A 72089-nucleotide genomic window follows, 5' to 3' on the forward strand; every position below is an offset into this window, starting at 1 on the left:
TCCATTAATCAGAAGAGGTTCTCTTTGACTTTTTCCCTGTACAAATCTTGTTTTTGCTGAGTCTCTAAAAGATTGCTTTAAAAGGAAAAAAAAAATGTCCTTCAAGAGGGGACATGTACTCCCAGCGGACGCTTCACCTGGTAATTAGGCTCACTTGCTATATAAACTGAGGTCAACAACTTGAAGGAAAGATTATTTGTTATGCATAATAGAGACAGCAGATGGAGAAAATGTTAGGGTATGTTCAAACGGCTACACGCGTCCAAAAAATCTGACATGTACTGGCCACAAAATCCGCATCAGTAGTCCCTCATATTTCCATGTATAAACCATTCCAAGAAGGGACCTGTTGCTTTATTTTTGTCACAACACAGTTTTATAAACCATGCATGGAAAAAAAATTCCAATTAAAAATAATAGGAGGCAGATTGTAAGTGGAATCTGTGCAGAAAATCGCAGTATGAAAATACTCAAATAAGGGGGTCAGATTTGGTATTGTAACACCCCATAGTGGCATTAACCCATTTCCATCCCGCTACTGTCTATATTGGTTAATTTCATGTCATCGGGTGTATTTATTTCAGGTCCAAACACTGTCTATTTCCTATTTTGCAACTGTTATGTTCATGTGTAATGTGCCTGGATCACCAGCAGGTGGCAGCAAGCATGGCAGAGCTGCAGTTGGAGATAATGGAACCCTTCTTTCCATTCTCTCTCCCTCTAAGGAGGGGAGGGGACTGGTTAGTTAGAGGTCAGTTTAGCTTACCCCCTGCTAGGGGAGAGTTTAGCTTACCCCCTGCTAGGGGAAGGAAGCAAGGGCTGGGCACGTCACCGTTGGATGTACCCCAGCTAAGCCTAACAACCCAGATAGAGCACCCTAGGTTCTGTTGGATGTAGAGGCCAGAGCTTAAAGCAGGCATCCTCAAACTGCGGCCCTCCATCTGTTGCAAAACTACAACTCCCAGCATACCCGAACAGCCTACAGGTATCAGCCTACAGCAGGGCATTGTGGGAGTTGTAGTTTTACAACAGCTGGAGGGCCGCAGTTTCAGGATGCCTGGCTTAAATGGATTCTGTCATGAGATTTGAGCCCTATAAGCTAAACATATGGCTGGCCAGGTCCGTACTAATAACATGAATCCTAAACTGCCCTTATTAAACCTGCTTGTGGCTCTATTAGCCCAAAAAACTGGTTTTTATAAGCTGTCACTCACCTACCTAAGGTGCCCAAGGGGTTTTACGTTAACCCAGGGTGCCCGCCCGCACCCCTCGCCGTCTGGTGCCCAGCGCCGCCTTCCTCACCTCAGCCCCACCTCCGCAATCCTCCCGTCCCTCTGCTAGATCCGGCTCCTGCGCACTAGGCTCAGCCTGATGCGCCGCGGACTCCTGGCAGCGGCTTCGTTGAGCTAAGTTTTTTGGGCTAATAGAGCCACAAGCAGGTTTAATAAGGGCAGTTTAGGATTCATGTTATTAGTACGGACCTGGCCATATGTTTAGCTTATAGGGCTCAAATCTCATGACAGAATCCCTTTAAAGCCTCGGAAGCAAGGAGGATTTTTCCCTGAACAAATCTAGAGACAGACCAGACTACAAAGTGAGGTACAGCATAAAGAAGAAGCTGTGTCATCCAGCCAACCTGTTAGTACAGTAGAGTCAAGAGTCAGAAGAGCAACAGATGTAGCAGAGATGAGTTTGCCTGCCAGAGTTTAATGCTAAAGCCTGCTGGAACCAAGACAAAGTCTGTAACCTGTTTGGAGAACCGTTTATGCCAAATAAAGCTGTTATTGAACTTCATCACAAGGTCTGGACTCAAGTTACTACCCCTTATTTGCTGCTTCGGAAGACAATGCCTGGGGTCCAGGGTATCCAGGTAGGAGCACTGTGACACATACAAAACATTAAGGGACATTTTGGTCCACTCTATACAACTCTGCCATTTCTACACCTGGGTAGTTTTAAACATCTTAAAGGGACCCTTTGCCGCTGTCGGATGTTGCAACATGACATTTTTATTTTTATTTATTTACCACATTTTACATTGTAGTAAATAAGGTTAAAAAAAATCTCTCCAGTTCTAACAATGTAACAAAAATCTGTATCTTGCACTTAGCTTTGTACTAATATTTCCCCATTAACTAAAACACCGGTCTTAATTAGTGTTGATCGAGCATGCTCGGCAGAACACCATTTTGACTCGAACATCGTGATAACGAACACCGCGAGTGTGTAACATCCCAGAGTATGTCACTAAACTCTATTTCCCTGCTGCATCATGCTAAGTGTATGTATATTGTCATCTGGTATAAGTTTACATCACTCTCTCAATAATGTGCATTATCCAGGCCTGTTTGATATACCATGCTGTGATTTCCATGTACACCAGCAGGTGGCAGCAGTATGTAACAAGATCTTAGCCAGTTTAGTATTGCTAGATTGGAATAGTTCATTCCAACCTAGCTCCCCCCTCTTTGAGGAGGAGTGGAATGTGCCCACATCCTACCTCATGGGGAGGAGAGGAAGTTAGATGGAGTGTGTACAGCCCCCTGCTAGGGGAAGGCTGTGTAAGTAGGAGCTCCCAGAAACAGGGATCCCAACCTAGGATCCAGCCTCGGCTGAGGACCAAAGATCCCTTCCCAGACTGAGTCATCTACCTCAGCTGGTGACAAGCATGCAGCCACCTCCAGATCTACAGATCTCCAGGAAGCCATTCCCTGCAAGCAGAACTGTGAGTGTTTAATCCAAAGACCAGGAGAAGCCAAATTCCTCCTTCAGCTAGTCAGGCCCAAATCAAGCAGACTACAGACAGAGCAGAAGATAGATACCTGCCAGATTCTCTAGGCATATGACAGGAAGCAGAATATATATTAATTCCTGCCACATATTGCCAATACCTGCTGGGATCAAAGACTATTGCTGTAACTGTATGGATTCAAGCTGCATCAAGTAAAGACGAGTTGGATTATATTTCCTGTCTGGATTGCATTTATTCCTCAATTACTCCTACTAGCAACACTCAATTTATTGCAAGTGAGCCAGGATCCAGGAGTCCAGCCGTACCAAGGTAGGAGACACCGTTGACACAATACCTACTACACAGAGACATTATCCCCCTCTGGCATTCCTCACTTGGTACGTGAGCTATTACAAGTTAAAGGGCCCTGTTACAGTACCTGTGCAAGCTGCAATTGGCGTCACAAACTAAAAACTATTAATTTTGCGCCAGTGTGCATCTGTCCCAATCCGGCTTACTGCAAGTGCTCTGGTGCGATGCTCGAGTCAGTGTATTTAAATCTAATTTAGCCTTTATTTCTGAAAAGTTTCTGCTGGGATTTGAACTCTCAACCTTCTACATTAGAGGCAATAACCTTAACCACGCAGCTATAAAGCTAAATGATAAATTGTGTTAAAAAACCTCATACTAGTTTCTCATGTAGTAAGTATTTCTATACAGCAGAAGTATCATTTTATATTTAACTACAGGTTATCGTGCAGCTCTATAGCGTAGTGGTTAAGGTTCTTGGTTCTAATGTAGAAGGTTGTGGCCTACTTAGTAGGCCAAAGAGCTTCAAGTTACAGCTTTCAGACTAAGGATATATAAATGCATGCATGCACCCTTAATTTTAAAAAAAAAGCACCCATGTCCCTGTAATCATGACCTGTGAGAGAAAACTGGGTGACAACCAACATAATCCTCAATGTAGCACCTACAGCAGTTGTGACCTACTGTAGCTTTCCCAGACCTCTATAAAGCAGATCTGCTTAGTTAAGATGTAATGCAAGCCATGAGGATGTGTCACTGCACAGATAGAAAGATTTCACATTAGTCTATAAGGGTGTGTTCCCAAAAAGAAGATCTTGACCTAAACGTCAAGTGTCTTCATTCACCCGACAGATGCAAAAAGAGTATCCTTTAGGTTTCCACTGTGAAGGTATTAGTTGGCTTTTGCTGTCATTTATAAGTCTGCCAAAGCTACTGTGGGTGACAGACATTGCGGGAGCTATAATGTCAGCTCAAAAGTGTTAATAATAGTCTGATAGAAAAAGAGTCAAGGACAATTTTAGGGGGAAAGGATCTCTAACTGAATTTCTAAATTATCACAAAATTTCCACTCTATCGAATTAAATAGCAGGGCCGGTGAGAAAGAGCCATTCAAAGTATCTTGTCACAGGAACTGAAGAGTCAGCTTTTCGACTCGCTTGGGTTAATTTTGGCTGCGGCTTTCATATCGTACCCATAAATTGAATTCTTGCATTCACATTCAAGAGCCTTTACTTTACCTCCAAAAACCACTCCAGTCTGGGCCCGTGCAGAGCCCAGACACCGAGAGGCACCTCTGCGGGAGTTAATGGAAGCCATCTTAAAAAAAACTGGTCAAAAGCCTACATATTTCATTGACTAATAGCAATTTCAGAAGAACATAAAGATGAATCATTGCAATGAACTTGGAGAGGTTTGCTCAAGCTCGAGCTAGCTGCAAGGCTTTCTATAAACAGTCCTGATGAAACAGCCATTATTGGACTTGTTTAGACTATAAGAAACTGAAGTGCATTGATTTGAAGGCCCTCGTAACACAGAAAGGGCAGGAGAAAGAAATATGAGCTGAATGTTAGGGACTATTATGTGAAGAGCATGCCCGGCGGGTCAGGACATCCCTTGATTTAGTGCTTCTTTTAACGTTTCTGTAAAGCGGAAGAAAATAAACCATTAACAGGGATGGGTGACATGAACCACTTTGCCCTCTTTAGACCTGGTGGTTACTGTACAAAATATCATTATTTCTAAATGCCGTCAGATGATATATTGTGCTGACTGGCAAACACCCAAGACATGAGGACTTTGTGCTTAAAACAATTTTATTTCAATAAGGAAACATAATTAGGAAAGACCTCCAAGACAGGGTTATTTAGATGACCTCCAACCAGAGGCAGGTTCACGAACAATCCATCCAGTCATGGATCCATGTTGGAGCTGTGATAATCAATGAGCCAGCAAGAGTCAAATCTGAGAAGATGATCCTATATTGACAGCTCTTCTTGGCATCCATATCTCCGTACCACGAGCAGCACAGTTTTTTTTTGCAATGTTGGAGTCCTTTGGTTTGGATCGGGCCAAGGTCAACATCTGCATGAAATTTAAATATTCTCCCCGCAGTTTCCTCCGGCAATTAAAAAGCATACTAATAGGTGAATCAACTTCTTGTAGAAGTGGCACCCATGTGCATGTGTCTGGGTCCCAGTAGATACAGGGACGGCTACAAATGGAAAGAATCTCTGTACAGCACTGTGAAATATTGTGGTGGGATAGTCTGCTTGGAATGAAAAGTCTCTGTGCTCTGCCCAATTGCTTAAGCCACCCTACCTACAATGAGAGAGATCAGGGAAATTGGCACTTGCCTCATGGGTGTCTGACAATGTACACCAATGAAAGGGCTGCTGAAAAGAAGGTGGGACTGCCATGGAGGCAACCTATATAATAGCTATACTCTTAGAGGTGGTGGCAAGCTAACTGGTTGGATGCCCAAGAGGTTGGCAATTACGGGAGTCCATTGATCCCTTATTAGAACGGTGGCTTGAATCAGGCATCTCCCATGTCAAGTAGTCCAAGGTAGATTTTCTCCAAGCAGGGCATTAAAATACCTGCTAAGCATAAGGACTGTCCTTAGATCAATTACCACAAGTGTATAAGCTACACACCCCTAAGGCCAGCATTGCTTTGGATGTGGTGCCAGGGCTTACATTTTGAACCACCAGCAATCCACCATAGTATACTTAAAGGGGTTGTGTCGCAAAATATATTCTACATTTTTGAAACTGAATACTTTTGCAATTGCATGTAATAAAATTTTTTGTATAGCCAGTGAAAAATTCAATAAAATCTATCTGTACTGCGCCACCTGCTGTTTGTTCTTTTCCTTATATCTTGTCCACCTCACTGAGCTGGTCAGACGTGCTCAGTTTAAATCTTCAACTGCCACCTGACATATGTTCTGTTAGAAGCTGTGGCAGTTATAGGGAGAGAGCTGCAGCAGAGAAAGTACATCCCCTGAGCTGCCAGGCAGAAGATAATCTAGCAGGGCAATTAGAGCAATTATTGTGAAGATCTCTGGATCCATGTGAGATACAGGACTGGTTCCAGCTTAGATAGAAAGAGATTGTCATGTATTAAATGATGTCTGATTTTCATTTTTTGCATCAATCATGACATAACCTTTTTAAACAACGCTAACATACCCTTCTATCCTCAAACTTTGTCAGCATCTCCAAGAAAACAAACTTTAATCAATATTCAAATTAGGTGCAAATCCAACAGGTTTGAGCTTTAAACATGGCCAAGCCTGCCACTTGTAACCTATTTCAGCACCACCTCCGATTCTTCAAATTGTTCCTCACCTTTTCCTCGATGTCACCTTTCTGTTCTGCAGGCCAACTCTGTAGCTCTTCTGGAGCTTGTGCGTTCCATTCCATACTGTGGGCTTCGGCCTCGCAGTATCTACTGCATATGAGCTATGGACAGCACAGGCCATAGCCCATGCGCAGTGAGACAGAAGTCCACCACAGTATGAAAGATCAACTTCATATGGTTTATTACCCAGTTACTATCTCATGATTGGTGTAAAAATTAAAAAAAAAAATCATATAACACATGACAACCTCTTTCTAGCAAAGCTAGAACCAGCCCTGTACCTCACATGGATCCAGAGATCTCTCCATTCATTGATCCAATTGCTCTGCTAGATTATCTTCAGCCTGGCAACTTAGGGAACATGCCCTTTCTGTTGCAGACCTCTCCCTGTAACTGCCACAGCTTCTAACAGAGCATACGACAGGCGGCAGTTGAAAAATTAAACTGAGCACATTCAACCAGTTCAGTGAGATGGACAAAAAATAAAGAAAAGAGCAAACAGCAGGTGGCGCTCTACAGATACATTTTATTCAATAACTCGGTGGCTATACCAAATTTTTAATTACATGCAATTACAAAAGTATTCAGATCCAGGTGCTGGTTTGAAAAATGTAGAATATGCTTTTGTGACACCACCCCTTTAAAGGCCTCATCTGTGATGTACCACCTAGGAATATGTTACTGCTGAAGCCAGTCATTGGCTGCAGAGGCACAGGTGACACAGTCTGTGCAGGAAGTTGACAGATGGGAACTGGAAGTCCAGTAAAGGCAGCTCAAGGACCAGGTGAGATGATATCTGAAGGTCAGTTAACCCATAGTGTACCAGGTTATAAATTGAGTCTGGAAGATGAGCCAGGACCTGCTAAAAGACCAAGACATAATGCGATTCTTAAGGTTGCCAAGAGTTAAAGTAAATTGAGCAAAGCTGATTACCAAATACCTTTCCCGGATATCTCGTTTTTCTGATACAGTAGTTCTTTAGCATGCTAGCTTCACCGCTATGTGATGAAATTCTACTCCATACAAGTGCTAAAAGCATCCTACATTTAGGGATCTTGCAAAGAAAATTTGTTAGCTAAAAGCTCACGGTTTGACATAAGTAGGAGAAGTGAAATGTAACATTGATTTCCCAAGCGTTTGAAAGGTATATCAAATAACAGTAAAATAAAACTGTCAAACCAGAAAATCTGTTTCATCAGAATATTCTTGTGTCCTATAAATAAAATGTTCATATCAATTCTAGATATACGGTGACACCGTCAACACGGAAAGGATCTGCTTACCAATTAGAATCGATTTTCTCCCACCCGCGGATGGTATGTCGTTAATGTGTCCCCTCTTCTCTCCTGTAAGATAGAAACCTGATCATTTTTCTAGTAAAAGACTATACTTTATCCATCGCTAATGATATCAAGGGATGTTATGGGGATATGGGTTTGTTATAGAAACTCTGAATGTGAGGAGGATCCCCGCCTGACGGGAAGAGAATACACTATATTCTGGGCACAAAATAAAAGCAGTGTATATTCTGAAAAATGGGCAGAGATATAAAGATAGATATGAAATAGATAGATAGATAGATAGATAGATAGATAGATAGATAGATAGATAGATAGATATGAAATAGATAGATAGATAGATAGATAGATAGATATGAAATAGACACCTTAACACCATCATCGCCCGATCCTCCTGTATGGCAGAGAAGTCTGGGGTCCAGACATATACAAAGACCGGGCAAAGTGGGACTCTGGGTCAACAGAACTATTCCACCTAGAACTCTTTCTCCAGCTCCACAGGAGCACCTCAAACAGCGCCTGTCGAGCAGAACTGGGCAGATTCCCACTCTACTTTGCTGTCCAGAAGAGGGCGCTATCATTCAGAGCCCATCTTCATAGCAGCAGTCCCAGCTCGTATCATCACAAAGCCTTGCTACACCAAAAAGCCCCAGAAAAACAAAGCACCCTGCAACAAGTCACCCAAACCCAGCCTGCCCAAGCCACCAACCAATATAGCCTGACAAAGGGCGAGATCCAGAGGACGATACACAAGTACAAAGAGGAGTATATTAGCGTCTGGAGGAACGATATAAGAACTTCCCAGAAGCTGACAGTATACCAGAGCCTGCAGAGGGAGTACAAACTGGCCCCATATCTGGAGAAACTCCACAATCCAAAAGACCGACAGATCCTGAGCCGGTACAGACTGAGCGCCCACAGGCTGCTCATTGAATCCGGGCGTCACCGACAGAGGTACATGCCCAGGGAGAACAGACTGTGGAAGCAGTGCGACCAGGAGGCCGTGGAGGATGAGGCTCATTTCCTGCTGCGGTGCCCCAAATACTCAGCAGTGAGGGAGACTCACTTCAGGAGACTGTCTGATCTCTGCCCAGACTTCACCTCCATGGAGGAGGAAGAGAGACTCTCCATACTGCTGGGGGAAAAGAAGAACACAGCGGCCATAGCAGCACAATATATTACTGCCTGCCATAGACTGAGAGGAGCCTGATATACCATGGACTCCTATACCCCCACCCTGTATATGTCCCCATCCCCCAACCCTACCCAATTATTTCCCACTTGCTTTGGCAATGCTAAAATGTATTTAGTCCTGACAATAAAGCTTATTTGATTTGATTTGATAGATAGATAGATACATAGATATGAAATAGATAGATAGATAGATAGATAGATAGATAGATAGATAGATAGATAGATACGTAAAAAAAAGGAAATTCCACATGCTTATTTTATTACACCAGATGTTTTTTTGGAAGTGCCGTGGAATTTCCTTTTTTTTACGTATCTGGTTGGTGGATCGCTTCCATAGCCGCTGGCACTCCAATCTTCTTGCCTTGTCTGCAGTGCTGCCCAGTGTCATATTTTTTGATAGATAGATAGATAGATAGATAGATACATATTAGATAGATAGATAGATATGAGATAGATAGATAGATAGATAGATAATAGATAGATAGATAGATATATAGATAGATAGATAATAGATAGATAGATAATAGATAGATAGATAAATTCAGGAGAATCCTAGAAAATTTAGATAGTGGGAATGACCCATACTCAGCAGGCAGGACATGGAAAAGTGATGATATTTTGTTCCACTTGTTTTGGCAACCTTACCATGCAGTCAAGAGAGCCACCGCCCGATCCAGCAGAGCTGCGGCATAGCAGAGCTGGATCATCCAATGGTGTACTAACTGGGTGCAGATATCAGTTGCTCATAGAGATTGAGAGATGGTACTGTGAGAGGTGAAAAATGAACATTCCTGCCGAGCTTTCGTCTACATACTGTACAGTGCCAGTAAAAGAAAGCTGAAATGCAGTGTAAAGCATTGGAGAGAGACCGGTTTGAGGGAAATCAGGTTTGACCCCTACAAATCAGCAGTAGATTGGTTTTGAAGGGATGATGATTGTCTGGTCACAGGAGTTGAAGTCCAACTCACTTGATAGTCTACTCTAAGGGTGGCTCATGGTTGCTTTGTTCCGTGAAATATCCAGATAATTGTACACGTCTTATCTATCCGCTTTATATGAGTCTGGAGGTATTTTTAGGTTTCCCACTAAACCCACATGCACAAACTATGAAATCTAAGACCCTCACTAATTAATCTCAGCCCTTGCTAATTAATCACCACTTAGCATGTAGGGTCCATATCTAGGTAGACTTCTGGTGTCCTTGCCTGCAGATCTAGGATTGAATGAGCTCCGTCTTCACAATTAACCATATGTAATGTAGAACTAAATGATTTATGTCGCTCCCAGACGTCTGCATTCACCATGCCGCTCACAAGCAGGAGACTATTTCTGCTCAATGGGATCCTAATTGTGTTGTTATTCCAATATCCCCTGTGGGATGCTTAATACTCAACCAAATCCTTCTTATGAGAATTAGGACAAGTACGTCTGGTCCATTATATAACCACAGTTTATTATGTGAAGGCTTGGAGCTCGGGGCTATATCGCATATGTATAAAATATCATTGAAGGGTACAGCGAGCGTGTGTGGATACATATCATATGGGTCACTGCACGTTCCTCTGCCCTGCTATGTAGGACAACGATTGAAATTTCAGGAAAACGTTGAACGTCCCTCATCAGCGAATGATGATGATGATGAGGGGGTAGAGGAAAGTGGCATCTTGTTCTCCCTCACTGGCAGACTCAGTATTGGAGGCAAGCATAGCGTATGCCTTTTCAGCTGAGTATACTCGTTGGGGTGGACGGGCCATTTTTATTTTATTGGGATGTGACGTGGGAAATGTGTAAACCTTTATTTAGTGTGAGGGGTGTGTATGTTGTGTTTTCACATGTGAAGGGGCTTGTAATAAATTTGAAATATAGAGAAAAGGAGTAGAGAAAAAAAGTAAAAAAAAAAATTGCAGGATGCACGCACAAAGATGTAATCTACACTAACACTACCTAACTAAAATTGAATTCTATATACAGTTGCAAGAAAAAGTATGTGAACCCTTTGGAATGATATGGATTTCTGCACAAATTGGTCATAAAATGTGATCTGATCTTCATCTAAGTCACAACAATAGACAATCACAGTCTGCTTAAACTAATAACACACAAAGAATTAAATGTTACCATGTTTTTTATTGAACACACCATGTAAACATTCACAGTGCAGGTGGAAAAAGTATGTGAACCCCTAGGCTAATGACATCTCCAAGAGCTAATTGGAGTGAGGTGTCAGCCAACTGGAGTCCAATCAATGAGATGAGATTGGAGGTGTTGGTTACAGCTGCCCTGCCCTATAAAAAACACACACCTGTTCTGGGTTTGCTTTTCACAAGAAGCATTGCCTGATGTGAATGATGCCTCGCACAAAAGAGCTCTCAGAAGACCTACAATTAAGAATTGTTGACTTGCATAAAGCTGGAAAGGGTTATAAAAGTATCTCCAAAAGCCTTGCTGTTCATCAGTCCACGGTAAGACAAATTGTCTATAAATGGAGGAATTTCAGAACTGCTGCTACTCTCCCTAGGAGTGGCAATCCTGTAAAGATGACTGCAAGAGCACAGCGCAGACTGCTCAAGGAGGTGAAGAAGAATCCTAGAGTGTCAGCTAAAGACTTACAAAAGTCTCTGGCATATGCTAACATCCCTGTTAGCGAATCTACGATACGTAAAACACTAAACAAGAATGGATTTCATGGGAGGATACCACAGAGAAATCCACTGCTGTCCAAAAAAAACCATTGCTGCACGTTTACAGTTTGCACAAGAGCAACTGGATGTTCCACAGCAGTACTGGCGAAATATTCTGTGGACAGATGAAACAACAGTGGAGTGGTTTGGAAGAAACACACAGCAGTATGTGTGGAGAAAAAGAGGCACAGCACACCAACATGAAAACCACATCCCAACTGTGAAGTATGGTGGTGGGGCCATCAGGTTTGGGGCTGCTTTGCTGCGTCAGGGCCTGGACGGATTGCTATCATCAAAGGAAAAATGAATTCCCAAGTTTATCAAGACATTTTGCAGGAGAACTTAAGGCCATCTGTCCACCAGCTGAAGCTCAACAGAAGATGGGTGTTCCAACAGCACAACAACCCAAAGCATAGAAGTAAATCAACAACAGAATGGCTTAAACAGAAGAAAATACGCCTTCTGGAGTGGCCCAGTCAGAGTCCTGAACTCAACCCGATTGAGATCCTGTGGCATGACCTCAAGAAAGCGATTCACACCAGACATCTCAAACATATTGCTGAACTGAAACAGTTCTGTAAAGAGGAATGGTCAAGAATTACTCCTGACCGTTGTGCACGTCTGATCTGCAACTACAGGAAACGTTTGGTTGAAGTTATTGCTGCCAAAGGAGGTTCAACCAGTTATTAAATCCAAGGGTTCACATACTTTTTCCACCTGCACGGTGAACGTTTACATGGTGTGTTCAATAAAAACATGGTAACATTTAATTCTTTGTGTGTTATTAGTTTAAGCCGACTGTGATTGTCTATTGTTGTGACTTAGATGAAGATCAGATCACATTTTATGACCAATTTGTGCAGAAATCCATATCATTCCAAAGGGTTCACATACTTTTTCTTGCAACTGTATATGTATATGGAGATATTTATATATATATATATATATATATATATATATAACTACACGGGGAAAAAAATCTGCACAGTAAACTGAGCAGACCGATCAGAAAAATGTATGTTTCTGATCAGTGCTCAGCAGGATGCACGCACGTACACAGATATTATGTGCATGCAAAAATTTACACTAACACTACCTAACTAAAATAGATTTCTGTATATATGTATATGGAAATGTATATGTATATATATATATATATATATATATATATATATATAGATAGAAAACACAAATAGTGCAGCAGCACAGTCAGATATGGTGTACCGGGCGCAAATTCCCACAGAGGTCGGCTCTTCCTCCACAAAATATATCAAGCGAATGATGAGGCAGCACTTCCAGTATAACGTAAACGGGTGAGGACCCCAAAATTTATTAAAGCGACGTTTCGGCTTGAGAAAGGCCTCATTGAGCAGGCCGAAACGTCGCTTTAATAAATTTTGGGGTCCTCACCCGTTTACGTTATACTGGAAGTGCTGCCTCATCATTCGCTTGATATATATAGATATAACTAACTACACACAAAAAAAATATCTGCACCAAAAAAATTAGCCCAATGGATTACAGACTGATCAGCGCTTGGCAGTCACAGGTCGCACGCAGAAAAAGTGCTGCAGAGCTGGAAAATTGTAAAAAAAAAAAAAAATTACCCAAAAAAGCGCACAGACCAAATGGCGTCCGTGAAAAAAGGACGGGGGGGGGCTGTTGGGGAGGTGAGGAGGGAAGGGACAGGGATGGATGGGGGTTTAGGCTACTTTCACACGAGCGTTCGGGTGTCCGCTCGTGCGCTCCGTTTGAAGGGGCTCACGAGCGGCCCCGAACGCAGCCGTCCAGCCCTAATGCATTCTCAGTGGAGGCGGATCCGCTGAGAATGCATCCGCCTGCCAGCGTTCAGCCTCCGCTCCGCTCAGTGAGCGGACACCTGAACGCTGCTTGCAGCGTTCGGGTGTCCACCTGGCCGTGCGGAGGCGAGCGGATCCGTCCAGACTTATAATGGAAGTCAATGGGGACGGATCCGCTTGAAGATGACACAATATGGCTCAATCTTCAAGCGGATCCGTTCCCCATTGACTTTCAATGTAAAGTCTGGACGGATCCGCTCAGGCTACTTTCTGACTTAGAAAATTTTCTAAGCTATAATGCAGACGGATCCGCTCCGAACGCTCGTGTGAAAGTAGCCTTAGAGATCTGGAACAGCTGCAAGTGAAAAAGAAAATCAGTGCAGCAATTCCAGATGTTCTTTTCTTCTTTCAGCAGGAAAAGCTCAAATCGCAGTGGTGGTGCACCACAAGTTCCAGCAAGCCAACAAGCAGCACAGAGAAACACAGAACCTCTCTGCATGCAGTCACCAGCTAGAATGGCTGCCTGCAGCGAGGTTCAGCCCTTTCCTGTGCTGCTATAGCGCTGCCATTGGCTGGAGTGTTGTTCCAGCCAATCGCAGTGCTGGCAGGGAACGCCAAACACTGGGGTCCCCTGCCTGACCTCGGAGGAGACCGGTGCTGAATAGCTCAGTACCAGTCACCTCCCCATGACCCCCCCGCCCCCCGGAACCGCCCCGCTTCCTTCTTCATTGACCAGCCAATCACAGCGCTTGGAGCTGCAGGGGGGGCGGAAAGACACCATGCTGCCCTTACGTGGCATGGATGCCTGCCGGTAAGAGCAGCCATGGGCCCCGATTTCCCCGCGATCCTGCCCCAGCACCCGGCGGACCTCGCTCCATACATATATGGCGCTGGTCCTATAGTCACGTCACGTACAGCGTTGGTCCTTAAGAGGATAAATAGATTTGCTACCGTGAAGCACAAAGAAATTTGACTCCGATTCGCTGATCACTAGCCACAACATTACAATATGCGAAAAAACTAAAAGGGTCTGAAAACGTTCCGAATGCGCTGTACATAAATATTTAAGAAGTAATCACCAAATATAAAATCGTATTAATAAGTTCCAATATGTACTCTATATACCCTATGTATAGCGTTGAATGGAATATTCTGTTCATTCCAACAATCCTGATGCTTGGATTCAGTAATGGTGTCTCGACTCAACTTGAATAAGTTCATTTAATGCTCACATGGTCAGATAACATACATAGAAATAAATTCTAAGCACCAGGGTCAGGCTACTTAAGAGACCTACAGAAATGAGGCTTCATTGCGGTCCATGTATGTAGGTCAGTTCGGGTTACCTGTGCTCATTTAATGTGTGCGCCATCAAATTGTAGAGTGATGAATAAGGGCATTTGCGTAAGGTGGTCTGGCGAAGGCTACATTGATTTCTGCATGAGACACCGCTAAAAATCATTCTATAGCTTGCAGCCAAGAAAACGGGGAAGGCGATTAGGATAACGAGCTTTGACTATCGTATCTCACAAGTCACACGTCAGCAGGATACGCTGGAGATCCATGCCATAGATATATATCATGATTACCTTTGACCAAATACTTAATAATAATGATAAGGAACAGAATTATAGTCAACTAGATCTCGAAACGACATAAACATTGCAGTGTACACTAATAGACTCTAATATGTCATTGATTCCAAGATTTTGGCTGCCTAATGGATTCATGTCATTGGCAGCATTACTATAATGACTCTTGAAAAGACTTATTCCATCATTACAAATACATTTAATATTCACAGTAGTTAATGTTGCTCCTTTATTGCACTGGGATCCAAGGCTCGAATCCAAGCCAAAGGCTATCTACATGGAGATTGGTTCTCTGGATCTTCTGGTTTGGATGGAACTTGTTGCTGTGAGCCTTTGTGGTTTCCTGATCTCTAACAAGAAGCTATCAGCCAATCTTTATAAGGATTCTGCTACCAACAGGAACGTCTTGGATCATAGAGCGCTACTCTGTGCATGTTCTTTGTATCAGGAACAGCAGAGAAGATGCTGGGTTGTGTAACCTACACGATGGACCAATAGTCACCAACCTTTTTATGATGGTGAAACTTCTAGCAAAAGGCTTTCTTTATTATGTTGATCTTCTCCAACATGTGCTATAAAGTTAAATTAGATTAGAAAAATGAATGATAGATAGATAGATAGATAAAAAAAACAGATGGGTCTAGCTTAAAATGAGCAGCTATTACTCATGATTACACCTGTTACCTCTCCTGATGTCTGTTTTTAGCAAATAACCATTCTGATTCATCTATTTTCATGACTCTATGTTGTGCCATTCCACTATTACTCCTACTAGATGTTGTGAAGAAATTGCCATACTGGGTGTTACCAGATAGATTGTGTTCCTGCACATTCTGACACTGTCCATTCAGTGGTTCTGCTAGCAGACCACGCTGGGACACCCACCCAACTGGTCACACCCAGTTGGCAATTCGTTCATAGACATTGTTGTCACTCTATGAGAGCTTGATTTTTGCTGGACGAGTTATATCTTTTATGCCAAATTTTTAGGGTTACTCAACTGTGCGTGTAACATTTAGACAATTGTGGGGGGAAGGGGGGCAACAGTGTGAAAACAAAGAATGCAATTCCACTATAGTTTTCAGGGTTTCCTTGTTACGGAGTTAATAATATATTAACATTGCAGCGAACCACTGAAGAGCTGATGTAGAGGATAGGAGCGGTAGTAGCCCTGATGAAGTGTTGTGTCATGGTGTACTTCCTGAGGCCATTGCTCCCTTGGGATCGGCACAGTTGAAATAGAATTCTGAAGAATGAGGTCAGAGTTGAGCGTTACAAAGTCTTTATTACTAAGTACAGCGTAGAAATTGAAATGCATACAGTTGCAGCAGGTTTTTAGTGCAGCCCTTCCCTGGCACCAGCAATAATTTGGAGGCAGGTTGGTTGGTGGTAATTCAGCACTTAGGTGATACTGGCCTAGTGGTTGTTGGTTGGTGATAGATGCCTTGGCTGTAGTCCCTCATCGTACAGCAGTACTTGTAGATGCTGAACAGAGCTGTTTTCTCTGCTGTCTCTGACGTCCTCATGGCTTTACTTGAGACTGTTGGATTAGTTCTCCTTGAAGAATCCTGTATCAGGAGCAGAGGCATAGCAGATTTCTTCCTCTCATCTCTGAGGTTACTCAGGAACTCCCCATCTTGGCAGGTCCAGCCCACTCCAACCAAGAGGGGAGGAACAGGGTGGTTGTCCCTGTTGCTACCAGTCTTTGCCATAATTTCTTACTGGTAGCTATGGCCAGAAGCAAACAGTAAAACAGATCACACATAACAATACACAGTTTGTAGGACTCCTAGGCACCATTATGCAGATATCTAATGTATATGGTTTTCATTACATCTTTTACGAAATTAAAAAGCTATTTTTTTTTTTAAATACATTGCTTTGTGACATCATATTCTGACACCCACATCTTTGCTATTTTTCTCCCAATGGAGCTACAGTATGTGTAAGTGAAATAGAAAAGTTTTTTATATATATTTATATATTTTTTTTAAATGTATTCAAGTGTTTTACGTGTTTTCAGCCCCCTTACGGCACTTGAACCTGTGATCCTTTGATTGCTTGTTCTATACACGTCTGCATACTGATTTTTAGAGTGAGTCTATTACATCCTGTCAGGATCCTTGGCTAAGTTTTCTATTCACAAGCATTATGGATGTATTCACATTGTCTACTCTTAGCCACATTTTTGAAAATCCCCAGCACCCACCTTAACATTCTCTCCTGTGTGGGTCTACAAACTTCTCCCTGTCATGTTCATAATCCATGCCTTTATCGAAACGGCTCATGGCTTATTGTCCTCTTCCATTATCTCCTTCAGCTTTTCCAAGCAGGAGGGTCTTTTGTACTGGATGAATCAGTTGACTTGGTCAAGGTTCCTTGGCTTTGTCTTCCAGTTACAAACAATATAGACATATCCACCAGGGTAGGTGACATTATAAAACCTATGAAAAAAAAAATATTTTTCCTTTACAGTGCTTGTGAGTTAATTATACACCGTTGTCTGTTGTCATTTGTAGTTTTCTACTTATGCAAAGTGGAAATGTAGGTGTGATATAATTACAGGTAATCAAAATTAAAATTTCACTATGATTGATACAACTAAATTTATCAGAATCTGATGGAAAAATGACAAGACCAATTTGGATATTGTTATTTTAATACAGAGATCACAAATATCAAGATAATCCTTAAAGTCAAAGGCTACATTTGTTAAATGAGAATTGAAAACATTGCTTTCAAAGGTTAAGCCTTTACATAGACCCACCCTTGCTTTTTACGAATTATGCTGAATTGTTGATTTAAAATAATATTTTTTTTTATTTCAACTACAATAATAAAAAAAAAAATATCTGATATTTCCAATAATCAGTTTTATTTTGAGCAATCACAGTACAGAATAATAATTTTGAATACAATTGCTAAGGCTATCCCTTTCCACATTTTATTATGACATATGGACGTCAAACTTTCTCCATACCCTTTTTTTGAACTACATTGTAGAGTTGCTAAGTAGAGATATGATAATTTCTTAAAATTGGTCTTCCAAATAAATTAGACCAGATTTGCAAGTGCCCTTTGGAAAAGTCTCTCTCTATCTCTCTCTCTGTATATATATATATATATATATATATATATATATATATATATATAAAACTATTCTCCAAAAATGAATCACAAAACATTCAGAATTCTTTCAAACCTGAACTTTTTGTAAAAATCTGTTTGAATAATCACATTTTAGAATTGATACCCTCATCTGTACTGCTAAGTATCAGTGACTTCTCATCCATATATTACATGGACAGCCATTCATTTAAATGACAGCCATCTAGAATTTCCTTTTCCCTGTACTGGACACTGCAGAGGAACATATTGTGGTCCACAGCTTCCACAGAAGCCAAACCCATGATGACCACCTGATCACTGGGTTGGCTTCATTTAAGGAAGGGCAGTCTTCTTAAGGACTGGCTAAAAGCACAAGATTGTGAGTGTGGCCACAATTGAAAAGACATACAGTACAGACCAAAAGTTTGGACACCTTCTCATTCAAAGATTTTTTTTATTTTAATGACTATGAAGGCATCAAAACTATGAATTAACACATGTGGAATTATATACATAACAAACAAGTGTGAAACAACAGAAAATATGTCATATTCTAGGTTCTTCAAAGTAGCCACCTTTTGCTTTGATTACTGCTTTGCACACTCTTGGCATTCTCTTGATGAGCTTCAAGAGGTAGCCCCTTGAAATGGTCTTCCAACAGTCTTGAAGGAGTTCCCAGAGATGCTTAGCACTTGTTGGCCCTTTTGCCTTCAATCTGCGGTCCAGCTCACCCCAAACCATCTCGATTGGGTTCAGGTCCAGTGACTGTGGAGGCCAGGTCATCTGGCGCAGCACCCCATCACTCTCCTTCATGGTCAAATAGCCCTTACTTTCAAAGTTTTCCCAATTTTTCAGCTGACTGACTGACCTTCATTTCTTAAAGTAATGATGGCCACTCGTTTTTCTTTACTTAGATGCTTTTTTCTTGCCATGATACAAATTCTAACAGTCTATTCAGTAGGACTATCAGCTGTGTATCCACCTGACTTCTCGTCAACGCAACTGATGGTCCCAACCCCATTTGTAAGGCAAGAAATCCCACTTATTAAACCTGACAGGGCACACCTGTGAAGTGAAGACCATTTCAGGGGACTACCTCTTGAAGGTCATCAAGAGAATGCTAAGAGTGTGCAAAGCAGTAATCAAAGCAAAAGGTGGCTACTTTGAAGAACCTAGAATATGACATATTTTCAGTTGTTTCACACTTGTTTGTTATGTACCGTATATAATTCCACATGTGTTAATTCATAGTTTTGATGCCTTCAGTGTGAATCTACAATTTTCATAGTCATGAAAATAAAGAAAACTCTTTAAATGAGAAGGTGTGTCCAAACTTTTGGTCTGTACTGTATGTGGTTTCACAGCTACTGATTCAGAGGTAAACTTTTACATTTTTTAAGAGAATTTATGGATAAGATAAAACCCTCTCAAAATGTTTGAAGAGTTTCTGCTTAGGCTACTTTCACACACGCGTTTTGAGCAGATCCATCATGGACGGATCCGTTCAGATAATACAACCGTCTGCATCCATTCAGAACGGATCCGTTTGTATTATCTTTAACATAGCCAAGACGGATCCATCTTGAACACCATTGAAAGTCAATGGAGGAGGGATACGTTTTCTATTGTGCCAGATTGTGTCAGTGAAAACGGATCCGTCAACATTGACTTACATTGTGTGTCAGGATCCATTTGGCTCAGTTTCATCAGACGAACACCAAAACGCTGCTTATCCAAAGCGGAATGGAGACTGAACTGATGCAAACTGATGCATTCTGAGCGGATCCTTTTCCATTCAGAATACATTAGAATGCAAAATGATCAGTTTTGGACCGCTTGTGAGAGCCCTGAACGGATCTCACAAATGGAAAGCCAAAAAGCGAGTGTGAAAGTAGACTTAGTGTCAATTGCCCTTACAAGAGGACTTTCATCAGCAGTGTTGACTTAAGTCCTAGTCAGATTTAGACAATGTTCTTCTTGAGCTCTATTCTTTGACCACATGCCAAAATATCCATAATAACCATGTCGGGATAGGATCATCCAAGGGATAGGATTGTCAACTATCCACTGATCTTTCCAGTCTTGGACTGAGCTTGAGCCAATCAGCACAAAACTTTTCATTGCATTGTAAACTGCATCAACCAAATTGGTTATTTGTCAATGAATGCATAAGAAATATAGACCATAGAGTAAAGTTAGTTACTCCCAAATCACCCCCAAATGAGGTTTTCTTTTACATTGGATTTCTTGATTGGTTCCCCTTTAAAATAAGCTTTAAAAGAAGCAGCTCAACTTGAGTTTTAACAGTTCAACTTTGCTGAACACGATTACATATAGAGTGTCACAAAAAGCTTATTGGTTAGCTCTATTCTCTAGAGACCTTTTCTTCTTGATTCAGGCACTTTTCTCCTGAGCAACAACCTATACAAAAACCCTATAATAGGGAAAAGGTAAGAAGGACTCAGAACCTTGTATCTAAAAAGTATTATATTCTTTATCACAGCATATATAAATAAATATGTTGATATAAATCAAGTAAAATGGGGACAAAACATCTAGATATGGAACAATGTCCACAAACACCGAACTGAGTATGGCTCTCAAAGCACCCACATAGCTCCCACAAAAGATGGAAATGCATGTACATAACACAAAGGTAGGTAAGCCTGTATCAATACAAATGATATCAGGAAATAATAATATCAAATCTACATAGCAAACCTATTGCTACAGAGGGGATGAAGTAACATACCCACTCAAAGGTTTAACCACCCCTAAGTCACTGTAGGACAAGGAGAAACATAAAGGAAAATAATATATATATAATAAATATAACAAAGTCCAAGGTCAGGACAATAGCCAACCCGAGGATACATTAGAGGGAGCGGGGTCCCAGCGGTCCAAGAACACACTTCAATGTGCATTTTGCCTTGGCTTCATCAGAAGGTTTGACTTTTCTCCTGAGACCTGCTCCTCTTAACCCATGTCCTGCTATTTGGAGCTCAATTCACACTCTTTCAAGAGACTCCATTCAGAGTGGGACACTGCTCAGTAGAAACCACCAGGATGCACCTCATGCCTCTATATAACTAGGCCTTCACAGAAGGGGTCATTTATTAACACCAGCCTTTTTCGATATCGTTCTTAATAAAGCCGCTGCACAGGCAGTGGGTCACCGAAGTTATAAAGAGGTGCCGGCTGTAGCCTTCACAGCGGTTCAGCACAGCACCACTCACAGGCTCCCTCCCTAACTCCACCTAGATTGACAGCACATTCAGCCTATGCTCTCTTTAGGGGCAGCCTGCATGGATCAAAAAGACCTTCTTCTGTAGGTAGCCTCCATAGCCCATGCTTCACATTTGGTTACTGTGTTAGACCACTATCTGCTTTCATGACAACTAGGTCTTGAAGAGCAAAGCAGCCAAACCGCTACCCATTTGGTTGAGCCCACCAGTCTACTGCAGCCCACGGGCAATCTCTTCGCTTCCAGCCTTCAGTCAACCACATCTTCTGATGTCAGTTTCAAGCACACTACATCCTCCCAGGTGGAAAAGGCTGAATAGTCGTCCCACATAAACCATCTGACATCTCTCCTATTGGTGCCAAACATGCCCTTTTATCTCCCTCAGACTCTTCCTTGGCGTATCTCATGTCTAGCCTAATAACCAATCATACTGTGAAGGGACTTCCTTTTGGATATCACATGACTGCATCAGGTCTGGCATCGAGCTTCTGTGAATGAATCTTGCAAAGCCCCTTTAACCAAAAAAAAAAAAAAGTCTATGAAAAAGATATTCAGCTAGTTTTTCAATAATTTAATCTTCCTTTTGCACAGCCAATTTTTGACCGTATTCTGATGCTGACAACTTTTATTGGGAATTACGCTCCAAATGAATCTGAGTGGAATAATGACCCACGCTTCATTGCTGTCACTAATTCATGGTAAATTGAACAGCAGCAATCTCAAAATGGCTTCTTCTAGAGTTTTCTTCAGATATACTGTAAACCAGTGATCTCCAACCTATGGGCGTCAAAACATGTTGAGAGTCGTCGTCTCATAACAGCTGACTAGCCACGGACCCTTCAAAAACTTTGAGAATGGACACACCGTAGCATCATAAACTTTAGATTTGATTAAAATGGTTCATACAGAGATAGCGGGTTAGTATTGATTTCAGGGGAACATACAGGTATCTGTAATTTGTCTCTGTGATTTTGAGTGTCAGTGATGATAGAAGAAGGTTATGGGAAAATAATATCTTCTGATAGGAAACCACACAACATAAAAAATGCCTTTTAATAGTTTGACATTCTCTGTAAGAAAGGTGCACCACAAGAACATAGTATTTGCAAACACATTAGGAATAGAGATGATCGAATCTGCTAAATGTTGCTGCCGGGGTAATTTCCTGTTGCAGCACTGTATTAAAGGGATTGCATAAGATTAGAAAAATATGGGTGGGTGCTTCCAAAAAAAGAGCCTGCCCTGTCCATACAGATGGGTCCTTCCTTATGTGTCCTCTTCTTGGCTCAACATATCCTGAGATAAGTAGCACAAGATGACCAACTTTTCAAAAAGGCAAAAATTCTCAGTACTCTGTTCCAATTCGTCTCTGCTGTATGTGCAGTAATTCATACCTGGGGGTATCTGCAAATGTTTATGTCATGCTATGTTTTGCATACACCAGCATGCAGCGGTATGGTTGAGAGGGACAGGGTTAACCGTCATGTTCCTCCCCTCTTAGTGATAGTGGGCTGATCCGGCTTCCTGCCAGGAGGTGGAGTTCTAGTTAGGACAGCGAGGAGGAAGGAAGCACATCCAATTGCTCATACTCAAAGGGTCTTAGGGACCATCAATAGATTTTCCTGTGAGACTACTACTCCAGAGAGACTGCAAGGACACTGAGACACAGCTTTCCCAAAAGTTACAGCTTTGATAATCAGCAGAGTGACCAGCAAGTCACAGCTTTACAAACCTTGCTGCGGGTGAGGGAATATGGTTAAGACACCTATCGCCTAGATAGCATCCAGGCCAGGCCAACTCCAAGCCTGCATTACACAGTGGACATTTAAATCCACAAGTGCCAGCTTACATCTGTCAGCCAAAGAAGCACAAGAGAGAGTTACCAGCAGGATAGCATATGAGGTGCATTAACTGCCATTTATCCAGACACCATACCCAGTGGCGTGCCCAGGGTGTTTGGCCCCCGGGGCGGGTCATTTCTCTGGCACCCCCCCCCCCCAATAATTGACCACATACCTCTTACATCCAGGGACATCTCCTGTCATGTAGACCTTCTCTTTCCTCTTCTCCTCCGTTAGACCGCCATGAGAAATTCTTTCAGCCGCATCTCGTCTCTACAGAGTTTGTAACACAGACATGTTAGATTTCTAAATTTTTCCATCAACTTCCCCATCCTGGTGTCCCCACAGTGTCATCCTGCTGCCACCCCCAATACTGTGCCCGTTGTGCCCCCCAATGCCCCAGGTACTATACTGCTGAAAAAATAGTGACCTTAATAGACATAATTGGAGTCCTTTATGAAACTGGTGTAAAGTAGAACTGGATTTCCAAAAGAGCTGTCAAAAATGAAAGGTGGAATCTGATTGGCTGCTATGGGCAACTAAGCCAGTTCTACTTTACACCAGTTTGATAAATGACACCAAATGTTCCTATAGTGTCTACAACAGCTATAATGTCCCCTAGAGTGCCCCCAGTAATAATAATAACACCCTATATTGTGCTCCAGGTAATAATCCCTCTATTGTGTCCCCAGAAATAATAGACTGGCCTCTACAGTGCCTCTCCAATAGAAAGGCCCCCATGCTGCACCCCACACAGTAGTGTCCCCCACACTGCCCCCATAGAGTAGTGTCCCCCACACAGTAATTTCCCCCACACTGCCCCCCACACAGTAGTGTCACCCACGCTGCCCCCCACTCAGTAGTGTCCCCCATGCTGCCCCCCACACAGTAGTGTCCCCCACGCTGCCCCCACACAGTTTTTTCCCCCACGCTGCCCCCCACACAGTAATTTCCCCCACACTGCCCCCACACAATAGTCCCCCCACACTGCCCCCATACAGTAGTGTCCCCCACACAGTAATTTCCCCCACACTGCCCCCCACACAGTAGTGTCCACCATGCTGCCCCCCACACAGTAGTGTCCCCCACGCTGCCCCCCACACAGTAGTGTCCCCCACACAGTAATTTCCCCCACACAGTAATTTCCCCCACACTGCCCCCACACAGTAGTGTCCCCCACACTGCCCCCATACAGTAGTATCCCCCACACAGTAAGTTCCCCCACACTGCCCCCCACACAGTAATTTCCCCCACGCTGCCCCCCACACAGTAGTGTCCCCCACGCTGCTCCCCACACAGTAGTGTCCCTCACACAGTAGTGTCCCCCACACAGTAATTTCCCCCACACAGTAGTGTCCCCCACACAGTAGTGTCCCCCACACAGTAGTGTCCCCCACATTGCCCCCCACACAGTAGTGTCCCCCACGCTGCCCCCCACACAGTAATTTCCCCCACACTGCCCCCACACAGTAGTGTCCCCCAAACTGCCCCATACAGTAGTATCCCCCACACAATAGTGTCCCCCATGCTGCCCCCCACACAGTAGTGTCCCCCACGCTGCCCCCCACACAGTAGTGTCCCCCACGCTGCCGCCCAAACAGTAGTGTCCCCCACATTGCCATACCTCCCATAATAAATTGCCCCCCCACTGTGCCACACAGTATCCCACCATATTCCCCCCACGTCCTCCTGTGTGCACCCCGCTCATGTCCCCCAAAGTTGCCACATTATAATATAAAATAAAAGTTTCCCCCCACACATCCTCTGTGCACCCCGGCCCCCTCATGCCCCCCAAAGTTGGCACATAAAAGAAAAAAAAAAAAAAGAGAAAGAAAGAAGGAAACCCTAAAGCTAAATACTTACTTGCGCTTGCTTGCAGAGTCCCGGCACTGTGCTGCTGAGTCCCGACACAGGCGCGCGCGATGACATCATCACGCGTGCCTGCGCCGGGATTTCACTACCGCATAGGCTTCAGGCCTACTAGGCCTGAAGCCTATGGCGGTGATCGGTGGCGGGGCAGGGAACTATGTGCTCCGCTCCCTGCCCCGCTGTATTGATGGAAGCGCTCATTGCTTCTGGGCCTGCTGGCACCCCCGTCAGAGCCGGCACCCGGGGCGCACCCCCCCCCCCCACCCCGCCCCCTGGGCACACCACCGACCATACCTCATCACCTGGGGATAGAAATTGCTCTTTGTACAAACTATTGCTGGATGTACTACAAGTTATATTTTGCACTTAATAAAGAGAGACTTTAATACATTTACTTCTGATCTGAATCTTGAAACCACCTTTCCACTGCAACGATCCCCAGGAAGCCATGGCCAGAGGGAGTACACCATGACACAACATCTCATCAGGGTCACTACCAATCCCATCCTCTGCACCAGCTTCTCAGGGGCTTGCTGCATATGCGTATATGTGCTTTCACCAAATGACTGTGAATTGCAGCCTGGCAAAGGTTCTGCTAGCATTCCATGATAATTGGGGAAAAAAGTACTACATTTGTTTTATGAGAAGTTGATTTGTAATCAAGTTAAAAGTTGACACAACTGTTGCTTGTGGATGGTATTGCAGTTCCATTAAAATACATGAGGCTACAGTACCACACGCGACCTGAGAGCAGATGTAGGGCTGTTTTTGGAAGAAGGAAGCCATGTTTTTTCTAATCCTGTACAACTCCTTTCAAATATTTTAACCTCCTGTCTTGTATTAATCCAGTGCTTCATTGTACTGCATTGATTCCCATTGTACATCTATAGCTGAGATTTCCAAAACATCAAACACTGTGCAAGATTAATCTTCTTTAAATGTTGTAAAATTTCCATTTTAAATGACTGTTTATAAGCAAATTGGTTGATAGACGAAACCGTTAATCAAAAATAGCAACCAGGAAAATGCTAAACTGATTTAGTTCATCTTATTAAAGGGGTTGTCATATGAATAAAGTTCTACATTTACCAAACCAGCACCTGGATCTGAATATTTTTGCAACTGCATGTAATTAAAAAATTTGTATAGCCACTGAGTAATTCAATAAAATGTATCTGTACAGCACCACCTGCTGTTTGTGATATTTTTTTTCTCTGTCCACCTCGATGAGGTGATCGCACATGCTCAGTTCCATCCTTCAACTGCTAAAAGCCCTATCTTATATTTGAAACAGTGACAGTACTGGTAGAAAGCGGCAGCAGAAATGACACGCTCCTCTGAGAAATGACACGCCCCTGACCTGCCATCTTGAAATAAATCTAGCAGAATAAATTGAGCAATAAATTAGGAGATCTCTGGATCCATGTTAGGTACTGGGCTGGTTCAAATTATGCTAGATAGAGATTGTCATGTACTATATGATGTCTGATTTAAAAATTTTAATTGAATCATGAGATAACCCTTTTAAGAGGATGTCAGTTCTTAAAAGGGTATTTAAGAACTGTAATATTGATAGCCTATCTTCAGAAAAGGCCATCAACATCCGATTTGCAGGGATCCAGACACCCTACACTGCAGACAATCGCCTATTCTGCAGTAGCTCCGGCCCTGGAAGTTGGCACTGGAATTACATAGCTCCTTCTGTAGTGTAGTGGACAGAGCTGGTAACCACAGCACTGCTCTCATTGAATGGATGGTGCTCTGTAGTTTCAATGCCGACTTATGACACTGGAGCTACTCGGAAACAGCTGATCTGTGGGTGGTGAGAATAGGCCAATATAGCAAATCTATAAATGCTTGGAAACTCCAATTTTAACATGATTTATGCCAGTGTTCCCCAGCTTGTGGTTCTCCAGCTCTGGTAAAGCTACAGCTCTAATTATCCCTTGACAGTTGCTATATGTTCCATCTTCTTTGCCCATGGGTGGTATGAGCTGGCACATCTTCCACTCTTTCAAGTAATCGCAAAGTGTGGTAGATAAGAGGGTCATCATGTTCTTCTTTCCAACATGGAACAAGTTAAAGAACAAAAATATAAATCCTCTCTTGATGGTATAAGATGGTATACGAGAGGTCCAGGGACCAGGCCGAGGAATGCATTCCCCCTCAGGAATAGTCTCAAACGAATTGCATCATTACAAAAGAAGATCCTTATTACAGTTCTTCAGATGAGACAACACACTTGTGGATGCTTTTTTTTGCTTCCAAGGCACACACTTGAACAGGCTATCCTTAGGATAGGTCATCGTTATCTGATCGGCACTGCTGTTTGAAGAGGCCGTGGTGCTCTGGTGAGCTTAGCTCCTCAACGCATACTGAGCACAGTACCATGCATTGTATAGTGGCTGTGCTTGGTACTGCAGCCCAGGCCCATTATTTTGAATGTCACTGGCCTAGGAAGAGGTGGAGCATAAATGCCTCTTCAAACAGCTAATTGGTGGTAGGTGACAAGTGCCGGATCCCACCTATCTAATATTGATGACCTATCCTAAGGATAGGTCATCAATATTAAACACCTAGATTTTACCCAGACTCTAAGCATCCAACAACCCCCCTTGTTCCACTTACTTGGACCTTACCAATCTCGATTCTTCATCAGAGCATCACAAGATAGTCAACTCTTCTCAACATTGCACAGAACCAATGTAAAACATAATTCCCGTCCCACTCCATTAAACATAATAACTAGTGTTGGGCGAGCATGCTCGGCACATCGCGGTGTTCGGACGATAATACGTTCGCAGCCAATAAACATGCAGGTAAGTACTGCTGGCCGGAACGCGTCATCGGGTGCTATATAGTGTTCGGCTCAGTCTTAGTCAGGGAGAGCAGAAGGGAGAGATCGAGTAATCGAAAAAGGAATATTTTTGTTTTTATACTTGTTATAGACCCAAAAGTTATTTTAAGGACTATTGTATCTGGCAGCAATATATATTTTTAGCGCAACCTGCACTAAATAGCTTGCAATTGTTTGGCCGCTGCAGACAGCGACATTATCTGCGCTACATCTCCTGTGTATTACATGTGCGCAGCCTAAAAATATCTGTGACATCCAGTGTACTATTTCTGTAGACGGTGTCCGCGGCGGACAGTTACATTACCTACGCTACATCTCCTGTATAACATTTGCGTATCCGAAATATCAGTGACATTCAGTCAAATTTTTTTGCTGCTGGTGACAGCGACATTACCTGCGCTACATCTCCTATATAACATTTGCCCATCCTCAATATCAGTGACATTAATTCAGTGTAATTTTTATTAGCCAGTGGTGAAAGCAACATTACTTGCTCTATACCTCCTGTATAACGTGTGTGCATCCTAAATATCAATTACATTAATTCAGTGTAATTTTTTATCAGCCGGTGGTGACAGCAACATTACTTGCGCTATACCTCGTGTTTAACGTGTGCACAGCCTAAAAATATCTGTGACATTCTGTGTGCTTTTTTTGCGCATACACTTTCTAAACCTGGGGTACTGTACGTGTGACATACTTGCAAGTATATATACCATTTAATATGCGCATGGCGAGCAGTAAGGGACGGGGAAGTGGCCGTGCTGCTGATGGTGCACGCAGAGGCCATGGCCCTGCTGCCAGAGCACAAGAAACACACTCATCCACGATACCTAGCTTCATGTCCCAGTTTGCGGCACAAGACACCGCTCTCGAAGTCAGACCAGTGCGACCAGGTGGTCAGTTGGATTGCAGCAGATAATGCTTCCAGTCGGTTAAGCACCACCCTGTCTTCCACAAAGTCCAGTCTCGGTAGCCAATAGTCTGGTCAACAGAATCCTCACCCTGATACTCCTTCCACCCACCATGGAGAGTCTTGGCAAACAAGTGATCCCACACTCGGATATTCAGAGGAGCTCTTTTCACTACCTGAACAATTGTACCACAATGTGAATGAGGCCCTCCTTTATGTGATATACAGGTTGTATCGGAGTGCCTCTTCCTTGTAATTTTTGGCAGCACTTGCGCTTTATATACAAGTAAATATACAGGAAAGAATATTTCCTAACAATTTTTCCTCTAAAATCGATTTTATCTTCGGTTTTGTGCGTATCATTGTCAGTCTGTAAAAGTGGCGTACTACTCGGACAACATCGTTCCCAGCAGTGACCTGGGAGTCCAAGATGCATCCAGACATCCTCCCCATGCTGTTCCCGAATCATTTCGGTGGTGTTTCCATCAATTTATGACCTTTTCCTGTGAACCAGACACCCTCCTCTCTTCAGAGCAGGGATGCCTGGTTTAATGCTCGGGTTCTTCCATTGACTTCCATTGTGCTAGGGTGCTCGGTAGAGCATCCGAGCATCCCGAGGTGTTCTACTCGAGCACTTTGGTGCTCGACCAACACTAGTAATGACATCAGAAGCAGAACTCACCAGGTGGTTCCGAGCATAGAGAAAGTCTTTGAAGACTAAAAAACACCTTGGAATTATTTAATTTTTCTATCTCCTTTGAAGTTTATTAGAAGACGTTGCCCAGACTCAACGAGAAAAGCAGGAGAAAGCTGTTATATTAACTGACCCATAGTAATTCTCATCTAAATTACTAAGTTGCTCCAACCTTTAGCAACAAATCACAGGAGAACTAGATGTTGACCTTCAAATAGAAAATAATGCTGCTTTCCTTCGAGAAGTGACGGAGGTTTCCTGCTGATTTCTGCTGCCTAAGCCGTAGTCCGACTAAGTAGAGCCGAAGAAACAAGTGGTTTAGTATTTATGTGAAACAGAACTTTCTTACCGAGTGAAGCACAAATGACTACAGCTGTCAAGAGGCTTAAACCTCAGCTGAATGCTTTGTATAGCGACAAGCTAGGAACTAGAGAAATGATAGGTAGCGAGATGTTACATTCAGCTTATTTTTCATACATTGTTTTCTGTAAGTCACCTTGACATTAAAGGGAGTGTTTCACTAGGAAATTCACTGTTACACCAGGCATGATGTCTTGTTGGGCTAGTGTCATGTCAAGCCAGCGGGCACGCTCCTCAGCAGGTAGCACCGCTGGCATTCTGTTGCCAGGACAGACAGGTTCGGGCTTCTTGGTACAGGAAGCGCCAGCCAATCAGAGGTGGTGCTGACATGTCCGGCACGTTGATGTCATCAGTGTCAAATAACCGGGAAGTGCGGCCTATTTAAACAGGCAACCTGGTGTCTTCTGGGATTCCTCACTAGCGTTTTTTCATCTTATCCTGACTGTCCTGGTGTTCTGCTTGGACCTTGACCTCTGATTCTTGGCTGACAATTTAGATCCCGACACGCTCTCCTGGTTCTGACTTCTGGCTTGTTATTGTTTATGCATCTGGTTTTGACTCCGGTTCTGATTCAGTTTATATTGGTCTCTCCTGGTTTGACCCGGATAGTTTATAATACTTATTTCTTAGTGTGGGGGTCAATCTTTCACTAGGTTATTTCTTTACTATAGGCCCCCGCACTTATCTAGGAAGGGACTTTCAACCAGTTGTGGGCCGCTACTTAGGGTAGATCATGCAAGCAGTTAGGGACATTGGGATGGGTAGTTCAGGGTTCACTGCTCCCTACCATGAGAGCTAGAGCTGGATGTAATGATACCGTTCACTTATTGATCCATTGCTGCATTCTGGAGAAAAAGGACTTTTCCATCCATATCCCAATGAGTAGTTAAGTGCACTGTGAGGGCCCAAGTCACTCTGTGCACCCTTGTTCCTCCAGCTTCTCTGCCAGTCCCTCTCTCTTTTTGCTTTATTGGTGGGGCCAGGCAAGATGATTATGCAGGAACCTGACACTGTAATTGTGCACAGAGTGGCTTGGGATGACTGAGAAAGACCGTCAGCCCCAAAATGTAGTTCCATGCTCCACCCTTCATCAATATAGAACATGTACACATCGACTTTAAATTGCATCATGATGTTAGTAGTTATCATTGCACACTCAGGAGGTAACATCAGTAACGTCTAAGAGGCTACATGGGAATCACCCCATAAGAAAGAGATCCAGTGGCAAAGTGATTGGCTCCAAAGTCCACTGCAAATTTCAAGACTGGAAGGACAAATCATATAAGTAAAGGTGCGCTCATCTGCAGAATGGTGCCTATGGAGAAGAAGATGGTAAATTCTGAGCCTAGAGAAAAAGATGCACGATATATAGAGAGTACACGGGGCGTTCTGTTATATTCATTGTATTTCAATGTTTATCTATCAACTCAAATCTGTAGGGTAAAGTGCAGAAGAAGAAACCTAGGTGGAAAAATGCAACAATGAAAAAAATTACACCTAAAATATAGATGCCACACATCCGGCAAGAAATTCATACCCAGAAAATAAAACTGAAGTGAGAAATATTATGAAAACTAAGTATTTATAAATAATGCAATAAATGCAGTGGTAAGTAAGGGATCTATTTATGTATCTATCTGTTTGTAGCTCTATCTATCTATCTATCTATCTATTATCTATCTATTATATCTATTATCTATTATCTATCTATATATCTATTATCTATCTATCTATCTATTATCTATTATCTATCTATCTATCTATCTATCATCTATCTATCTATCTATTATCTATTATCTATCTATCTATTATCTATCTATTATCTATCTATCTATCTATTATATCTATTATCTATTATCTATCTATCTATCTATTATCTATCTATTATCTATCTATCTATCTATTATATCTATTATCTATTATCTATCTATCATCTATCTATCTATCTATTATCTATCTATCCATCTATTATCTATTATCTATCTATCTATTATCTATCTATTATCTATCTGTCTATCTATCTATCTATTTATCTATCTATCTATCTATCTATTATCTATTATCTATCTATCTATCTATCTATTATCTATCTATCCATCTATTATCTATTATCTATCTATCTATTATCTATCTATTATCTATCTGTCTATCTATCTATCTATCTATCTATTTATCTATCTATCTATCTATCTATCTATCTATCTATCTATCTATCTATCTATCTATTATCTATTATCTATCTATCTATTATCTATCTATTATCTATCTGTCTATCTATCTATCTATCTATCTATTTATCTATCTATCTATCTATCTATCTATCTATTATCTATTATCTATCTATCTATCTATCTATCTATCCATCTATTATCTATCTATTATCTATCTATCTATCTATCTATCTATCTATCTATCTATCTATCTATTATCTCCTATCTATCTATTATCTATCTATCTATCTATCTATTTATCTATCTATCTATCTATCTATCTATCTATCTATCTATCTATCTATCTATCATCTATCTATCTATCTATCTATCTATCTATCTATCTATTATCTATCTATCTATCTATCTATCTATCTATTATCTATCTATCTATCTATTATCTATCATCTATCTATCTATCTAATTATCCGTCTTTACTGTACCTATTACTACAATCCTCTCAGACACAACAATCCTTCCTTCCTATTTCCCATTCTCAGACAGAAGACATTGCCAGTCTGCGCTCAGCCCCTCTGAAGATGCAGTGCGGTTCTTCTCGTCTCCTTCTTCGCTGTCATTTCGCTAATGAGCCTGTGACTGTATCAGTGAAGTGGGAGATCATTTTATGGACATCTTCCATAAGACTCTGCATTGCAGTGAGATTCAGACTTGTGTCAGTATCTTCCGGACAGAGCTGCTGTTCTGCCTAGCTGCCATGTCTCTGGTGGCCCAGGCGGGTTTCATGCCTTCCTCCTTATGCTAATTAGCGGCATGCATGCTCTACTGCTCGGACTATGATTGAATACCAATGCCAGCCACATCCAGTCTATCATCTCAGACCTTCCTTGTAGTAAAAGACTCATCCCTTCCTCACCGCTCAATGCTTTAAGCTGAGAGCCTGGAGAAAAATCCCAGTAAAATGGCATCTCCTCTGTGCTCCTGGGAACCTTTGTCTCATTACAGATCTCCGCAGGGGGTCCATATAGCTGCCATGTAACATCTGGCCCTTGAGACCTCCAGAGCCCAGACAACAAACCCATTATTGTCACTTTCTCATTATTTTCATTCCAAAGAAAATATGATCACATATAAGGACTGTACTTACACATGCACACCCCGTCTATGCCGGCAGACGCTGGAGTTAAACCTCTGCAGGCAATTATCACCCACGGCTCTGCTACGAGGTGCGTGGACTAGAGCCAACACTTTCGACAGCAGGCGGATACTGTACATTTCTGCTTCGCTGACAAATATAACGTAACTTCATCTATATACTGTACTAGCTGAAGGACCCGGCTTCGCTCGGGTATATTTCATCTATTTCATTTAATGTTTGTGTGTGTCGTTAAAAGATATCAACACTATCCACTATAACAGTGACATCCACAGCACCCCACCCCCTTAACAGTGACCTCCACAGCCCCCCACCCCTTAACACTGACCTCCCACAGTGCCCCGTCCCTTAAAATTGGACCTCCACAGAAGCCCACCCCCTTAACATTGAACTTTACAGCAGCCTTCCCTTTAACAGTGAACTCCACAGCCCCCCACCCCTTAACACTGATCCCCCACAGTGCCCCGTCCCTTAAAATTGGACCTCCACAGCACCCCACCCCCTTAACAGTGACCTCCACAGCCCCCCACCCCTTAACACTGATTCCCCACAGTGCCGCGTCCCTTAAAATTGGACCTCCACAGCACCCCACCCCCTTAACAGTGACCTCCATAACTCCCCACCCCTTAACACTGACCTCCCACAGTGCCCCGTCCCTTAAAATTGGACCTCCACAGCAGCCCACCCCCTTAACATTGACCTTTACAGCAGCCTTCCTCTTTAACAGTGACTTTCACAGTATACCACCCCCTTGGCAGTAACCTCCACAGGGGCCCGCCCCCTTAACAGTAGCCTTTACTGGATCGGGGGTGTGTCCCTTTGAACAGCTCACTCTAAGACAGCAGCACTGTACTGTCTGAGTGTGAGCTGCAGCAGACAGAAGTTGATTCTGAGGAAGAAATAGGGATCTATTTCAAAACGCGTCTGGTACCTATGGTTTATTCACAAAGAGTCCAACACTTTAGCATGGCCATGCACTTTTGAAAGATATCCATGAAAAAGACCTTTACTATAAAACGAGTGAAGACTCACTTGGGATCGAATTTACCTACGGCAATCTATCTACAGCAATATACGAAAGTAAGGCAATTTCCTACTTCCGCGATAAAAAGATCGAACATTCACTGCGATTTTTTGCCTGCGATTTTGAGTCTGTATTACATACAATACGAAAGAAAGGCAACAGCTCATCTCGCGAGAACAAGAGTAATGCATCGGAGCTCCGATCCATGTTATCAGTGAGCAACTATATTCCGCCATACGTACCTCATCCAATCTACATCGAGGTAAGCGCTTTGACACGTGGGACGCCACAACCATGCGCACTACCAGACAGTGAGTACCCAAAGAGTCATATAATGTGATTGATTGCTATGAACTTTACTAAATAGGATGTGCCAGCATAATAGGACTTACCTACATAGCGGGAAGTTATCCTTATATCTACATACCTACATGGTATATATATTTAAACAGCTGCAACGCACAGATCAGCATGCGTCATTGCGGATTCTACTTATGAGACAGCTTATCTACGATCTCGCATAGGAAACTGCGCATCTAGTATCCCATTTTATGTTAATGTATGTTTTATGCAAATGAGTGTTATCGATTAATAAATTGCACCATATTCTCTCACGTGAATCCATATGTTTGAGTGCCGGTCTATTTCAGTATACATTATTTATTTATTTTGAAAGGGTGATTCATTTTAGACACTGGCACCTATCCGTGAATATAGAGAGGGAGCCGTCTTACTACCAAACCTCCATTTGTCCAGAAGTTGATTCTTACCTTCATTTCTCTAATCCCTGTCGGCTGAGGAGTGGAGGGGGCGTGGCCTAACCAGATCGGAGGCGTGGCTTAGCGTGACCTAGAAGTTGATTTTTAACTTCATTTTTTCAATCTCAGTCGGCTGAGGAGTGGGAGGGGCTAACCGGATCAGGGGCTTGTCCTTTTGAACAGCTCACTCTAAGGGTCCATTCACACGTCCGTAGAATGGGTCCGCATCCATTCCGCAATTATGCGGAACGGGTGCTGACCCATTCATTCTCTATGGGGCCGGAAGAGATGCGGACAGCACACAGTGTGCTGTCCGCCTCCGCATTTCCGGAGCGCGGCCCTGATCTTCCGGTCCGCAGCTCCGGAAAAAAATAGAGCATTTCCTATTCTTGTTCGCAATTGCGGACAAGAATAAGCATTTCTATGGGGGTGCCGGCCGGGTGTATTGCGGATGTCTGAATGGTGCCTAAGATAGCAGCACTGTGCTGTCTGAGTGTAAGCTGCAGGGAGAAAGTCACCCTCCCTCCCACCCCTGCAGCTGACAGAAGTCAATCTTTTTCAATCCCCGTCAGCTCAGGAGTGGGAGGGAGCGTGACCTAACCAGATAAGGGGCATGGTTTAGTGGCACCTGGGGGTGGGGCTTTAAGTCTTTTGAGGGTGGACGCATTGTGGCAGAGGGCGTGTCTGGGCTCCTTCCTGCAAGAGTGACGCCCCTCTGGGCACTTTACTGGCTCATTTACATACCAAATAAACTGGATTTTCAGAGGATAAAAACATCTATTGCTGGAACAAAGGCACATCTTGAAATAAGGTACTAAGTGCTATTAGGCCATGGCTTTACTTCAATAACAATTATCCTGGTGACAGATTTCCTTTAAAGCTCTCCTACAGCAGTGAAGATAAATGGCTGGGTTGTTATGAAAACCTGGATTAAAACTATGTATGTGGAGGCTGGAGGACCTGCGAGCTTCTATTGGCTTATAAGGGTCATGTGACCAAGCTTCTATTGGCAAATGCATTTTTTGGAAATATCTCAGGAACGGTACATCCTAGAGAGCTGAGTCATTGTCTAAAACCTTCCCGGACACCTGATGTACCCATTTGCCAAATTTCGCGATTGCAAATGCGACGGTACAAATTCCTTTAGCGGACATAGAGACACACATACACTGAGCTTTATATATTAGATACATTGTATCACAACTGAAAGTACAGTAGATGCTATGCATCATTAAAGGGGTATTAACAGGATAGGACTGGCCCACCAGAGGATCCTCTGGTGGGCCCAGGTTCTGATACCATAGTGAGACCTAAAGACCCAGGAAAACCTAACCCTTTTGGCCGCCAATCACTTGCCACTAGGATCTATTTCTTCTATGGATGATACAGGGGTTGGACCTCAAGAATAATTTCTTCTGCTGGGCCCCAGGAACCCCAGTTCGACGCTGGATATTCCCATCTTATCTTACAACATAACCCCTACCCACATGATTGGTGTCTTATGGGCAGGGGTGGCCCCTGCTGATCACTAGAACAGGGACCACCATTTAAATGGAATGGCAAACACGTCCTGCTTGTCACAGACCGCCCATTCTCATAATAGCAGAAAGTTTCAGTGGTAGTACCTACACCTATAAGGCATTTATGGAATATTCGAGGAGTACAGTATGCCTTAGAGGAACACTTGTGGCAACTTGTCTCATCAAATATAAAAGGGATTGTCTGGAATGCAGGGTGGTTGTAACCCCTGGAAACGAGCAGTGCATAATGTAATACGTTAGTAAGTGCATTGTATGAATTGCATCAACATGATAAATGTAATTCGCTGAAGTGGGACAACCCTTCTAACAACCTATAATTGAATATTAATAATTTTTTTCCAATACAAATCGGGTAGATGGTTATCATTTTTAAGTCACTCCATGTATACCAGAATCTTTAGCTTCCTCTCTGTCTGGACTTTTTAGCACTGTGGAGAGTTTCACCGAACACTCTTTGTCAGACCATCAATCAGACCAGGGAGGAGTGAGGGGTGGAGACTCAATAAAAGAGCCACTCCTTCACCTGTGATTCCCTGCAGGCATGGACTGTAAGAAGACAACAATGATTCCCCTGATTGCCAGGGACCACAAAAGAGACTTTTGGGAGTGTTGTAATCTCTTTCCCTTTAATTTAAGCGTCTTATCCTTTGACACCATGATTTGCTTACTTGTTTCGAACTGTGATACTTTTATGACTAGCCTGACTGGGGGAAGGGGGACTTCATTTTCCATCTTCTGTGATCCTTTAATTTGGGGTTAGCAGCTGTAAACAGTCTACATGACATTTGATATGTGGATCACTTGTTTATCAGCTGGTGAAATTAAAGTATATAATATATTCCTTACATATCTTAAAAATCATCTCAGCGGCCAGTCACCTGTATAAAAGTGTCTGAGAAGTCTTCAGTAACTTTGAATCTTCTTATACCTTACAGCTCGGGGTCAGTGGCGTCGTTACAGGGGGGCAAGGGGGGAAATTGCCCCCCCCCAGGTCATTCCTTGCCCCCCCGGGTGCCCCCCGCTGATTCGCTGAATATCGCTGACGCTAACGCTAATCGCTGCTTGCTTGCTGCGCCGGCCGCCCGCACTAAAAGTACACACACTGACAGAGAAGAGAACACATACAGATACGCAACATACAGTCAGTGCCAGTCCGTCAGCTATGGAGTGGAGTCACATGACAGATGGGGTGGTGCCGTGGTGGGGGCGGCGTTGGGACCCAGCGGACTGGCAGAGCATGCAGGGCGGGCGCACAGACGGGAGTGTGGCAGCCGCAGAGACGAGTTGACGACTTGATGTCACGGTCGTCAACACGTAAAGCTGCGCTGCTGCGTGCCTGCCCGCCCGCGCGAACGGACTTTGCAAATTGCTGCCGCCTGCCAGTGAGTGCCTTGCCTTCCCTTCATGTTCTGAGTTCTCTCTGATCCTGCTAAAAAGTTTTAAAAAAATGTACCCCTAAACCCCCACTACCTCGCCTCATGGCCTGCCCTCCCTCCTGCTTGGTTTGCGCCCAGCCCCTCCTCAACCTGTCCCTAATGATATGGTTACCCCTATAACTTAGGGTATAATTGGTAGTACATTATACAGGGGTAATATGCCGCCTGCCAGTGAGTGCCTTGCCTTGCCTTCATGTTCTGACTCTGAGTTCTCTCTGCTCCTGCTAAAAAGTTTAAAAAAAAGTATGCATTGTACCCCTATACCCCCACTACCTCGCCTCATCATGGCTTGCCCTCCCTCCTGCTTGGTTTGCGCCCAGCCCCTCCTCAACCTGTCCCTGATGATATGGTTACCACTATAACTTAGTTATATTACCCCTGTATAATGTACCAATTATACCCTAAGGACCCCTGTATAATGTCCCCACTCCCCTGATAGCAGTGCACTCCCTCCTCAGTTATATTACCCTTGTATAATGTACCCTGATACCCCTAAGGCTACTTTCACACTTGCGGCAGGACGGATCTAACATGCTGTTCACCATGTCGGATCCGTCCTGCAGCTATTTCGCCGTGCCGCCGGACCGCCGCTCCGTCCCTATTGACTATAATGGGGACGGGGGCGGAGCTCCGGCGCAGCACAGCGGTGCACGGCGAAAGCTGCCGGACTAAAAAGCCTGACATGCAGTAATTTTAGTCCGGCGGCCCTTCGCCGTGCACCGCCGTGCTGCGCCGGAGCTCCGCCCCCGTCCCCATTATAGTCAAAAGGGACGGAGCGGCTGTCCGGCGGCACGGCGAAATAGCCACAGGACGGATCCGACATGGTGAACAGCCTGTCGGATCCGTCCTGCGCAAGTGTGAAAGTAGCCTTAGTTATAATATTACCCATAATGTCCCCTGACTGATACCCCTCAGTTATATAACTGAGGGTAATCAGGGTACATTATACAGGGGGTAATATAACTTATATTACCACCGTATAATGCCTGATAGGCCTCCTGAGTTATATTACCCTTGTATAATTATGTACCCGGATACCCCTTAGTTATATGATCTCGGCGGGATCATATAACTAAGGGGTATCAGGGTACATTATTATACAGGGGTAATATAACTCAGGAGGCCTATCAGGCATTATACGGTGGTAATATAGCTTACATTACCCCTGTATAATGTCCCATGATAGCCCTCCTCAATTATATTACCCTTGTATAATGTACCCTGATACCCCTCAGTTATATTACCCCTGTGTAATGTACCCTGATATCCCTTAGTTATATAATATAACTAAGGGGTATCAGGGTGCATTATACAGGGGTAACATAACTGAGGGGTATCAGGGTACATTATACAAGGGTAACATAACTGAGGAGTTCTATCCTATCAGGGACGTAATACAGGGGTAATGTAAGCTATATTACCCCTTTATAATGTCTGATAGCCCTCCTCAGTTATATTATACCCAATGTACCCTGATACCCCTTAATTATATTAACCCGGCGCCAGGGGCGTAGCTGCAGGGGAAGCGGCTGCTTTAGTATTTTTCAGTAGTATGATTAGCTGGTGAAAATTATTAGTGCCCCCCATTTTTGACTGTGTATCCTCTGTGCCCCCCCCCCCCCCCCCCCATATATTGATCCTAGAGTCGCCACGGCTCGCGGTATATTATTTACATAACGAGTGAGACATAATTTCATCTTCTCATTAAAATAAAGAGGATAGTGCTAGAAAATTGCTAAGAAAGAACAATGCAAGGGGCTAAATTTCCTTTAGAATATGACTTTGCTGCTATTAGTAGATATAGGTTGACCCTTAGGGCACTGTATAGTGGGGGGTTTGGTGCACAGTTCAAGTGACAATCCTGTGCAGGAGCTGATTTTGCCATTTAACTTGAAGGGGCAGGATTGTCAGTATGTATAGAGATAATGAGTTAAACCACTACAAAAAGTTTATCATTTAATTTTACAATTTTCTTCTTTTTTTTTTTACCAATACCACATTCTTAAATGCAGTTATCCTATTAGGCATAGATTGGCTACAAAGAGTGTCTCTAGAGGACTTGACATTCTGTGATGCCGGCAGTCCGTGCCCTCGGCATCTCCACTTTTCCGGTGGCGTAAACCCACTTGTCCGCTATTAGGCTGCTTCTTAGTGTGTGTTCCCTTAGGGCAGGCATGCTCAACCTGCGGCCCTCCAGCTGTTGTAAAACTACAACTCCCACAATGCCCTGCTGTAGGCTGATAGCTGTAAGCTGTTTGGGCATGCTGGGAGTTGTAGTTTTGCAACAGCTGGAGGGCCGCAGGTTGAGCATGCCTGCCTTAGGGTATGTGGGATAATCTGTACCCAATAAATGGCAGCGTTTCCTGGGGTATATAGGGTGCTTTTAGCTAAGGGTACTTGCCTGAGCTATAGTTTCCTAGCTTCCCTAGTCCTTCAAAGGTGCACTATTGTAATGTTCTGACCTTGGTTGCTATCAGTATACATGTGCTTATAGAAAAGAGAAGAAGCACATCATGGATTAGACCATCAATAGACAAAATGTAAAATGTGGCAAGAGATGCTCACCTCTAGGGGTGGTGCTTCGGGCACAACCACCTGCAGCGTTGAAAAAAGAGGGGGTCAGTCCGCTGCTGCATGCTGTCCTGTTGAATCCAGAGTTAGGCCTAGAACATCAACATGGAGATAGTCTAGAAAAAGGACTAGGTAGCGGTGCTGTTGAAGAGCCACCAAGGCAAGATAAAGGATGGCCAATGTTTAGTTGTATGGCAATACTGATCTGTTCATGTTGGTGGCTTCTTTCTACCCCTATACTTTGACCTCAACTCCCCTGTGGCATGCAGCTGCATCTTTGCCCTATCTAGGTCCTGATGTGGCGCACCTTTATTGCTAGTGTCACTCACCTCTATTGATAGCTAACTATACACAGGAGTCTGCAGCTTCTCCCAGTTTATACTAATGCTCTGGCTCTGCCTGCATCTGACATTTCACCACAATGCTAAGCCTGCACAAATATTTATCTCCTCAGTGGAACATGCTAGCATGCATTGGGACCTTGTGGTGTGACCCCCCCCCCCCCAATGCTGACTCTGCCCAGCATTTGCCATGTTACCAGGTAATTTATCCTTCACTGACACCAATTGTTCATATAATACAGTGCAACACACATCATAACAGCATCTACCTTATCATACACAGTACGGTTTGCATCCATATGTCCTTTCCACAAAGTGATAGAATATGTCTACAAAATGCAGATACTGTGTAATGGGTCTGCAAAAAAATGCGGACAGCACAAAGATCACATATGTATCTTGCAGATACGCTATTTGTGGACCACAAAAAAGGATACAGTGGTGTGCATGAGGCCTTACAGGATGGACATTCTAATGTAGGACCTAGCATTGTATGATGAATGCGGTTTCAACCCATAGTCGTCCAGGAAAGACCATTGCATGTTGAAAACATTGTAACCAGAGGCCCTTATACCTTGAGGGACCCGTATATATATATTTACTATATTTATAGACTGGTAGTAATAGGCTCAATAACCAATATACTTCACTCTTGGCAATACTAAATGAACCCTGGGGTCCGCCATCTATGTATTGTCATTTATCGGCTAAGAAATTTACATATATACATTTACCTGCAAATTATTTCATATTGGCGGAAATAGGATTTCTGAAAATCTCACAAAGCAAGTACTAACTGTACCTGTCTCCAGGGATAATGGTTATTATATGCTAGCAAATCCAAGGTCAATATCTAGCGTTTTCACTTGAGCTTTTAAATTAATTGTACCCCAAGGAATCACAACACTGCATTTAATATGAGGTCATTCCTTGAGACTGGAGGAAAGAGATTTGGCCATCCATCTGAAAAGCAAAGAGATTTCTACCAGGCTGTGTCATTGCCCTTTTCTTGTCTTTAAAGGGGAAGTGACATCTACCATTCAAAGATTTATACGTAGCCTAATTTCCTTCTGTGGTTACGTTCCAGTTTTGAGAAGTGACATTCTTGGAGACTCATTGGTGGAATATTCAAAAAATTATATATATATATATATATATATATATATACTGTATATATATAACCAGGGGCGTTGCTAGGGTCTGAAAACATCTGGGGCTCAAGCCCACTGAGTTGAAATTGCACATTAAAGGTATGCTTAAAGGGGTGTTCTGGTTTCCGCAAATAAAGCGCAGTACTACAGACTGCAGTCATTATATAATACAACATTCGGTAACTTTCCAATATCTGTTATGTTTCATTTCCTCACCACTGCAGAAATCTTTGCTTTGGCCCTTTAATATTGATGGGAGTGGACCCTGGGCAGCCCCACAGATCATCCCACCACCCCCCTTGTACTTGTTCCGCTGATCCGCTACTTGCGGGCTGCACGGGCATGAGTTCAGTCACTTCGGTGCGCAATCCCGTCCTGCGGCGCGTGATCCCGCAAGACCCGTGACCACCCATGGCGGGTCTCTCTCTTTTTGCGGAACGGAAGTATGTGACGAAACCCCACGGAAGCACCCCGTAGTGCTCCGTTAGGGCAGGCATGTGTGTTCCCTTAGGGCAGGCATGCTCAACCTGCGGCCCTCCAGCTGTTGTAAAACTACAACTCCCACAATGACCTGCTGTAGGCTGTTCGGGCATGCTGGGAGTTGTAGTTTTGCAACAGCTGGAGGGCCACAGATTGATCAGGCCTGATCTAAACCATTCCATTGTAGCTCTGGCTGTATATTTAGGATTGTTGTCCTGCTGGAAGGTGAACCTCCACCCCTGTCTCAAGTCTTTTGTAGCCCCTATCAGGCTTTTCTCCAGGATTGCCCTGTATATAGCTCCATCCAGATTCCCATCAACTCTGACCGGCTTCCATGTCCCTGCTGAAAAATGGCATCCCCACAGCATGATGCTGCCCCCACCATGGTTCACAATGGGTATAGTAAGTTCAGGCGGATGTGCAATGTTAGTTTTCCGCCACACGAAGGGCCAGATTTATAATTAGCTAAAGTCAAATTTATGGCATGGAAAAGTCGCAATATTTTGCACAATGGCTAAAACGGCGCACAAATTTGCCACTTTTATTGGCTCTGCGCTATGCTCACCAGTTTTCTGAAAGTGGGCGTGTTTTCTTATGCAAATGAATCTCTAGACAGATTTACTATTGCGACAATTTAAAAAGTCACAAAAAACTGTGCATAAAAAATTGCAGTGACCATGCTTATCTTATGCGACTTTTTCGCAAAGACGTGCGACTTTTGTAAAGCCGCTTACTGAAGGATAAAGTGTATTCTTCAGTATCCTTATCACAGTATTAAAGGACCGTTAATAAATCTGACTTAGACACAATTGACTTTGGACATATGTAAAAGTGGAGTAAGATGTAAGTGTAATGATAAATCTGGCCCATAGCATTTAGGCAAAAAAGTTCAAATTTGGTCTCATCTGACCAGAGCACCTTCTTCCAGATGTTTGCTGTGTCCCCTACATGGTTTGTGGTAAACTGCATATGGGACTTCTTATGGATTGATTTAAAAAATAGCTTTTTTTCCTGACACTCTTCCATAAAGTTAGTCTTTTAGACTGAACACGCCCATCTACATGGGGCTTCTGAGCAGAGTACGTATTTAGCTGGTCTCTACACTGCCCTGAATATTGTAGGCTTAAGTAAGTCCAAAGAGAGGCAGTATACTAGTGTTAGGGACCCATCTGCGGAAGCCACTTTGACGCTTGGTAGATGGGCCCGACACACGTTTGATCAAATATGTGCGCTAAGAGTACACAACTAATAGTTGTCCTGTGGACAGATTATCTCACCTGAGCTGTGGATCTCTGTAGCTCTTCCAGAGTGACCATGGGCCCCTTGGCTGCTTCTCTAATTAGTGCTCTCCTTGCCTGGGCTGTCAGTTTAGGTGGACCACCACATCTTAGTAGGTTTGCAGTTGTGCCATACTCCTTCCATTTTTGGTTGATGGATTGAACAGTGCTCTGTGAGATGTTCAGAGCTTTGGATATTTTTATAACATAATCCTGTTTTACACTTCTCCACAACTTTATCCTTGACCTGTCTGGTTTGTTCGAGAGTTTTTATGATGCTATTTAAACACTAATGTTCTCTAACAAACCTCTGAGGCCTTCACAGAACACCTGTAGTTATACTGAGAATAAATTACACACAGGTGGACTCTACTAATTAAGTGACTTCTGAATGCAGTTGGTCACACCGGAATTTATTAAGGGGTATAATTTTTTTTATTAAGAATTTTGAAAAACATGTAACACTTTCTTTTCACTTCATACATACTTGCCACTCTGTGTTGGTATGTCACATAAAATAGATAAAATACATTAAAGTTTGTAGGTGTAACGTTAAAAAATTAGGAAAAGTTAAAGGGGTATGAATACTTTTTCAAGGTATTGTATAGATAACACAGGATCTACCATTAACAATATGACATCTACTCCTCCCCCTCCCTGCACAATCACCCCAGCACAGGTCACAGAGCATACCTACAAAACACTCTCATAGAAGTCAATGATCCCCCTCAAGACTATTGTGTCTATGGCCCATGGTGGCTGCTGTAAAGCGTATCTTTAAAAGCTGTCAACAACAGCTTATCCAAGATGGCATCCTCCATAATCATGGTCAGAAAACAGAATAAAAAAATATAAAGTCAGAAATAATTTCTTTATGTTTAACACTACTTTTATAAAGAAATAGATAAATAACACAGGATCTTCTGTTGACAAAATGATGGAGAAGACTAAGGTCCTCCTACTTACTGCACAGGCATGTGACACGGAGCATACCCCCAGTGTTCTACCATAGAAGTCATTCTGTCAATTTTGACCGCTTGTGGCCCAACTTTGGTCAACAACATGTTCGTTGTCTACCAGTAAAACTCCATACATTTTGTAGTGTTTGTGCCTTGTATTGCAGCTCAGTTCCAATCATGTGAATGGGACAGAGCTGCTGAAAGCTCCAGTACCAGACTCAGCCACAGAATTTTTGGAGCTGGAGCTTGTAAACAATGAAGGGGATGCTGGAGCTCAGCTGATTAGTAAAAGTAACTGGAGTCAGAATCCCAACAGTTTGATACTGAGGACCTATCATAAGGATAAGTTATATTGAAGTTAAGGAAAACCCCTTTAAACACTAGGGATTATTGACACATCATGGTCATGCTGATGTTTTGGTATGATTTTAGACAATTGTGCAAACATTGCAACATCACTGGCAAGTGTGCATAAGAACGCATTGTGAGACTGAGGATGCTCCTCAGAGCAGTAGAAGTCAACAGTCTATTGTATCTCTAGAGCATCTACAAACAAACAGACTTGAGAGAGAAGCACTGATGGAGATCTGTCTTATCAGTAAGTGAAAACCTGGGTGGCTACAGTCACTGTCTAACTGAATTCAGATGCTGAAGTGTCTATTGATCTCTTTCAGGATGTCTCCTTAAGTAAACAAATCCAATAAGACTCCAACAAAGGCCTATGCCTGTTCACTAGAAGCAAAATGCTGTGATTCGTTTCATAGGCTCAGCATCGAAGCAGCATTCTATCGAGTATTCCAAACACCAGCTAATCATGGCTTCAGGGAGGAAACCTAAAAACTAAAATTAGCCTTATGCATGTTGAGGATTAGATGTACATTAGCTCTATATATACGCTAACAATTGTTGAAATCACTAGCACTATATACTATATACAGTACATAAATTATGGGCAAAACTATTGGGACACTTAATGTACACATTACACCTACAGTACTCTCTGTCTACCCCTTTGAAGCTAAGACAACTTCCACTGTTCTGGGAAGGCTTTCTACAAGATTTTTTTGTGTGTCTGTGGATAAGACACTGATGTTGGATAAGAGGACCTGGCTCACAATCTCTGTTCTACTTAATCTCAAAGGTTTTGTATGTTGTTGAAGTCAGGACTCTGTGTGGACCATTAAAATTTTTCCACACCAAAGTCCCCCAACCGCGCCTTTATGGACCTTGCTTTGTGCACTAGGCACAGTCGTGCTGGGGGAAAAAAAGGACCTTCCCCAAAGTGTTCCCACAAAGTTGGAAGCCTCCTATTGTCCAAAATGTCTTGGTATGTGTGATTCATCACTTCACAGAATACGTTCATTATGCCTGTGGAGGCTTTCTTCAGAGTGGGTTCAGACTACTCCATCTGACGCTTGGCATTGTGTTTGAAGATGTAAATAAAGTACCCCAGACCTTTTGTATTTTATTGCATGCATTTGGCTGTATTTTCCAGTTATGGATATGGATGGCAAGGGTTAACAAGGAACAGGGCTAACCAACCTGTTTTTCCTCTCTCGGCGGGAGTTGGCTGGTCCTGCTGCTTGCCAGGAAGGGGAGTTCCTGTCCAGAGACAAAAAGGAGAGGAAGCACAAGTCAAAGCTCCTGCTCCTATTACCGGTTCTCCAGACAGATTACTTATTCTTCTCACTCAAGTGAAGTCTTGAGATTCTATACAGCAAAGTGAACTTCTACAAACAGCATTAAAGACACTGCTGCAAAGTGAGGGATTACAGCCATCAATGAGAACGTTACGATGTTACAACTAACTGCTAAATTGTCATTAAACAGCCTGCCTCCCTAATCCTTACTGGTGCCAGAGGATATTTGTTCTTAAAATCTGCTGGTACTGTAGAAATTTAAGTAAGTTCTATGTTGCACTTTATTAAAAAAAAGACTGGGTGACAAGGGAAGAAGACAACAAGACAAGGGAAGAGGACAACAAGTCGCTTTGCCAGGGTTTCCAGTTGAGGACATGGTCAGTAATCTGAATCTTGAAGTCTACCTAAACCTCTGCTTTGTACAGTATGGTTTCCTCCTAGGAAATATTAATCTCTGCCATGCTCTGCTCAGAAATGCCTCCGAAGAGGCATTGCCCCTTTTCTTATGACATTTTTTTAAGCCCATCCCTATTCTAGTCCAGTTTGTAGGGCAGTCCCATGAATATGGAATCGCTTCGGAGTATTCAATATGACTACCGATGTGCAATGTGACTGCCTGTGTTAGTTGATGTTGCAAAATTATATTAATGCTTATAACTAAAAATATTGAAATTAACATATTCAGCCCAGAAAGTATGAAGTAATTAGTGAAGCTGTGATTAAGTGTTCAGAGACGGCTCTCACAGACAGACCGTACAACGACTTAAAATCCTGCGTTGTACACGTGCGGTGTCCAACTAGAACAGCTAAAGATTTCAAAGGGCTTCTCCGGGATTTACATATCGGTGACCTATCTTCACGAGGGCACCTTCTAACCCCTTTACGCTAGGGAAGCCTTTAGGTCGCCAGTACACATTCAGGGATTCAAAACAAGAAGAGACATAGCATCTGTGCTTTATACTACAATATCTATCCAGTTGGGGGGGTGTCCCAGCACAGTCTGACACTGGCATTGCTGATTGGATAGTGTCAAATGATGTAGGGACACACACCCAACTGGAAACACCCATCTGAACCTTGATTACAAACTGCTAGTAATTCATAAATTCTACCAGGAATAATAAAAGAATGACAGAACATAGAGTCTTAAGAACTGATGCTCCAGAATGGTTATTACATGGGGATGGGAGTATTTCTTTTTTATTATTTTAGACAGAATTCCCCTTTACTTTCTCATAGCGTTTGTCGATGTGTTCCCAGGATTGCCAGCAGTGTCATTTCGCTAATGTCATTTCGTATGACCAAGTTTCATGCATGAAATCTGAGCGCGAGCTGCTGATCTTCATATTCAGAAATAGGATTTCACATCTGCCCGTGGCAAGAGCAAAAATGCTTGGCAGCTCTTACCCTCTCCCTCTATAACCCCGATGACATCAATACCAGTGCCATTGGGTGTTTTTGACCTTTAAGATGTGACACCAACCCTTGCTGTGTAGGACCTGTCCTGTTGGGCCATATGAAATGTATGCAGAAAAGTTAATTGGATAATTACTGTTTAATTAGAGAAAGACGACAACTCTGGCAAGCTCCTAGCCCCTGAGAGCGCAGTTGGGCAGAGGCGCTACAAATAATTAGGAGTCCCTGAACTTTACTATCACTTGCTCATTGTACAGTTTAGAGAGTTTTCTAAAATAAATGAAGAAAGGGGCCAGTATTTTACGACGATTAGAGGTGAGCGAAGTTTTGAAAAATTTGATTCGTCTGCTTTGCCCAATTTTACAAAAAAATCGCTTTGTGACGAATCACTTTGTCACTAAGTGCATTTTTTTCTAAGTAGCGGGTGCAATGACCTCCCATCATAGTACCCCTCAGATGCTGCGTTCATACATGACTGCGTCATCTGAAAGTAATAATGCAGTGTAAAATTAAACAATTAAATCATATATAGCACCTCCATTTGCTCGCAATGGGCGTCAGTCACCATCTTGCTTGAAGATCTTGCATTAAATCTGTCGCGACTCGAGTTGACATCATCACACTGGCCGGCCAGCGTGGTGACATCATACGTAACCACGCACGAGATTTCGGCCGAGATCTTCAATCAAGATGACGGTGGCTGACCCGTCGCGAGTAAATGGAGAAGGTAAGTATGATTTTTTTTGTTTTTTACACTATTTCAGGTTAAATCGATTCGCTACTACGAAGCATGAGGAAATTCAGCTTCACTGGATATTGAATTTATCCTGAAATTCGGAAAGAATTCCACTTGATTAGATTCGATTCGCTCATCTCTAACGACGATGTCATAGCCATAATCACTTAAAATAGATGAAAGTCAAGTTTTTTTTACTGTGCATTTTTTTACTTTGTTGGGTGTACAAAGGGGGGAAGCCCTTGCAGTAGCTTTGGGAGTAATAGAATGAGATCTCTAAACTCAATTTACTACCACCGTCCAGTTTCCATTGGGGGGGTGGAGTTAGAGCCGGAAGGGAATGGTCACAAGCGCCTGAGCTCTGCTACACAGACTTGCTTTCTACCTAGCTTACGCCAGTGAACCCGACTAAAGATGGTGAAAATAGGAAACCCCAAACCAGGGGACTCCACCCGCCATCAAAAGAACCCGACTGGTGATATGGATAAATTCATCAGGAAAGCCGCAGCAATATGTGCTGCCAAAGATTCCAAGATGGCGCACGCACCACAAATCAAGGCTTCCATGAGCGAACACGAGGTCTCGGACTGTGAGAGTGACACGGTAGAGACAAGGGCGTCACAGAGCCTCCCGATTTCAAGGAAATTCCTTAAAAAGACTATCTAAAGCACTAGAACCGGTGGCTCACGAACTGGCCTCCCTCCGCCAAGATGTGAGACATATTGGGGGCAGAGTGGAGATGCTGGAAACCTCACAAGCCGCCATGCAGGACTGGCAAACAGCGGCATCCTTCAGGCTGCAGAAAATGCCAAGACCACCTCAATGCGGTCCACACAGCCCTGGAAGACCAGGAGAATCGCGGAAGGAGAAACAACCTCCAATTCCGCGGTGTTCTAGAATCCGTCATCGCATCTGAGGTACTGACAGTGATTCATGTCATCTGTGCAGACCTATTAGGTCCAGATTATCCCTCGCAAATCATACTAGAAAGAGCTCACAGAGATTTTCACCCTCAGCCAAACACATCAGACCCCCCCAAGGGACATAATATGTCGCTTCCTCAATTTCCAAGATAAAGAAGCGGTTCTATCCAAATCCCGCAACACCCCTGAAGTTACATTCCAAGGTGCAGTTATCAATATCTATCAAGATCTATCACCCATCACCCTAAAGAAGCGCAAGGTCCTCAAACCTCTGTCGGACTGGCTCAGGAACCAAAAAATACCTTACCGCTGGACTTTTCCTTTCGGTCTCACCTTTGCCTTTAATGGTCGCAGACACAATATCCATTCCCACGCAGACCTAGACCAGATGTTCGTTCACCTTGAGATACAGCCTATGAAGATTGAGAACTGGGACTTCATACAAAATTTTACTTCTCTCCCTGAGATCCCAAAAACAGTCCCATTCGAAATGAGAAGAACCCCGAAAGCCCAACGCCAGAAGAGGAAGATCTCGCCCCTAACTCCAAGAAGAATCAACTCGGATTACTTCTGACTTTGGCTCTTCAAATTCCTATAACTTTACAGTTTCCATTAGGGTATGAGCAAACGGCGCAGTCGTCAGCCATTCGACTATACAGTGCGGTCTTCATTAGTTAAGTAAGAGGCAACTGCTGTCTAATTGGTCACGCGGTACTTGACCGTAGCCTGCCATGCCACGCTGTGTGGTCATACCCTTACTGTTTGGAGGTTATCTCTGGTTGAGAGGGTTTGAGCTGAGGACTGCAAGATCTTCTTTCTTATCTTTCAAAAGATGGAAAGCAAGTCATGGGCTTTGATGGAATAATAAACAGAAAAATGGAGATACCTCTAGAAATGGGTCCCTAGTGCAAAAACTGTGAATGCCCCTAAAATATAACATGTCATTTATACTACTGGTTTTATTTGGAGCAGAAATCTCTGGACTACTTTGCACTCCAGGACAAGGGCCAACCACGATCTCTGCACTCTTTGCATTTATGACTCTCTCCAAAGTAGTCTTCATGGAACTTTCTAAGTATTCCAGGACTGTACTGATCAGTATATCTAGATATTGGGTTGCATGATCCAACCGTGCATCTTGGGCAAGCGGTTGTATAGACATTCGTATATGTGTTAGATATTTCCATTATGCACATGGCCGTATTATGCCAGCTCAGAGTTGTATGGGGCCATAACATGACTGTAACCACATAAGCCAAATTATGACATGTAGCATCTTCATCATACCATACGTAATACGCGCCACATTGAGCTTTATGGCGTTGCCATGTGCATGAACCCTAAGAACGTTTTTATACCACCAGGTCCACCATTGACCCCAGCTTATGTGCCCCTGAGATAAAGAATCCCAGATATGGCAGAGGAGACATCATATGGCGCCAGCTGGAACTATATGGCATTTCCATGTGCATGAGCCCTAAGAACTCTTTTATGCCACCCGGTCCACCAGTTACCCTGACATCGAAGTATTTTTATGTGCCAAGGTGCTATATATAAAAAATCGATCTCATTCTTTCATCTACATCTATTAAGTTGCTCCTTTCTTCATACATGGTAGATTATTTTAAGCACCTGGTGGCTTTAATAAGCCGAATGAGAATATGTAGCGACTATTTGCAGGGCTGTGATTGCATTTGGAGGCCATTTGGGGCTCTATGAGGATAAATGGAGCCTATAAGGCTATTAAGTAGCATTATGACACATATGACGCACAATAATCAGATTTTCACATATAAATATAATGCCAAACGCCTGCACCTTCTGCGTAGCGTATTCCAGCAGCTGCACTTCAGTTATAAGGTTTTTCTCAAGACAGCTGGTCCCTTTCTGTTAAGGCTTAATACCTGATTCTGCATGAGGAGAGTTAATATACTCAGACATCTGGGAAAATTCCCTTCAGAACATATATTCTGGGGTGCCCATGCATGCATTTCCCGCCAGCATAAAACAGCGGTTTTCACTACTTGACAAAGCCTGTACCAGAGCGAACAAATGACACAACAGTGCAATTTCCAACAATCTTGCAAAACAAATGATGGACAATTAAAGTCATAGTTAAGTAGCTCACTGACCCGTTAAACTGAGCTGCACCAAAACAAACCCCAGAGCCAGAAGTCCCTAATCAAACACCCTGGTCCTCACCGATTTGATTAAGTGGATTAACCTTTTAGTTATCGGGCTGTCAATCAATAAATGCAATTGCAAATCTCTCTTTAAACTGACTTGTTCTAGACCAGACGTCGCTCGGGAAAATGTCACTGCATTTATTTTTATTAGCAGATATAAATACGGTATTTTTTTTAAATTTTTTTTACAGTATAAAATCTACACCCACATAGTCCCAGTCACAAAGGCTTAGTTGTTCTTGAGAGAAAGAAAGAGAGACACACACAGTGACAATATGAATAAGAAAAATAATCCCTCTGTGGGGAGAACCAGCATCGTTCCATTATAAATGTGGCAATGCTGAGCTGGACCAAAAAAAATAAAAAATAAAATACATAAAGAAATTATAAAGTGAATGGATAAAAAATAAATAAACAATAAAATAAAATAAGGAGAGTAATCTTAAAGAAACTAGAATAAAATAGTGTATATATACAGAATATATATTTATATATATATATATATATATATACCATATATATATACCATATTTGCATATATATATATATATCGTATATATATATATGTATATATATATATATTCTAAATTGAATAGATAAAAAAATTCATCAACAATAAATAATGAGAGTAGACTAGAATAAAAATAAATAAATGCATATAATAATAAGTATAAAAAAAAATATTAACAAAAATAAATGACAAAATAAATAGATGAAAAAATATATCATATGTTTAAAAATATAAACAGCGATAAAGAAAAGTAAACTGAAGCAAATAAAAAAGCTATAAAGAAGAATAGAAAATAAACTGATACATGACTTACACAGAGAATACAACTAAAATGAGGCAAAATATATAAATAAAAAGAAAAAATATATAAAATGAATTCATAAAAAATGAATGAAACATTAAAAAAAATAAACAATAAAGAAAGTATACAAAAAAAAGAAAAAAAGAAAAATTATATATATATATATATATATATATATATATATAGGAGATATGGAAGTCCAGGGCAGCACAGCAAGTAAAGTAACCTGTAGCAGGGGGTGCCAGCGGTATTACACCTTACACCTCAAGCATTGCTTGAAAATGGTCCCAGCAAGTGGACCGAAACGTTGCACGGGTGAATAAAAGGATCCCACTATTTTCACCTACTGGAAGTGCTGCAGTATATTTATTTTATATATATATATATATATATATATATATATATACCTACACACACACACACACACTAAATAAACTTAAATAAACTAGAAACAAATATAAAGAATAACGTAAAATACACAACAATTAGGCCCCTTTCACACGAACAAGTTTTCCGGGCAGTTGCAATGCGTGATGTGAACATATAACACCCACACTGAATCTTGACCCATTCATTTCAATGGGTCCGTGCACATTTTTTTCATGCATCAGTTCTGCGTTGCACGAGAACCGCAGCATGTTCTGTATTCTGCGTTTTTCACGCAGCCCTGGCCCCATAGAAGTGAATGGGGCTTCAGTGAAAAACGCATCAAAACGCATTGCACCCACGCGGAAAAAAACTGAACAACTGAACGCAATCGCAGACAAAACTGAACGAACATGCTGCCAAATGGTGCGAGTTTCACTGAACGTACCCTGAACGCATCCTGAGCCAATCCGTATCGTTCGTGTTAAAGAGGCCTAAAAAAATAGTGTATACAGTAAAATAGAATAGATTTGAATATTAACAAAAATGGATGAATAAATACAAAACAAAGGAGCATCTAAGGGAAACAGAAGCAAGACAATTTCTAGAAAGTCACTTTGGAATGTTTCTTTGTCTTCTCCTCGCGGTTACAAACTGCTTGTCATTCATAAGGAATCCTCCAATCTTGTAAATATCAAAATCATCTCAAACATGATGTCTTTTTTTTTGCAGGCTGTGCTTGTGGCTCTCATCATCAGTGTGACCTTCATAAGAATACCAGATTGGAATTATTACTATTTAGCTAGGGGGGGAAATTCCCCCTCTTTTTTACATTATTTTCTCAGAAAACAACACAGGGTTATTTTTTTATTTTTTTTCCCCCAGCAGCAAGGTCATGTCTATACATTGAGCAGTATAGTCCATGGGGACAAATGGTAAATGTATTGACAACTAGCTGAGTATCTCTGAAGCATGTGACTGACAGTAGTTACTAAGGAAGAAGGAAAAACAAGGCTGAAATATACTTTAAAGGATCACTCCTAGATCTATACACTGTGTTTGGCCTAGTGAAGAGCCTGGGGGGCATAGCATAACACTTATTCTTTCTTTGGTGGCCTTTGAATCTCTATTTTGGCTGAGAAATCGTAAAAATGATATCACATCCTCATTTAAGTTTGGCTAAACATGTGTACGTGTCTACGAAGATGGGAGGAGTGAATGCCAAAAACCAATGGAACCAAACAGAACCAGGGAAACACACAAGGAACTTACATGGAGAATGGATCCACCACTGATGTGTCCTCCAAGATTACAGTAGATGAGTGAAGGTGTCTGATGGATTTATATTGAGTTAGCAGATCCTGCAGAAAACATTGGAATTTTTGGATTCATTTTCAGAATACCTTTTTGTTCCATATTTCGCATGTCTCCAAGGCAAATTTCGTTTTGCAAAAAAACCTGGTGTCTACATCAAATATAAAGTACATTTTAAGAACTTAGCTGGCCAAAAGCATCAACTGGGAAGGAAATGTTACCTAGAACTCTGACTACCAGCCGATTCTGGAGTTATGTATGGCCAAAGTTAGACTCTTGTCTCTGCCCATTTGGTCTTATCAATTTATTAGTAGAACTTATTCCTGCAAAAAGTGTTTCAAGTTCTGAGTCGCTCTCATTGCAAAGAGAAACATCTTTTTTTAACATAGTAATCTCATCTAGAAGTTTTAGGCCCTAATGGACATGTTGACCATAATTTAAATCCATTAGTCAGTAGGTATTGATTATATTATGATACATTGGCTTTTTCTTTAGATAAGTTTTCCAGGAGTTAAAAATTGATGGCCTATCCTCATAATAGGTCATCAACATCAATTTGGTGGGGTCTGATTCACGGTGAGCACTGCGTCTAACTTACAGCCTACAAAGTACAACGTTGTTTATCAAGTAGTGGCAGTGCTTGTTATTGCAGTCCTGGCACATTCACTTTAATGGGACTGAGATGCAAGTAGACCATGTGACCAATGAACGTGATATCACTGGTACTCACTAGAGCACCTCCGCGGATCATTGGGTTGCCGAGAGTCAGACCTCCACAGATCAGGTATTGATGACTTATCCTGAGGATAGGCCATCAATATTAAACTCCCAGAAAACCTCTTTAAGGTTAATTACAATTATTTATAGAGGAAGCCAATGATTATCTGCTGAATACTCTTCAATAAGCCATTTTCTGCCATTAATTATTTTCCTGGTAGACCCTTTTGTTTTCTAGCTATTATCTAAGTATACAGTAGGTATAAATCTTTGAAAACATATATAGATGAATTCTTGTAGTACTTGTTATGTTGACATTAAGAGATGATACTAAATGGGTATTCAAGACTTAATGCTCTTCCAAGGACTCCTTTTATGTTCCTAATTCTTCCCAAGAAGTAGGTATATGATATACAAGTAGAAAATACGTAATAACAAGCAAAACTGAGAAAGTATACAAAGTAAGAATTGTTATTCTTGTGGCAAACACATGTATCATAGAAATAATGAATCTATTTATCAATCTCAGGTATCATTTATCTTTTTGGAAACTCAGAGGGAAAAAAATTCTACCATCCACCATATTGGGAAAACTGCCGAGTCAAATCATGTTAGTTGGACTGTTTTAAATATGAAAGTGAATGAATGGCATGACCCACCTGGTTACAGTGTAAAGGGTGACGAGAATAGGTCCCCATTCCCACCAAGTTGTCAGACACAGTTAGCAGTTGCGGTGAGAGCAGCAGGCATGGAAAGAAGTGGCATGCAAAGAGTTCAGAACATCCATGAGAGTGTGGTTGGGCCTGATACTGCAGCTCTGCCCCATACAGCACGTTAACAGGCTGGGTTGACCGTGGATAATGATAGGGCCCATGATCGTTCACAGGGCTTTGGCCCCTTTAAGGAGCAATGGCGTGGAAATACCAGGAAGTTATAAAAATAGTCCTCTGTTTTGTTCTCCCACCAGATTCCCCCCATGGCCACCGCTTTCACAAATTCAAGTATTTTAAGAAACTCAAAGCCACCTGCCTCATCCTTCTATTGCCCTAAGGTGGACACAATGCCAACACTATATTATTAGTGCTGGACCATTTAAAGGCAGTGGATGATGGTGGTTTCTCCTACAGTGCTCTCCAAGTGGAAGTTAGAGACAGAGGAGATAATTTTGAAAAATATCCAATAGGGGCCATAACAGGTGAATGGTGGTGGCATGGGAGGAACATAGGACAACAGGCATGTTGACACGTGTCATATATAGTCACTTTTATATTTAGACATCCCTCCACTGCTCTTAGGTGGACATAGTGCATATGTCTAGGTGCTGGAACATCCAAGGGCAGTGGAGGATGGTGGTATCTTAGACTCTTCTTCAGTGCTCTCGAAGTGGAAGTCAGGGACATTTAGGAGACCATTTAAAAAAATAGGACCCCAGCCATGTTGATACGTATCACATATTGTCAAATTCTAGGTTTTTATTGAAGGGTCACTTTACGGATAACTTTGGTTAGTGTTGAGATGTGTCATGTGCCATTTTGAAAGTGTTACTAAGCCACTTTTATATGTTCAAATAATTGTAAACATTTCTCATTTACTTATGATTGCAAATGATTTTACAAATCGAGTTCTAGGTTTCTTTCTGGTATTCGGAAGAAAAAGCAAAAATTTAATTAAAATTTAATTAAAATGATTAAAAAAAAAGTGTTAGCATTTGGGTACACACACAGGATGCAAAGTGAATGGAAAAAATCCATTGCAAAATCTAAATGGATTTGTCAGAGATTTTGCTGGAGATTTGCCATGGATTTCACACTATGCATTACAACGGTTAAAATCTAGGGCAGTGGTTTTTCAGGATCGGGAAAAATTAAGTTAAGGAAATAATTATCATGAAATAATAAAAAAGAACCATTATTCACCTAAAAAGAATTTCCCCTCCTCTCAGGGTCCACTCTCGACTTTGTTGATTTTCCTGCAGTGATGATGATGTGCTATACACCCTTGTGACCACTGCAGCCAATCGCATGCAGTGATTTACTAATAGTTATACCCTATGCTGTGGGTAGAGGATAACTTATTGTGACCATAATACCCCTTTAGGCACTAGATGCACCTAAATAACATGTTTGGTCGTGGCAGAGAACTGGTTAATCAACACTGCAAGCAGCAGGTGCCATTATCCTCGATTCCTCTCATCAGGGCTTGAGTGGGAAAATAAATGAGATATTACAGTGCCGCTGGCTGCACCTTTGAGAGGCTTATTATTGCACGTTAGACAAGAAAACACAGCTGAGGGAGGCTGTCACAAAGGAAGAAATATACTGTGACTAGTGGGCTCCACGGGATCCCATAACATCATGGATGTAGGAGAAAATTACATCTCGGTCTACAGTCACTGTAATAGTACATGTAATTGTACTATAGATGGGTGGATTTCACCTTGAACCAATGTCAGGTCTCTATTCTCTAAGCAGCTCCATAAATAATAAGAGCCATTAACCCATCATACAAGTAAACAGTTTAATTTTCTAGATGTAATGAGATGTCCATGCCATGATTATGGGAGGCATTATTATGGGGCAACCATCTTACCTGAGATACTGTTAACAATATTCAGAGATAGGCTTTACGACAAACCTGTACACTGGAGATACAATATTTATCAACTACAGATTGTTGTGGGTATGCTCTGTGACCTGAGCAGAGGTCATTGTGCAGGGGTGAGGAGGAAGTGAGTTGTGACCCTCACTTGCTGTGAATGGTGGATATCTACTGTATATATCCACAATTTGCCATTTAATTTAATTTTCTAGATGTAATAGGGTGTCCTGTAGATGATATGAATGGTGGATATCTGCTGCATATATCCATCATTTGGCATTCAATTTAATTTTCTAGATGTAATAGGGTGTCCTGTAGATGATATGAATGGTGGATATCTGCTGCATATATCCATCATTTGGCATTCAATTTAATTTTCTAGATGTAATAGGGTGTCCTGTAGATGATATGAATGATGGATATCTGCTGCATATATCCATCATTTGGCATTCAATTAAATTTTCTAGATGTAATGAGGTCTCTTGTACATGATAATGGGGTAGACATCTTACCTGAGGTAGACTTTACAGCTGCCACAGACTGGAGATATTTATTGACTACAATGTGAGATTTGTGGGCATGCTCTGTGACATGGGGCAGAGGTCATTGTGCAGAGAGGAGGAGGAGATGAGGAAGTGTGAGCCTAAGGCCTGGAGGACAGTATGAAAAACTTAATGTTATTTTATATTTTTTTTTAAATAAAGATAGTGACATGGAAAATTTGAAAAATAATAATGAGTGGTCATTTTGTGATGACACATACCCTTTAAGAACATTTCCCGTACATTAAAACAAATTCACCTTCATAATTTAGAATGTGATTATTATATGAACTTACTAACCTGTTCACACATGATAAATGTTATCATTAAGGCCCCACTAATCACTAGCACAGATAACCTGAATTTCCCCGTCCTCCTCACCAGCATGTCCACAGTATGAAGCTCTAGTGTCCACACTGCTATTTCATGTAACTGTATGAAGATATGGATCAGTGAGAGAACTCAGCTGTTCCATGCAGTTTTCTGTAACAAAAATCACCCAACCCTCAACCACTCCACTACAGCAATCTCCTCTTTGCTATAGACATGCTAGTAAGGAGGCAAAGGGGATTTAGGTTCCTTGTACTTTTGGTAGCCTCAGTTGAAAATCCATATATTAAGGGTTCTGTTTCTCAGCTTATGTCTTTCAAAAAAGTGTATGTTTTTTTCTCACCGTAAGTCATTGATAAGTCCAGCCAGTGCCACTCACCTAGATAGTGAATGAAACAATGCTGCATTGGTAGCCAGCAACTGTGACGAGGATTCAAAGGTGAGTATATCCAGCCTCAATCAAAAAGTGGGGATATAAGCAAGGTTTATTAGAACATATTAAAAGCAGTGATGGACAGCTATGGAAATCCCTACGTGTTTTGAACCCTGAGTGGTTCTTAGTCATTGCATATGCATTTAAAGAAGGATTCCTTTTATGTACCCAGTTTAGGATACACTACTTTTGCATCTTTTAAAAATTAAACTCTCTTATGAAATATAAGATTCTGCCAGAGAAACAATATACTACTCATTAGAATAAGGACACATGTAGCGATGCGTAATATTTGAAAGAAAAATAAATAAATACATTTCTTCTTTTGATAGTTACTAGTGTTGGGCGAGCCAAACACTAATTTTACTCGGCACATCGCGGTGTTCGGTCAAATATCGTGTGTGGCTAATGGCATTACAGTGATTGGCTGGCCGGAACGCGTCATCGGATGCTATACAGCACCCGATGACACGTGTTCAGCTCAGTCTTAGTCAGGGAGAGCTGAAGAGCAGAAGGAAGAGATAGTGTAGGGAGTGAAATAGGAATATTTTAGCTTTTATACTTGTTATAGACCCAAAAGTTCTTTTAAGGACTATTTTTGTTTGTTGCAGCAATATATATTTTTAGCGCAACCTGCGGTAAATAACTTGCAATAGTTTGGCAGCTGCAGACAGTGACGTTATCTGCGCTACATCTCCTGTCTAACGTGTGCGCAGCCTAAAAATATCTGTGACTTCCAGTGTACTTTTTCCGCCCTACCGCACCTAGAATTTTAAACTATTCTTTGTTCTCCCGTTATGTTATTTTTCTAATAAATAAAATGAAATAAACGTTACGTTTTAAACTGACCAGAAACGGGAGTTTACTAGTCTAGGCAACTAGGCTATTTGAATTAAATTATAAGTTGATGATCCCGGGTCTAAAGGGTCTTTGAAAATTATGCATCTCCAGTATAATTTTAGCGCATCCGAAATATCTGTGACATTCAGTCAAATTTTGTTTGCCGCTAGTTACAGCGACATTATCTACGATACATCTCCTGTGTAACATGTACGCAGCCGTGCTGCTGATGGTGCACGCAGAGGCTGTGGCTCTGGGCGAAGGTGAAACTGTGCCTGCTGCCAGAGCACAAGAAACACACTCATCCACGATACCTAGCTTCATGTCCCAGTTTGCAGGGCGGTGCAGGTCAAAGTCACACCAGTGCCATAAGGTGGTCGGTTGGATTGCAGCAGATAATGGTTCCAGTCGGTTAAGCACCACTCTGTCTTCCACAAAGTCCAGTCTCAGTAGCCAAGAGTCTGGTCAACAGAATCCTCACCCTGATACTCCTTTCACCCACCATGGAGAGTCTTGACAAACAAGTGATCCCACTCTCGGATATTCTGAGGAGCTATTTTCATCGCCATTCCTTAATTTGGGCATCTCACCAAGCCCGCTTGAAGAGGGACATGAGGACGGAGATCTTGTGCCCTGATTCCCAAAATCTGGAACATCCACAGTCAGAAGAAGGTGACGGTGAAGAATGGCAATTAGTGTTTCACGATGTGGATGATGATGATGAGGCATAGTTGCCAATAAGTCAACCGCAATTAGTGTCTAAAGAAGTTAATGATGAGGATGAGACACAGTTGTCAATAACTGAGGTTGTTGTTAGGTCAACAAGTCAGGAGGATGACCAGGGTGAGGAAGTGGAAGAGGAGGTGGTGGACGATGAAATCCTCGTGAACCACTAATTGCCATTCTCCACCGTCATCTTTTTCTGACTGTGGTTGCTCAAGAGTTGGGAATCAGTGCACAAGATCTCCTCATGTCCCTCTTCAAGCGGGCTTGGCGAGAGGGCCAAATCAAGGAATGTCGATGAAAAGAGCTCCTTGGAATATCTGAGTGTGGGATCACTTGTTTGCCAAGACTCTCCATGGTGGGAGGAAGGAGTATCAGGGTGAGGATTCTGTTGACCAGACTCTTGGCTACTGAGACTGGACTTTGTGGAAGACAGGGTGGTGCTTAACTGACTGGATGCATTATCTGCTGCAATCCAACTGACCACCTAGTTGCACTGGTGTGACTTCGAGAGTGGTGTCCTGCGCCGCCCTGCAAACTGGGACATGAAGCTAGGTATCGTGGATGAGTGTGTTTCTTGTGCTCTGGCAACAGCCACAGTTTCACCGCGCCCAGGGCCATGGCCTCTGCGTGCACCATCAGCAGCACGGCCACTTCGCCGTCCCTTACTGCTCGCCTTGAGCATATTAAATGGTATATATGCTTGCAAGTATGTCACATGTACAGTACCCCAGGTTTTGTAAGTGTATGCACAAATAAATTAATGAATGTCAAAGATATTTAGGATACTCAAACGTTATACAGGAGATGTAGCGCAGGTAATGTCGCTGTCACCAGCGGCGAAAAAATTTAACTGAATGTCACTGATATTTAGGATGCTTAAATTTTATACAGGAGATGTAGCACAGGTAATGTCGCTGTCACCAGCGGCAATTTTTTTTTACTGAATGTCACTGATATTTATGATGAGCAAACGTTATACGGGAGATTTAGCGCAGGTAATGTCGCTGCTGTCACAAGCAGCCAAACAATTGCACGCAATTTAGCGCTAGGACTGTTGGGTCTCTAACACTTTTCAACACTCAAAACTCCCTAAAAAAAAACACAATTCCTCTCCCTACACTATCTGTCTCTTCTGCTGCAGCTCGCCCTGACATAGTCTGAGCCGAAGCACGTGGTATTGGGTGCTATATAGTACCCGATGACGTGTTCCGGCCAGCCAATCACTGTAATGCCAGTAACCAACATGGCTGCAGCATTACAGTGAGTGACACTACTTCCCTGCACGTTTTTTGGCTGCGTAGTAGCCAACAAACGTGCAGGGAGGAGACTCGAGCATCGGCCGAACCCTGCGATGTGCCGAGCATTGCGATGCTCGAGTGAAAAAGGTGTTTGGCCAAAAAAGCTCGCCCAACACTACTCAGGAGACTTACCAGTCAGATTCACTTGTTAAAGGCTTTTCTCCCCTGAGAGCAAAAGGATCTGGCATGTAGATATCCAACATGCTAGATCCTTCTTCTCCCCGACATCTGCCTTTGGAGGAAAGTTAGGACACTCCAATACATGTTAGATGGTCAGCTGATCTTGCCAAAATCAATGGGTTTAACTGACATTAACGTAATGTGTTTGGCCCGCTTCAATCACCATTAATAAACCTTTCTGGAAATGGCTTGTCCACTCTCCAAAATGCACACATTTATCTTCAGTACAGTAACCCTCGTTCTTCTTAAATTTCTGTTTTACTTGTGGCTTTGTTTGTTCACTTTGCATTCCCCAATGGTAATGTGTCGCAGAAGATCCTATCATTTTAAAGTTATAGAAAACTAATCTTCGAAAGGAAATAACTGGCTTCATATGACGTTTGCCATGAACTGTGTGAGGAAAATTAGATTGTGAGCCCCAGAGGGAACATGGACTACTGTGTTTCTTTACAATGCTAAAAAAGTTACTGGGAATGACTTGTTGACTTTACATATATAAAAGTTTGGAATAGACAAAATGATAGGGATGCTCTTCTAAGTAGTTGGCTCAAGCCATTTTAGCAATACCCACTGCAATCTCCATTGACAGACTTGACGAGAAGAATGAGGTACTGAGGAGCTCAATGTGTTTCACAGTAGCATTGTCAGCAGGTACCATCAATTCAATATTGCCGCACCTTCCTTCGTCAAATGTAGGGGCTGCTACTTCCAAGTTAAAACATGTAAAAACTAAAGAAATTCAATGGTGAAGCAGCAAAGATTGCGGCCAAAGAAATAGAACGCCAACTGCAGCAGCATAAAGCTCATGGACGAATTGTATGTCCAGTGTGCCAACCCTTACTCGTAAAATTACTCTTTATCCATGTCAACACAAGTAATGCATGTTCTTTAGATGCTTCACTGATTGGTTTTCCATGGTTGAGGCCTACACAAGACTGAGCTTATCATGTGCACTATTAGGCTTTGACATTGGATGTGCGATCCATGCTTTTTTCTCCTTTTGTTTTGGAATTTTATTATAGTCTGTCTCTGTCCTATGGTATCAGCACTCCTCCTATTTGCCCCAGTTGCATTTACTTAGCAGGTGACTGCAGAAGGGTTAATAAACTCCTACTAAGTCTCAGTTTGTAGTTCCTGAGACCACATGGAAAGGTGAGCTTTTAAAATCTGTTCACGTGGTGTGGCACTGCATGGCGGCTATTGTTGCTGTGTTTCTGTGGTGCTGTGCCTGTGGGTTGGTGAATTCCATTTCAAGATGGAGCAGCCCCACAGGAGGATCATATTACACAAGTCAATACAAGTCTGCGGAGAGGGGAGGGGGGAGTGAGCAGCAGCACAAGTGAGACTGGACTCAAAGAGAGACACTAAAGAGACTGCATAGCTACATAGGAGATTTGTATTTCAGCACAAGTGCTAAATTCATGACTAAACCAAGTAAGTACCTCTCTGTAATGTCAAACTTCTGAGTGAGAAGAAGCTTCTCCTCTACTTTCTATGTGCATTGGATTGCACCTAGTCTTCACTAGGAAGTTAAAAACTCCTACAAATGTTAGACACAGGTTATATAGGGGGCAGAAATAAGTGTTATTCCTCATGAACACAGACTGTAGTATTGATTTAGGCCTCATTCACACATACGTGGATTCCTGCTGAGTGCACGAGCCCACGGCATCATTGGTTGCTATGATGCCATGCACTTCGTGCCACCGCCGCTGTACAGTAGTACACTTGTATGATCTATCCGAGTGTATTACTGTACAGCTGCGGCGGCACGAAGAGCACGGCGTCATAGCAACCAATGACGCTGTGAGCTCATACACTCAGCAGGACAGCAGGCCGGGTTCTGTGAAAATCCACATATGTGTGAATGAGGCCTAATACAAAGTTTGTTGAAAGGTTAGGTACGCTTTAAGGATCCATACAACACAGATTGTGTGCATGGTGCTTAAAGTAGGAAAAACTCTAGTGTACATGGAGTTTTGTACTAATATATGCAGAAAGTGGCCTACAAACGTATGATCAGTAAATCCTTTACAAAATTAGCATGCTTTGGAACTCCAGTGAGTGCATCGGCCCCCTCGCAGCTTACCAGGCGTAGCACCATACATTTGATAGTGGCTGTAGTTGGTATTGCAGGCAGGCTTATTTACTTGAATGGGGCTGAGCTGTGCCTAAGCCACGTGACCAATGAGCATGATGTCACATGGCCTAGGAAGAAGCCTAAGTGGTCACATAGCACAGTGGGCTATTTATACAGCTGATGAGTGGGGGTCCTGGGAGTCGGACCTATGCCGATCTGATATTGATGATTTATCCTGATAGTAGGACATAATTATGTAAATCCCTGAAAACCTCTTTAAAGAAGGGTTCATTTTTACTTATTGCTGTTACTTTAATGAGCCGAGACAAGATACCGGTAGTTTAGTGAATTTTGTTTTTGTAGATTTATGAATGCTTCACTGATTATTTCACAAAATATGGTTCTACTTTATAACCTCTGCTTGTTAAGATGGTGCAAGACTGCATAGCTATTACATTCCTGTGATTAAAGAAAGATTGGATTGGGTGGATTGTAATGGTAAAAATATTGAGCTGCCAGTGCAAATGAAGTCTTTTTAATTGATTGTCTTAGCAGATGAACAGGTGAGCAGGTGTAGCACAAAACATTCACAGTGCTTGGAATGTATAACTAGATCAGACGTAGCGCTCCAGACGTAAGTATGAGAATCAATCATAAGTATGAAATCTAATCTTCTTTAGGGCCCATGCCCAAGATCTTCTCTGTAAAATGGCACCATAGAAATCTATGGACCGATGCTGTAAGCGTGCATTCAACTATCTCCAGTGCTGCCGGTTCCTTCTGGTGTGATATTACTAGATCAAAAAGAGTTGACTGCAACGTTTCTCTGGTTAGTTGACAGGTCAAACACTGTGCTCCGTTTCAGACAGCCTATGGAGCGACAATGCCTCCACCTTCTGGCATCTGCTGTTTCTCTTCAGAGTGGATTTAGCATTCTCTCCAGATCACTGGACACATGTGAGCCCAACCTTCCTCCAAATACCTCCAGTTTCTTGTGGTGGTATATGGTGATGAACAAATCGATTTGCCACAAATTGGATTCAACTAAAATTTTGTAAAAAATAAGAATAATATATATATTTTTTAAAGAGACTAGAGAGAAAAGTATCCTATAGGACTAAATGTCCTATAAGACCTAAGAGCTTCATACACAAAAATTCAGACCAATTGGAGCAATTTAGATTCAAGTAGAATACTGTAGATTTAGACCCAAAGTGTATATGTCCACCAATATGGCCAAATCTAAACAAATTTCAAGCAATTCAATCATTTCTAGTGGTTCATCCTAACAGAGGGGTAGCTTGTAGCTTCTTCAAGAGGTCTACTGTATGTCATTTATTATACTAGTTAATTCATATGTAGCAGAGGGCCTAATGGCTTAGCTCCAGGGTAGGATGTGAATGCAGCCTCTGTAGTACCTACAACTCTTCCCCTGTATGTCATATTCCATCACATGTTGTATTACACAGAAGTATTCTCCCCTCGAGGCATTGATTGTAAGAGAAAATAGATTGGGCCTGGTCTTGCTTCCAGGATCCTTTGTGACTGCTACCACTGCACTCCTGTTTTAGGAGTAGAAAATGGTCTAAATGTAAGATAGCTAGGAAGCTAGGAATGATACATGGCTTTCCAAATTTTTAATAAATCAAAATCTGAAGGTGTGGCATGCATTTGTATTCAGCTCCCCTGAGTCAATACTTTGTAGGACCACCTTTCGTTGCAATTATAGCTGTAAGTCTTTTGGGATATGTCTCTAACGAATTTGCACATCTAGAAGATGAAATTTTTGCCCATTCTTCTTTACAAAATTGCTCAGGCTCAGTCAAATTGGATGGATAACGTCTGTGAACAGGATTTTTCAAGTCTTGCTATAGATTATCAATGGGATTTATGTCTGGACTTTGACTGAGTAATACTAACACATGAATATGCTGTGATCTAAATTATTCCATTGTAGCTCTGGCTTTATATTTAGGATCCTTGTCCTGCTGAAAGGTGAACCTTTGCCCCAGTTTCAAGTGTCTTATAGCCTCTAACAACTTCTTCATCATGTTCGCAGTGTGCCCCACATGGTTTGTGGCAAACTGCAAAAGGGAATTCTTACGGCTTGCTTTCAAAAATGGCTTTTTTCCTGACACTCTTCCATAAAGGTCAGATTTATGGAGTACACAACTAATAGTTGTCCTGTGGACAGATTCTTCCACCTGATCTGTGGATCTCTGTAGCTCCTCCAGAGTGAAAATGAGCCCCTTGGCTGCTTTGCTAATTAGTGCTCTTCTTGCCTGAGCTGTCAGTTTAGGTGGACGGCCATGTCTTGGTAGGTTTGCAGTTGTGCCATACTCCTTCCAACTTTGAATGATCGATTGAACAGTACTCTGTTAGATGTGCAAAGCTTGGTATATTTTATATAATCTAACCCTGCTTTACACTTCTCTGCAACTTTATCCCTGACCTGTCTGGTGTGTTTCTTGGTTTTCATGATCCTGTTTGATCACTAATGTTCTCTAACAAACCTCTGAGGCCTTCACAGAACAGCTGTAGCTATACAGAGAATAAATTACACACAGGTGGACTCTATTTACTAAATACATGACTTCTGAAGGCAATTGCTCACACTAGACTTTATTTAGGGGTATCAGAGTACAGGCGGCTGAATACAAATACACACCACACTTTTCAGATTTTTATTTATAAAAAATTTTGAAAACCATACAGTATATAATTTTCTTTTCACTTCACACATACTGTACTTGCTACTTTGTGTTGGTCTATCACATAAAATGACAATGAAATACATTTGAGTTTGTGGGTGTAACATGAAGAAATGTAGAAAAGTTTAAGGGGCATCAATACATTTTCAAGACCCGTGTTAATTGAAAATTTCTGTCATTATGATATCATTGCAATAAATAAGATAAAATGAGTTACTAGGTTTCAATGGTACTTGCGCTGCTGGTCTCCCGACCCCGAGATGAAGTGGGTTCTTCACAATTGTAAAATGTTAATATAGTGGGACCGCGCTGCTCCTCATTCACACAGAGCGTTTTTCCACGAATGCAGGTATTCACTTTTTCTGGCCCAAGATAGACACCTTTCAGTTGGATCGCAGTGTACTTCTACGCAGATTGAAACTCAGCATATCTATGCTGGATCGTCGTAGGCTCCTCTGCAAGATGTCATAAACCGCACAATAGTGAGAGTACCTCCGGCACAGTTAAAATATTCTGCTTTATTATACTCACAGAAATAAAATGATTTTTCAGCATATCAATACAGCAATAGTCTTTTGCACAGGGCTGTGCGAAAGACTATTGCTGTATTGATATGCTGAAAAATCATTTTATTTCTGTGAGTATAATAAAGCAGAATATTTTAACTGTGCCGGAGGTACTCTCACTATTGTGCGGTTTATGACATCTTGCAGAGGAGCCTACGACGATCCAGCATAGATATGCTGAGTTTCAATCTGCGTAGAAGTACACTGCGTTCCAACTGAAAGGTGTCTATCTTGGGCCAGAGAAAGTGAATACCTGCATTCGTGGAAAAACGCTCTATATTAACATTATGATATTATATCTTTATGATATTCTTGGTGACCCGTTTTGCACATGCCTTATGCTGGCCTATCTGAGAGTAGTACATGATAGAGGGAGAGAAGCCGAGCTATGTGATACACTGGTTAATATGATTTGGATAAGGATTTCCATGTAAAAAGCAGAGGAAATACTGTCAGGACTCCTAGGAGAAACAGAGAGATACCTGCTTGTCCTACTCACACTCAGTGATTGGCAGATGTCCCTGGATTAGTTTGTGTACACAGAAGGCTGTGTTAATCTCTGTGTGCGTGGGGTAAACAGGACACTCACTGACACTCACATTTTTTAATGAAGATTCCTTTGAAAATCAAGAATTGAATCCAAACCTTACAGCAGGAAAAGTTTATGACAGCCATTAAAAATAATGATAACTTACTTGTCAAGCAATTGGCAACGCAAACCTTCCTTGAAATCATAGGGGAAGATTTATCAAGTCTCTTGTGCCAGAATAGTGGTGCCAAACAGTCTCAAACTCCTGATTTGTGCAGAAAATGTACAACTTTTTGTCCTTTTACACTAGCACTTTTGGGAACCGGACATAAATTGGATGAGGTGACGCCAAGGCAGGTCATAAACACCTACATAATTTATTATAATTTATGCGAGAAAGCTAGTGTAAATTATATTTGGCATACAGATTTCACTTCTGGCCATGGACGTGCCATTATTAATAGGCATGTGCCCAGGGCGTAGCTCAAGGCTCATGGGCCCTGGTGCAAGGGTTCAGCTTGGGCCTCCCTTCCCTTAGTGCTTTGTTGCCAGGGGCAGGGAAGCACATAGCTTTCATTCTGTCCAAGGCAAAAATTGAAACCGCAACCCCCATGCCAAAATTTTGACCTGACCTCTTCCCTACATCCAGAGGTGTAACTTGACCAGTATGACCAGTTGACCATTATGCACTTTCTATAACACTGGTCTTTTCTAATACGGGTCTTCTTAAGGGTCTTTGGGCCCCCTCAGGCTCCTGGGCCCAGTAGCGAATGCAACCTCTGCACCCTTATAGCTACACCCCTGCATGTGCCCCTTAATAATGATCTAATGCTATCTGAGCATAGATTAAGACTGGTGTATAAAAGTCCCTGGGGTATAAATGTCCTCATCATGTCTAGTGAGAAAAGGTTGTTGAAATGGAGAAATGTGTCCAATGTTTACAAGACGATATTCCCATTTGAAAGGGTTTCCAGGATTTTACTATTGATGATCTAGACTCAGAATAGGTCATTACACGCCACACCACTACCATTCAGATGCTTCTGAGTAGCTCTGGCGCCGGAACTACATAGCTCCATCCATTGTGTAGTGGAAAGATACGGTTACTGCTACACTGTTTCTTGAAGAGTTTGGAGATGGAATAGATGGAGCTGTGTAGTTCTGGCACCAGAGCTACTCGGCAGAAGCTGATCGGTGGTAATCCTGGGTGTTGGTACTCTACAGATCAGATATCGGTGATCTATCCTGAGGATAGGCCATCAAAAGTAATATGCTAGACAATCCTTTTAAGGTTTTTGATTTAATATGCATTACCAATCATATCTATTGGGGTCTAACTGGTGGATTCCCATAATTAAAGAATAAAGTTGTCTGGTCTCATCCTCAGTAAAAGAGTTGATTGAGATGCAGGGTCATTATCTAGTCTGTTGGAAGTTCGGACAAGTATGGACACTCATTTACTTGTTTTATATCTCCCACAGACTTGAGTGGAGAGTGGGTATACAATCCGAGCCAATTTTCCACTGGATCAAATTATGTAAGCCTGCAGATATCATGATCAGGTACCCCAAATGTGTTTCAAATGTAGCAAGCTCTACTAAAGACCAGTGTCTGACTGGGGTTCCTTGAGCCCTCCAGAGAAAACTATTCTCGGTGTCCATCTACTATATCATCAATGTTGTCTAACTGAAAGAAATTGACCCTAGAGACAAGTGATTTGCTCTAAAAGCAGGCAAATTGGTTTTTACTTCTGGTTCTTTGGGGCTAACAATTGTATGAGCTTAAGGCCACCGGAGGACCCTCTGGTACTCTGGTAGGTCAGCCTGACTGCTAAAGACACCCCTAAAGGGGCACACTATAGAGAAATAAGTACATTTAAGTTTTCCCTGAACCCCCTTTGTCTTAATTTTGGAATGTGGTTTACAATGGAATGAGTGTCATGCGAGACGTCTCCTCTGCTAGAGTATATATTGTCTAGAGCATTAAAACATAAGCACAGGTCCCCCTAGAGATCTCACAGATTTGAATGATATGTGATAGGTGACATTTACACCACATATCACTGGAACAGCTTAACCATTATTATCATGTGGATTAGCGTATCTGTCAACGGCGCAGAAGTGAAATGTGTTAATGGCGCATGATTTAGAGGCCGATTATCTAAGGTCGGCGGAACAGATGGTAATCCCAACTGCTGACAGTTGAATTCTTTCAAAATGCAAAGTGCACTTTATATTTTTACCTTAAATGTCAGATTAGAAATTAAAAACATTAAACTGATGAGGGTCTTGCCACTTTTGGGAAGTAGAATAACAAAATCATTAAATTTAAGGTTGCAAAAATTGGATCTTCTTGCATATATTGGGCCATGATAGGGTTGGTGGAGATACTGGTGTAAAAGAAAAATAAATTGGTGGGCACCACCATCTCAGCTCTGGAACCTGGAGCTTGTCAAACTCCATATGACAGCCATGTATAAAAACTATGTTGATAATGCATGTGAATTGACCTTTCTATGGACATTATATAATGATAAGAGTCAGAAATAGCCTTGGGCTTCAATGGAGATGCATTGCCAAAGGCATGTGTGCCCATATGTCCAACTCTTCTTGGATGGGTAGGATTGCCAATTGACATTAAAGGTGTATTCCCTTCTAGGAAATTCATGGTATATTGATAGGAAATGCTAATTATATCTACTATGTGTGCGGGTCACACCTCTGGGACTGACTCCTACCTTCAAGATGGGGCCCTGAAGTGAAAGGAGAGCCAGACATGAATTTGCGACCATCCTCCATTCACCACTACAGTACATCAAAAAATAATCAAGTGCTGACTCTGCTATTTTTGCAATTCCTATAGTGGTGAATGATGGGATGGAGCACATGCATGTTTTTCTCTCAATTCACTGCTGTGTGACTTTCAAAAATTGCTGAGCACACTCTCTTGGACCTCTTTGGAAGTCCTATGGCAGTAAATGTGGAGAAACCACACATGTGCAGCATGCTCCCCGTTATATTTAGGGCGCTGTTCTAAAGATACTGTAGGAGCTAGTCTCAGAGGTTGGAACCACACCTATCAGATATTTACAATAAGTCAGTGTCCTAAATGGGACAACCTCATTAAGGAATCTCTCTTGGGCTAATAGGTGAGGTCCAGCAGTGAGCAATTTCAGCACTATTCATATTAATAGTAACTACCAATACATAGCTAGAAAGTACTAGGTCCCATAGCAATCTTTGAAACCCACCAATCATAGGGATCTCTCAGATGTCATCCAGTGATGCTGGCCATAGGGAATTACTGTACGTCACCCCGAAGTGCTGGCCATAGGCATCCATTGAAGGTCATCCTGTGGTGCTAGCCGTGGGGAACCATTGGATGTCATTCTGCAGTACTGACCATAGAGATCCATTAAACGTCTGTTTTTAGATCCCTGTCCCTGTCACAATTAGTTGTCTGCTCATAAGAGTACCATCAATTTAGCTATCTCCATCTTTGAAGAAGTAGCAACTCACAGCCTACTTCAAGTTGTGGTTTCCTTAGCTCAATATGTTGTTCTCAAGCTAACTTTTTATGTAGAGTTGTAGCTAGATTTACCTCTGCCTGGCTCAAAGATTGTATTTGCTGTTCTATCCGTGTCTAGATACCCTCACAGAGGCAGTTAGACTTGTTGGTGTCCACCTGATAGCCAGCACATCGATCCAGTGCCCCACCGGCCGTCTCTTGGCACAATCATCAGTGGTGATAGTGATCCATGTATTTAGCATTTAAGCATTTTCTTTCCAAGCGATTTCCCATTAAATCAAGCACATTTATATAAAAGAAAGGAGCGGCACGATTGAAAAGGTTATGTCAATAGGTTTCTAAGTTTAGCCGCACACGACTCAGTCTGACTGCATCTCACTCAGCAGGTGTTTAACATTTTACTGTGTCACAAAGACCTTTAGCTTTTGTGTGTAAATGAGAACTAAGGCTTGTGAAACATTATAGTATTTCCCGTCAAAGATCTCAATTACAGCCCGTTATAAATCCTGCTTTTCCGGAGTAGTAACGCGCTATCAGTACATCGCCAGCCGGGCATTACCAATAAATAATGTTTTTATTCCATGTTCAATAAACATTGCATATTAGCCAATTTCTGTGACACAATTCAATGGGAAATGACCGGTTTCATGTACTCAGATCTACTGCTCATGAATGAATAGTGCATTTAATGGAAAATTACATAAGGAATGGTCTGAGGATCTGTGTATAGCTGAACAAATATTTAAATGTTTTTTTTTTTTTTTTTGCAAATTTATTATTAATGGCCGCAGGATCAGGGCCCTGTGCGAGAGGTCTTTTTGGGGCACCCACAAACACACACCTCTTCAACCATAATAGGACACTGAGTACTAGAGGTGAGAAAAATTTGATTCAGCAACTTCG

This window comes from Bufo bufo, chromosome 10, assembly GCF_905171765.1.
Source record: "Bufo bufo chromosome 10, aBufBuf1.1, whole genome shotgun sequence".
NCBI classification, from domain to species: Eukaryota; Metazoa; Chordata; class Amphibia; order Anura; family Bufonidae; genus Bufo; species Bufo bufo.